Source organism: Argentina silus, assembly GCF_951799395.1.
Source record: "Argentina silus genome assembly, chromosome: X".
Classification (NCBI taxonomy): Eukaryota; Metazoa; Chordata; class Actinopteri; order Argentiniformes; family Argentinidae; genus Argentina; species Argentina silus.
This window is the reverse complement of record NC_139653.1, coordinates 29,727,604-29,799,692: the sequence shown is the minus strand read 5'-3', so window position 1 is coordinate 29,799,692 and position 72,089 is coordinate 29,727,604. Positions and strand designations below refer to the sequence as shown.

The 72,089-nt window shown below is 41.5% G+C and overlaps 4 protein-coding genes across 5 annotated transcripts; 1 reads left to right on the top strand and 3 right to left on the bottom strand.

Moving 5' to 3' along the window:
• Positions 1-15,482: 15,482 nt before the first annotated feature.
• Positions 15,483-25,776, bottom strand: treh (trehalase (brush-border membrane glycoprotein); the record flags this gene model as incomplete). Its single annotated transcript, XM_083694675.1, has 15 exons — positions 15,483-16,486; positions 16,648-16,701; positions 19,847-19,959; positions 20,181-20,292; positions 22,158-22,375; positions 22,791-22,991; positions 23,100-23,149; positions 23,237-23,359; positions 23,459-23,575; positions 23,787-23,879; positions 24,041-24,141; positions 24,376-24,463; positions 24,596-24,743; positions 24,840-24,940; positions 25,694-25,776. The coding sequence occupies 15 exons, from the start codon at positions 25,774-25,776 to the stop codon at positions 16,349-16,351; spliced, it is 1,740 nt and encodes a 579-aa protein (XP_083550801.1). The 3' UTR covers positions 15,483-16,348.
• A 330-nt stretch (positions 25,777-26,106) lies between these two features.
• On the bottom strand, positions 26,107-34,812 carry ddx6 (DEAD (Asp-Glu-Ala-Asp) box helicase 6). Its single transcript, XM_083694459.1, has 14 exons — positions 34,710-34,812; positions 33,553-34,095; positions 32,865-32,928; positions 32,648-32,752; positions 32,436-32,565; positions 32,174-32,320; positions 31,972-32,066; positions 31,711-31,833; positions 30,822-30,950; positions 30,552-30,668; positions 30,388-30,451; positions 30,137-30,238; positions 29,819-30,003; positions 26,107-29,587 (listed from the first exon to the last, which is right to left on the bottom strand). Exons 2-13 carry the CDS (start codon positions 33,753-33,755, stop codon positions 29,828-29,830), a joined length of 1,455 nt encoding a protein of 484 aa, XP_083550585.1. The 5' UTR covers positions 33,756-34,095; positions 34,710-34,812; the 3' UTR covers positions 26,107-29,587; positions 29,819-29,827.
• Positions 34,813-43,037: 8,225 nt separating this feature from the next.
• Positions 43,038-44,231, top strand: cxcr5 (chemokine (C-X-C motif) receptor 5; the record flags this gene model as incomplete). Its single annotated transcript, XM_083694674.1, is given in 4 exon segments — positions 43,038-43,049; positions 43,250-43,919; positions 43,922-44,050; positions 44,053-44,231. Coding segments are annotated over 4 exon segments (990 nt in total).
• A 327-nt stretch (positions 44,232-44,558) lies between these two features.
• Positions 44,559-70,805, bottom strand: bcl9l (bcl9 like). Of its 2 annotated transcripts, none has more exons than XM_083695397.1 (9): positions 70,487-70,805; positions 54,926-54,973; positions 54,343-54,720; positions 52,336-52,470; positions 51,037-51,214; positions 49,754-49,838; positions 46,889-49,307; positions 46,531-46,785; positions 44,559-46,261 (listed from the first exon to the last, which is right to left on the bottom strand). In XM_083695397.1, the coding sequence occupies exons 3-9, from the start codon at positions 54,653-54,655 to the stop codon at positions 45,039-45,041; spliced, it is 4,608 nt and encodes a 1,535-aa protein (XP_083551523.1). In that variant the 5' UTR covers positions 54,656-54,720; positions 54,926-54,973; positions 70,487-70,805; the 3' UTR covers positions 44,559-45,038. The 2 variants fall into 2 exon arrangements, with proteins under 2 accessions (XP_083551523.1, XP_083551522.1); XM_083695396.1 differs by having other exon boundaries at positions 52,336-52,473; positions 70,487-70,804.
• Between the last annotated feature and the right edge of the window lie 1,284 nt (positions 70,806-72,089).

Sequence of the window (72,089 nt, the reverse complement as noted above, 5' to 3'; positions counted from 1 at the left end):
GCCACTTTATTAGGTACACCTTGCTAGTACCGGGTTGGACCCCATTTTGCCTTCAGAACTGCCTTAATTCTTTGTGACATAGATTCAATAAGGTGCTGGAAACATTCCTCAGAGATTTTGGTCCATATTGACATGATAGCAGTTGCTGCAGATTTGTCGGCTGCACATCCATGATGCGAACCTCCCGTTCCACCACATCCCAAAGGTGCTCTATTGGATTGAGATCTGGTGACTGTGGAGGCCATTGAAATACAGTGAACTCATTGTCATGTTCAAGAAACCAATTTGAGATGATTTGAGCTTTGTGACATGGCGCGTTATCCTGCTGAAAGTAGCCATCAGAAGATGAGTACACTGTGGTCATAAAGGGATGGATATGGTCAGCAACAATAATCAGGTAGGCTGTGGCATATAAACGATGCTCAATTGGTACTAAGGGACCCAAAGTGTGTGAAGAAAATATCCCCCACACCATTACACCACCACCACCAGCCTGAACCGTTGATACAAGGCAAGATGGATCCATGCTTTCATGTTGCTTACGCCAAATTCTGACCCTACCATCTGAATGTCGCAGCAGAAATCGAGACTCATCAGACCAGGCAATGTTTTTCCAATCTTCTATTGTCCAATTTTGGTGTGCCCGTGTAGCCTCAGTTTCCTGTTCTTAGCTGACAGGAGTGGCACCGGTGTGGTCTTCTGCTACTGTAGCCCATCTGCTTCAAGGTTCGACGTGTTGTGCGTTCAGAGATGTTCTTCTGCATACCTTGGTTGTAACGAGTGGTTATTTGAGTTACTGTTGCATTTCTATCATTTCGAACCAGTCTGGCCATTCTCCTCTGACATCAACAAGGCATTTTCCCAACAACCATGCCACGTTCAAAGTCACTTAAATCACCTTTCTTCCCCATTCTGATGCTCGGTTTGAACTTCAGCAGGTCGTCTTGACCATACCTAAATGCATTGAGTTGCTGCCATGTGATTGCCTGATTAGATATTTGCGTTAATGAGCTGTTGAACAGGTGTACCTAATAAAGTGGCCGGTGAGTGTATGTATGTGCATACATACACTCACCGGCCACTTTATTACTTCATATTCCTACGAACGTACACTCAAAACGGCTACGGTAAGCCCTTGCTGTCGGCGAGTACTCATCCCCTCCCTCAAATGAGACCCAATCTCTTATTCGGTTGCAAGATGATACTCAAGGCCCATCCTGCCCCCGTAACCCGTACGGCTTAGCAAGAGATACATGGGTGTCTGACGCGTGTATTACACAAAACTTGAGTACTTCCTTTATACTCCTTACAGACATAGCACAATATCCCTGGTCACTCCAATAAAGCCACTGTCCTGACAATAAATCACTCTTCTCTCTGAACCAAACTTTTTCAACACTCTCATCCTGACTTTCGGAGACCTTAGCTGTACGATGAAAATTATGTTTATCTGTGAACGTACAATCTCCAATTTTTAGCTCGGCTTCTGCCAACAATTTCTGTGCAATCGATCTCAGTGCAGAGACGGGCAAGTTCCATCCGTAAAAATAATTTAGCGGTGCATTACCCAACAACATATTTTGATTGGTTTTATCTCACCGGGTAATGCCGTTGATGGGACCTCTCCCGCCTCCTCTGACTGTCAATAGCCTTCTCTGTGGCCCTCGGATTGTAGGCGGACAGAGGGACAGTCGAAGTCCGTATCAGCCTACTTAGACAATAAAACTATATGACACTGGTTAGAAGACTCTAGCCTATCTGACTCAACTTACTTTTACTTTCCTGATTCAACTTGCTTTACCTTCCCTAATTCAACCTTACTTTCCTCTTTCATCTTTAGCTGCTCCGCCTGTTTCTTGTTGTGACCGTCTAATTGTCACCTCCGATTTCCATCCCCAAACCTTCCAATCTACCTTACGCGACCCTTTCCATAACTTCTTTATCTTACCAGCAGCATAATTTCCGAGCCTATCTTCTAGTATGCTAATCTGTCTCTGGCTAAAACTCCCGTTCAATGGAAAACCCAAAATCTCTGACATAGGCAATTGTTTGCATGTCCATCGACCATATTTTTCAATCGTTATCCCTCCGTGCCTGGAGGCAGCGGGTTCGCCTTACTGGCAGCTTTCCCCATTATCAGTATATCAATTAGTATAGCAACTTTTTCAGGTATTTTAGCGACAATAGGTGAGTTTTATTCACGTGTCTCCACACTGGTCTTTATGCGTTTCATGCAAATTCTAACTATTAGGTATACCAAAAACTGTGTGTCCTCCACACATTGACTGTCCCCAACACTTCTTCTCGATGAATGTGCTCTACCCGGTTTTCGTGACTACTGCACAACCAACAATCATTAACCAGCCTGTCAGCCCTCAGCGAGAATTTTATGTAGATTCAACTGCAGACCTACGCCCAGCTAGGATTTTTCAACTGCCGACCTGGTCCAACCAGGATTTTACAAACAGCCGACCTAGCCCGGCTAGGATTTTTCAACTGCCGACCTGGTCCAACCATGATTTTACAAACAGCCGACCTAGCCCGGCTAGGATTTTTGCTACCACCCAGTCCTACCCGAGGCCTAGGATTTTTAATTCACAAATATAGTGGTCTCACCTTTTCCGAGTTCAATGTCTTTTTTGGAATGGCTGTGCCTGAGAATTCCGTCCCTCTCCTTTCAGGCGGCTTTCTCTCAACCTTTGCGTTCTGAACTTTCAAAGGGAGGATTTCTGCTCCAGAGACAAGAGCCCAACATCAGCCCAGTGTAAATCCGAGGGTCTGTTTAGCGCAAGTCTGAAGAGGCGATTCTTAGGGTTGTCTTTTATAGAGATGAAACCACAAATGGTAGGAACCACAGAGGCTATCACTGGCAAACTTGTGCTTACGTGAGAGGTGGCAGGAGAGAAAGAACAATGGGGAGACTTTCTTATTGATCAATCGGCGTTCAATATTTCACACCTATCCACCCTCCTGTCGGCAAGACGTGTCTGTACCTTTATTCTCGCTCTCCCCCACCACTCCCTCCAAAACCACCGCTATCCATATGATAATCATACGGCGTTACTCAGAACAATGGCTATAGAACTTTACAGGTGTGGCAAGAGAAAATGTAATCACAGTATTTACACAAGTTGTGTCAGTCATATGAAAGTGTATATCCTTCAAACAGTTCTATCAATGTATTTTCCATAATAGTATTCAGACCCCTTCACTTTTTCCACATTTTGTTGTCTTCTAGACTCAATGTAAAATGGATTAAATTAAAAGAATTTGTCATCAATCCACACACAATACCCCAGAATGACAAAGCGAAAACACATTTTTAGTAATATCAGTAAATGTATTAAAATTGAAATACAGAAATACCTCATGTACATAAGTATTCAGACCTTTGCTATGACACTCTTAAAATGAGCTAAAATGCTTCTGAATGGCTTCTGGAGCCTCAACTTAGGTGAAACACACGGCAATCAAATCCCATGCCTCCACACCTGCAAGTACTGTAGCACACTCAATATTTTAGTCACAGGATCCTTTCAGAGTGAGATAGGAGACAGGTCTGGCATTTCACAGTCTTCTTTGAGTCGTGCGCTTCCGAGAGTTATCATCAGCTATCATATCATTCATGTCCCAGTACATATCGTTTCCGTACAGTGCTAACCAACAGACAGAAATTAAGAATGCTCTTTTGCTATAGCTGGACTCCCAAATATCATTGGCGCTGTAGACTGCACCCACATACACATCAAAACGGCCTCTCCAGATCCATTCCCATTCCTCAACCATAAGCTGTACCACTTCATTAATGTCCAAATAATATCAGATGCAAACTGCCACCTTCTGAATATCATGGCCCGTTGGCCAGGGGGAGGACACGACTCCTTTGTGCTGCAGAACAGCTCAGTGGGGATGCGTCTAGCCCAAGGAGCTGGTGGAGATGGGTGGCTGATTGGTAAGTGATTTGTAATTATGGAAATTACTATCCAGTTTAAACTTTATAAAAACTCAACTTTATAAAAATTTAACATAGGTGACCGAACTTATGCCCTCATGGCTCATGGCTCATGACCCCACTTGCAAACCCCCAGACCAGACAGGAGCATTCTTACAACCACCAACATGCACGCACTGGCTCCGTGGTAGAGTGCCCAATTGGAGTGCTGAAGGCCAGGTGGATGTGCCTTGATTCCGCTGGTGGGAAGCTTCTATACACCCCGGAGAAAGCTTGTCTAATTACAATGGCCTGTTGTACGCTGCACAATGTGGCCATGAGATGTGGCGTGCCACTTCCAGATCAGATACCCCCTGTGGAGGAAATGCCAGACGACCCAGTGGATGCACCTTATGGTGATGGCATCATCATGCAGCAGCAGTTAATTGACCGCTGATTAGGTAGGCTAGCATATGGTTTTGTATACCTGTGGGCCTGTAAAGCCCTTTGAGACTGTAAACAGTGATATTGGGCTTTAAATAAACTTGAACTTTAAATGGTGGTGAATAACAAATAAGGAAGTCCACACAAGCCAGTTGCAGTGTCACATTTTATTTGGACTTGCTGTTGAGTGTTTCATTAATCCTTTCAAGGTTTTCGGTTATATTATTTAACACAGAAGTCAATGAAATTAAAGTTGTGGAAATATCTTGTAATGTTGAGAGAATCTGTTCTTGATTTTGCAGGACCACATCAGAGACAACTTGAGTCAGAGAGAAAATGTGGCAAGGGCGTTCAGGTTCTGCAGTTTGTTGATGATGCACTTGCTTGGCCTTGTTCTGAAAAGAAAAGAAAAAAATATTTGAATGCAGACGTTTGAGTGTTAATTTAAATAACAGCAAAGAAGCCTATAGACTACCACAGGTAGAAAAAAATGTTATATGTATAAATAAATTTTAAGGCGTTTATACTGTAGATCTCCAACATGAACATGCAAAATGTACGTTCAGCAACTGGTGTGTTTGTAAATGCATCGCTGGCGGGGGCTTGAGTCCCTGATGTGCCTGGCAATAGATCACTGTCTGTGTCGGGGGCTTCAGAAACTGATGCACCTGGAGCGGCATCGCTGTCAAGTAGAGTGTCTGACTGGACACCTGTCAGTGCCACCTCTCCAATTATTTCTTATTCTAAGTCTTCTTGCGAGACCGCCACCTCCTCCTGTCCTGCTCCAGTTGTCATCATGGAGCCGTTGGCCTGGGCAATGGGTTTTTTTGCTTCCATTTTCATGTCAAACCATTTTCTTTTAATTTCAGTTACTGTGCGTCCCTCTGCTGACACGATATTTACAGCATCACAAATGTTGTGCCATTGCTGGGGTTTTGATTTTCCTGTAACTCCAGTACTGACACTCTGGAAAATCACATGTTTACTTTGTTAAAGTTTATTTAACAGTACGTCGATTTCACTACTGCTGAAGTTCTTACAGCCTTTTTTTGGTGGCATCTCTCCAATTCTTGAGCATGTGCCAGAGTATTTACACACGGCACAGCACCTGCCCTTATATAGTGTTTAGAGGGCGTTACCTATGCTAATAACAAACAATCGGCCATGCGCCTCTAATGTATGATCAAGTGGGATTCATCATTCAGCACACCTGGGTAAGAGCAGATTTGGATGGTTAAGAACTTTTGGTGCATCTGGAGTTGACTTCTTATTTTTTTCTCTTAACAGACAATTAAGAGAAAATATAAGAGACATTGAAGAGAATGTTGCCCACTGTCTTCAAAAGGCAACTGAAGAGTTTCAAGAATGTCACTATGACATTAGTCAAGAAGCACCAACATTACATGGAAACTTTCAGCCAGGATAGACTAACTATAGGTCCAGGGAAGATGTCAAGGCTCAGTGACATGAGCGAAGGTGCACAAAGGTGCTGTCAGTCAAATGGGTGAAGCACCAAGGTACAGAGTATCGTCTTAACTTGATCGTATGTTTTGAAATAGCCATTGACATGCCAATGTTTTACAAAATCAAGGTTATTGTTGTGAAAGAGGATACAGTTTTATTGGTTGGCACAGCCCTCGATACTCTTTGTTTTGACAACCATTACCATGCATTTAAAGTTGTTTTGAAGCAAAGTCGGCCATGCAAGGCATTTCATGTTAATGACATTATGTACTAAAACCATTTGATTTGCATGTGTCATATGGAGCAAATGATTAATTTTAGTATATTGTTCCTTACTGTAACTTGAGAACATTATAAATCAAGTATGACCATTAGAACAGTTTCAAGGGCTGAAATGTTCAATCTCCCTTATTCAGTGATCATATACATTGCAGCAATGTCCAAGGAATGTTTTTTTCCCTCCTGTATTGAGATATTGTGTATATATGGCAGCATTGTCTAACTAACTGGAGATCATTTTGTTATACATTGCATATGCTTTGGTTTTTTTTGCCTCACTTAGAAAGTGGATTTTCATACTGTTCTGTAAAGATGACCCAAAAGTGACTATATGGAAACATTTATTCCATGTTGAAACTGTTTTGATCTAATTTATTTGCATTTATTAGAAATTGCAGGTAATTTGAAACCATACAAGACATTCCATTTACACAGGACAGAGTAAATAGTTTTGACACTGAATAGAGTAAACACAAATTAACACTATTAGGAGTAACTCTAGATGATAGTGTCAGATTTTGAATTTAACGTTATATCTACGTTATCTATTTTCTATTTTTCGCAGATCTATGAGCAACATTGGACTACTATTTTGTAATATTGTTTTTCCATTCAACTCTTTACAGCTGAGGACCTAACACCGGTGAATTAAACCAAACAAAATACAACTCACACATCCAGGTGAATTAAACCAAACAAATCACAACTCACACATCCAGGTGAATTAAACCAAACAAATCACAACTCACACATCCAGGTAATTCCTCGCAATCTTGACATTGCCCTCCTTGCCTTGCGAAGACTGTAGGATTGCCTCCATGGAGAGGGTCAAGTTATTGATCTATAGTATGGATCTATAGTTATTGGGTCCAGTTATTGCAGAAGGTATAGAGTCGCATTAAGATGCAGGAAACTTTGTATTGATGGATTTTTGTACAATAAAGTAGACCAGGGGACAAAGAAGCGGAGGAAAACGGGAGAATATAGATAAACCAATAATTTCAAATAAATAAATACATGTATAAATAATAGCAAAGAGAACTTGCAAACGCAAAGTGAAAACTAACTTCTCAAAAAGGGGAGAAAGCGATGACTGATTTAACAAAAGGTGGCAATTATTGCAAAATAATGTTAACACCGTAATTAAACACACTATCAAGGAGAGTCAGATTTACCGACACCGGTACACACTACCACCGTAGTAAAAGAACGCTATAGCAGAACACGGTAGGTTGCTGAATGGGCCACTGGCACCATCTGTGAGTTCCTCCCAGCCTTTTATAGTCCACTCTTGACGATCAGGTGAGAACAGGTGAGCGCACCTATGCCATCACCATGGCAATAGGAAGAGAAAGAGCGGTAACCTGGGAAGACGCACAGGGAACAACAAAAACACACACACACACTACAGCCATAACAGCTTACAAGTGCAAAAGGGTCAAGGCGCGAAGATTCAAATTTGCAGTGTCAGATTTGAGAGGTTGTGAGCACCGACTTGTGGTTGTACTGCAAAACTGAATTCAAGTTCTGTGAATGCAATTCATAACATACAACTTCAGATTTTTATTTTACAAGTTTTCACATCGAGGCTGTGGGCAGATTTCAAAATCCAAGTTCTCAAGTTGAGTCTGCGAGTGCAAATTTCAAGATACAAGTGCAAATATTTATTGTATAAGTTCTCAAATCGAATCTACAACCTCTCGAGTTTTGACTCAAATCTACCTTCATATCCAGCCAACCTTTTGGTAAAGGATGCAATGATAGTTTTAATACCCATCACCTGTGACAAAGCGAAGGACGCGATGATTAATGGCATCCATGGGTTTAAGAATAGTGGCTGCTGCATCTTGGTAGATTATATCACTATAATCTAGCACTGGCATGAAGGTTGACTGTACAATCTACTTTATGGTATTCAGGGAAAAGCAATATCTATTCCTATAAAAGAAGCCTATGTTAAATCTTAGCTTTTTAACAAGCTCCATTGTATGTTGTCTAAACATCAACTCTTTGTCTAACCAAATTCCCAGGTATTTTTAAGCGGGGACATGCGCAATGTGGGCACCACCCAATGTAGATATGCATAAATCATCAGATAAATGTTTTTGTGATTTGGAAAATCATATAAAGTGCCCTGTGTAAGTAATGGGACAGTGAAGCATTTTTTTTATATTTTGGCTTTGCACTCCAAAGGTTTGGATTTGAAATCAAATAATAACTATTCAGTTAAGGTAGAGATTCTCGGCTTTTATTTCATGGTATTCGTGTACATATTGGTTTCACCTTGCATAATCCCCCTATTTCAGGGTACCCAAAAGTGATGGGACAATTGGCTTGACAGGTGTTTCTGGTACATTAGATGTGTTCCGTCACATCATTTGTGCAGTCATAAGAGAGCTCTCAATGTCTAGTATTGATTCTAGGCTTTGCGTTTGCCTTTGGAGTCTGCTATGGGTATCTGTAAACATGGGGACCAAAGAGACATTTATAAAAGTCAGGAAAGCCAGTAGTCTAGTAGGCTAAGGAAGACTTCTACAGTGGGTGACTGAAGAATGCTCACCATGATTAAGAAAAAAAACAAAACAACTGTCCCACAGATCAGGAACCCTCTCCAGGAGTTAGGCGTGAATGTATCAGAGACTCCAATCCACAGAAGACTTCACCAGCAGAATTACAGAGAGGCTACACTGCAAGGTGTAAATCACTAGTTATCCACAAAAACAGGATGGCCAGGTTATGGTTTGCTAAAGAGTACTCAAAAGAGCCTGCAGGGTTCTGGAAAAAGGTCTTGTGGAAAGATGAGACAAAGATTAACATGCACCAGGGTGATGGAAAGAGTAAAGTGTGGAGAAAAAAAGGAAATGCAGAATATCCACAGTATACCACCTCATCTGTGAAATATGGTGGAGGGGGTGTTATGGTTTGGGCATGTATGACATCCACTGGAACAGGCTCACTTGTCTCCATTGATTTTACGGTAATTAAAAGCTCCGTCCAGGGTAGCCCAGGCCTATGTTTTATGCCTGATGGTGGCCATGTCCTGGGTCTAATTAATTAAACAATCCTTAAGGTCTGGAAGTTGTGAAAGGCAATGTCATTTATCATCTGCCTCATGTTTAATGGAGTGTGGCCTACTGCAGAGTCTCTCATTAAGAGTGAGAAACTCAGCTGTCGCTTCCAAGGCCTCACCACAGCTCATCAAGGCCACGGTGGCTTAATACAGACAGATGTCTCTACCAAGACCATCTCCTCTGCCCTGCAGATGTAGGATGGAGTGGTCATTCTATTACAATACTACAGGCAGTATTTTCAGCCGGTGCAAAACAGACTCAAGTCCAAACTCAGGCGTATTGGCAATTTGTGTGTTTTTGTAAAAAAATAAAATAATAATAGAGGTATAGAAGATATAGACAGAGCAAATAACTGAACCTCCCCTGCCTATACACATAGTGCCCTGCGTAAGTAATTGTTGTCATTTTTAAGTGGTGAAACCGATATGTACACAAATACCATGTTTGATTTCAAAACCAAACTTTTAGAGTATAAGCCAAAATAAGAAAAGATGCTTTACTGTCCCATTACTAACGCATGGCATTGTAGCTAACCCATGTATTCTATTCAATGACGTGATGTGTGAAAATCGAGAGACAAACAAATTAGTGCAGTCTGTGATCAGATTTTCCCTCTCGCCTCCATGGATGTGAGCAGCAGCGTGACATGAGGAACATGGAGCTGTTCATTGCCTTGCGTTTCCCACCCCTGCAGTGCTGCAGAGGCATGGCTCATTGGCGTCTCCTCTGCTAGGCAGAGAAAATCCATGAGGCCCTGCAGCGATGCCCCTGCTGGAATATCAGAGCATCTGTCCCCTGCAGAGCTCCACTCTCAAACAGAGCAAACCCAGATTTCCCCAGCACTAGGATTTTTTCAAAGGCAGAACCAATGCTTAGGGAATATATTACCATTTAATCCTAAACCCATCTGGAGGTGCAACACCTGGGAGGGTGTTTTTCGATGGTTCTCCCCACTCCAGGAGGAAAGCTGCAGCGCTATCTCTCTAACGAGGGATCCCTTCAGTTATAATGTGACTATTTAATCCTTATAACTCAATGTCATCACACATGCGAACCTAAGTTAAAGTCCTTGTCTATTCTCTCATATCCTGTGTTCTTAGGTTCGACACAGCTTTTGTTATTTTTCCAAAGTCCTTGCCTGTTCTTACGTATTGAATTCCAAGTGAAGTGGCCTATTGCATTTCATCTTCATTCCCTCGTCTGGTCTCCTCTCTGCTCCTGGGTCCTACACTACACATTCTTACACCTGATCCGTGGGACAGTTGTTTTGGGGCTTTTCTTAATTATGGAGAGCAATCTTCAGTCATCCACTGTGGAAATCTTTCTTGGCCTACCAGCCCGTTTGCGATTGCTGACCTCACCAGTGCTTTTGTTTCTTTTTAATGATGTTCCAAACTGTTGATTTTGGCAAGGGGGACTATGCATAGGGGGACTATGCATAAAAAGTGTTGTAATTTCTGAATGGTGAAACCAATATGTAAACAAATACCATCAAATAAAAACTGAGAATCACTACTTTAACCTCATAGTAATTGTTTGATTTAATCCAAACTTTTGGAGTGTAGAGCCAAAAGAAGAAAAAATGCTTCACAGGCCCATTACTTATGCAGGGCACTGTATATTTGCTTTGTTTTGTTTAAAAAATATTTATATATATATATAAATATATAGTCTTTTATTTTATGCAGTTTGAGATTATTCTTGTATAATGAAAAGCGATTTATAAATGTAATCAATTATTATTATTATTATTATTATTATTATTATTATTATTATTATTATTATTATTATTATTAAGGAGGAATAAAGCGATTCTTGTCAATATTTACAGAATTCAACAGACCCTCCTGGATGTTTTCAGTTGTAGAGCTTGTTGTGCTGACGGTCCCATGGTTGGGTCTCTCCTGGGTAGAGAGTAAGCTGTGTTCATCTCCAGTTGTGCAGAGCTGGTCACTCATCCCGGAAGTTTTAGAATAACAGAGTTCACAGTAACAAGCATATTATTGGCTCTCATACAAAGGCAGTCATAAGCTCCACTGAACTTTCCTCCTACCAATATTTTCACTTTCCCTCCCTCTTCCTCCCAATCCTCTTCTCCTCTTGTATCCCTTCCCACCCCTCAGCTTCTGTGGAGATGTGAACTCAGTGTTCCTTCCCTCAGGAGTCTGCACCATATGCTCCTCTCTCCTCCATACCTTCAGCACCCTGCCTCTCTCTGCAATAGGATTCATATTTCACAGCTGGCTCCACAACAATTTTTCTTACTAATGAATCAGGGGTGGAATGAAAGTTTTCGCCTCAGAACAATACATATTAAAGTGTTTCTCTTGCAAATACTCCAATACTGCCACACATCTCTCTTTCTCTCAGTCTTACTCTCCCTCCTTATCTCCTCATCTATCCCTTCCATCTCATCTGCTGCACCATCTGTGCAGCTGTGATACGCAGAGCCCTTGTCACTCCTGTGCTCTATTTCACTCCCCTGCCTTCTCTTCCCTCCAGACACTCTATCTCTCCCTTCTCCAATTATGGCCTCCCCTGTCCCTGTGTTTGACTGAATAGTTTGTGTCCCATGGGGAGCTCTCATGCAGTCAGTCTCAGTTTGTGCAGATCACTCAGACGCTTGCATCACACTGTGTACTGCCATCACCCAGCAGCCATGTGAGCCATAATACAGCACTCTATTTGTCTCTTTGACTGACATAATGACATTGAAATCATGAATGTGCCACATGCTCACTGGAAAATAAGGTATATACTAACCACACACACAGAAAGCCCACTGCTGCCTCACAGTGGTTTAAAGAGGCAACACCCAGAGATGCTGAGGTTGGCCAACTTTACCATGCAGCTCTTCAAATCAGATCCATAAAATTGAGCAATATTCTGTTTACTTCCACTGAAGGTTCTTCAGCTTAGATTAAATTGGATTTTTGAATTTCCTTTTGAGCACTAGATACTGTATATGACTGATTCCTAAGAGTTGAGATTAGAAAAAGATCCTAATATCTGGAGAGTGCCAAATCAATATTCCTAATCCATCTCATAGCTCTAAAATGCCTGCAGTTGTCCTGCCAGTTAAGAGGTCAGGGAGTAATCCTTACTTTCCAAGCAATTTAGCGGCAAAGCCAGGGACAAAACACATTTTTACTTCATGATTAGGGAAATATGTGTGGACCAAAATCTGAATGATCCTGTGGTATAAATTACTGGGCTAGAACAGATTTAAGTGAGTCATAGGATTCTGTTTGCTGAAAAAGCGTCTCCCTTTCTTGATCCATCATCACACGATAGATACCTAGCATTCCTGCTGATCCTTACAGTTGGGCAGCATGGATCTGGGCAACGAGGGAAGATTATCCCTGCAGAGCAGAGCGGGGCTCTTACCGCATGGGGACTCTGTAGGTAATGAGAAGACTTTGTGATGTGTGCTGCAGGACCCAAGGGGGCCTGAGTGAGGGAGTGCTAATGAAGCACAGCCTTCAGTCCAAAGACATATTTCCATTTATATTTCCCTTTATACCCAGCAAGCTCTCAAATAAGGATTCACAGATTTGTGCATTCCTTCTTCATTGCGCAAATTAGCTAAAGAAATTGACTGTATGCACTTACAGTATGTATTTGAAGAAGCTGTATAATAATGTAGGTTGAGGGTGGGGACTTGAGGGGTTATGGACTAACTGACCAGGGGATTATGTAATGGGTTGTGCAATGTGAATGGGAATGTGCAATAACTGAATAGTATAATGATTGATTTGATGTATTGGATATCTGCATTTTTTTTAATGATGACTGATGTATAGATGATTCACTTACTTTAGACAAGTGTACTTGTCTTTGGATAAAAGCGTCTGCTAAATGCCAAAAATGTAAATGTAATGTATTTGATGGTTGTGCATATGGATGTAATGTTCTTGTGGAATGTGCTTATGTGTTTATGTGTCTGTAACAAAGTCCGTTTATACACAGAGGCAGACGCAGTATCACGATAAGGGAATTGGTCCCGTTTATTCATAAAGTACTCCGTGGAACTGTTTGGGCTTTCCAGCCTCGTCAAAAGGTCTCTCTCTCCCGTCTCAGCTCTCGGCTCTCCTCGCCTCGCCTTTTCCAGCTTAGCTCGCCTACTGAAATGGCAGAAGCACACACATCTTAAACATTCGCCGACGAGACTTAATTCGCAGCAGGTGTGCAACAAAAGTCTCGCCGACACAACCCCGGCCACGGTCCTGTAGCTCCCTCTACAGGCCGAACGCTGCATGTCCCCCCACGGTGTCTTTGTGTATTTATGTTGATGTTGATGTGTCATTGTTCATTTACAATGTACTTTTTTACAACTGGTTGGAGCGTGTGAAGCGAAACACATTTTTGGCAAGCAGACATTAAAGTACATTCTAATCTAATCTAATCTAAATTGCAGCTGTGGTGACTATTTTGCACCAGGCTAAAGGACATAAGGAAAACTGGTGGGAGTGCATGTAAAATGTGTAGCTAAAGACATGAGCATATAAATGAAGGCTGGTGTTAAAGGGGTCTTGGAAACTGGAGAGAAATAAAAGGTTTATGATTTATTATTGTCACAGAATCAGACCTTGTGATCATGATCCATGATTAATCTTTAAAAGCAAGTTGTTCTAAACACTTAGGGGTGCCCTCTCTGGCAAGTCCAGGACTAAATCACACTTTCAAGGGAGAAGATGCTTTTTGGTCTTGGACTAGAAGTAGCCTTTGTGCAGCAACAAGCAAAATTGATACACCCTGATTTTCAATGGCCAAGAAAGATTTTTTTTTATTTTCAGTGACCAATATACACTCACCGGCCACTTTATTAGGTACACCTATTCAACTGCTCGTTAACGCAAATATCTAATGGTGTGGGGGATATTTTCTTGGCACACTTTGGGCACCTTAGTACTAATTGAGCATTGTTTAAACGCCACAGCCTACCTGAGTATTGTTGCTGAACATGTCCATCCCTTTATGACCACAGTATACCCATCTTCTGATGGCTACTTCCAGCAGGATAACGCGCTATGTCACAAAGCTCACATCATCTCAAACTGGTTTCTTGAACATGACAATGAGTTCACTGTACTCCAATGGCCTCCAGTCACCAGATCTCAATCCAATAGAGCAACTTTGGGATGTGTTGGAACGGGAGATTCGCATCATGGATGTGCAGCTGACAAATCTGCAGCAATGATGCTATCATGTCAATATGGACCAAAATCTCTGAGGAATGTTTCCAGCACCTTGTTGAATCTATGCCACAAAGAATTAAGGCAGTTCTGAAGGCAAAAGGGGGTCCAACCCGGTACAAGCAAGGTGTACCTTAAAAAGTGGCCAGTGAGTGTATTTGCCAACTTTATACTGAACTGAACAAATCACTGTCTGCTGGTTTGGGCTAACTGCAAACTCAGTCATCAAAATTGCCTATAAAAAAAGAATACATGGGCAACAGTGATTCCTAGTGTGTATGCATTGGCAGTGGCAACCTCTCACAACCAGACACAAAGCAATTCTGACCTTTGCATCCACAACGGCATAGTGTTTGGCAGTGCAGCACTTGTCACTGCTGTTTTTACAATTCATATTCCTCTTACTCCAAGGCAAGTTCTTGCTCTAATAATTTTTCTTCACCTACTGTAGGACTTCGACCCAACACTCTTCAGCTGCCAGCTTACTTTGACAGAATGAAGCCTGATCAGTTTTCTTAAAGGATAAAGCAAGTGTTATGAAAAGGAGTGAGTTCTACTTGTGAATGCAGCCAGACTGTAAAAGCTCCCTGGCAATCTGTACAATCAACACTGCCATTGTCTGTGGGTGCCTCTAGAAAGGTAAGAGAGGTGACGCTGTGGTGGACAGGGACCGAAAAGCAACAGCTTATCATAAGGACACTATCGTTGGGCCTGCATGAGCTGCTGTTCCTATTGGCTTTTGCCTTATAGAGTTCGCACAGTCAGTCAATTCTATGCATTCTTGCTAAGGAGCAGTGTTGCAGTGTAGCACTTGCTTGCATTATCCTCTGGGCCACCAGGCAAGATGGCATTTCTATTTGACGACGTTAATAGAAATGCAAAGTTATTCATAACCTCCCATCTTCTGACCTTTTGAATATTTATACCTACTTAATTTCTTGCCTGACCTCCTCTTTACATGGTGATTACAAAGAAAGAAAGATAACCACCAAGAGCAAAAGCACATCAGCATTCATTTTTATCGTTGTTTTTCTCACAAATATAAAGCCATTAAAATACATAATTTATGATCTTACTAAATTACATTTCAAACCCCCTCTACCCTATCTGTGCTTTAAGAGTAATTTATTGTAAGAGAGATGTTTTATTATTGTCCACAAAGTAATTGTCGAAAACATTGTCTTACTTTGAGGCATTTGAACATCTAACAATTGATCCTCATATCCATGTATCCATCATACAACTTAGATTAATAACAGTGTTCATAGTGACTATACACATCCGTTTGTTTATGCCTCGCAATATACAATTTCATAACAATATCATTCACAATATCATTCACAGTTTCACCCAATTTGCCCTTCAAATAGGCAGAAGTTATATAGTAGAAGTTATTAATTTAGCAAAAACAGGCACATTAGATATGACTAGATATGATTAAAGAAATCACTATATGCTCTCACATGAATAGTTTTGTATTCAACTTGCAGTTTGTATGCAAATGCAAGGACGCACTCGGAGCTGAGCTGCAGTACAGAAAACTCAATAATTGGATAAAGTGAATTACTGTTTGTAACGTCAGTTCAATATCAGCAACCATGATAATCCTCTGATCCGAGCAGTACAAATCATTTACAGGCAACGTAGTGTGGGAAACAGTTTGCTCAAAAAATCTTCATCTCTTGACTGTACAGTTCAAAAATCATCATTCTCCAAGTAGAAATATTAACACCCATCAAAACACCCATTAACACCCATCAAAAGAGTTCTTGAATGTCAGTGATCCTGTTCTATTTTATAAAAAATTTGATCTAGAAATGCTTTTGTGAGGAGAGAAAAAATATGTTGTAGTAGGTTTTTGCAGAAATCTTTGATTGAGGGCTCAAGGCAAGATTATAGCCGAGGATTAGAGGTGCAGGAAGAGGTGTGATGGAAGAAGATGTCAAGTTGTAGTCTGTTTCATTTCATTGGTAAAACATGAGGGATGAGCAGAGCAGGGACAGAATGAGACCCGCAGACACAGCATTACTTCCTGAGGTGAGTTGCTCCCCAAATTGGTCCAGGAGTTGCAGGGCAACCCCATTGGTCCAGCCGAAGCCCAACTACAATAAAGCACACAAGTCAATTCACAAAGAGAACTGAGTTATAAAGATAAAATTATTGACATCATTGATTCCAACACATTTGGAAATGTTTGGGATTGGTAGAGCATACAGTTTACAACTTGTATCCTGTTCATATGACCAATAAACTTTGACTTGACCTGTACTTCATACTCTCCTCCTCCACCAGGTTTGCCATCTCCGTTAACATCATACTGCCAAAGAGAGAAAATAAATGATTGTGAGCTTTAAACTAACAGCTGAAGTTTATACACAAGTAAAGTGGCTTATTACATATATATATTATATATGACATATATTAGCGATATAAACTGTGGTAGAGTTGTTTAACAGTGTAAGCATGGGGGGTGGAATCCTAAGTGAAGTCAACTTCTCTCCCTCCAAGTGAATTCTGACTTCAGGTGCTCAATTCAATTTTGTCAGATGCGCGGGGCGGATCTTCACTTAAAAAATAATACTTGTGTACAGTCCATTATATGTGCCCTATGCAGTCTAAATGGGGCACTGTTAGCTGTATGGCCACAGTAAAATGACATCAACCGTTTGTATGACACTGTTCATGGTTGAATCTCAATGATTAATATTCTAGAAGTGCTGGTGAATAGATTGGTACTCAAAGTCAAGCACAATATGTAAATTATAATGATCAAAATTATTTTTTGGAAATTGTATATACTTTCTGTACGTAATATTTCTTTATTTCATGAAAAATGATAACATATTGTGATACTTCTCTCAAGTGCTGACGTCATATGGTAGGGCCTACACCAGCCAGGGCACACGCAGAAAATGTGTGATAGAATTGATAGAAACAGCTGCAACTAGTAGGCTACACTACATTATATGAGATGTTCTCAACAACGGTTCTAACTTGTTACTGCAAGATGGTAATGTAGCCTAATAAAAATTCTGCGATGACGAAGGAGTGATTGTAATGTCTTGATGTTTCTAACGACATGCACATCTTTAGAATAGAAAGTGATAGGCTATTATCAGATTCATAACCAGGCTTAGAACTGAGACGTTTTTATGAGCGGACATCGACTGACCTAATAATCTTGTCAATCGATGGCTGATGGAAGCAGGTCTGGCTTGAAGCCATTGGCAAAATTGAGGATATTTGGACCATAACCTGGATTACTTCGCATGATGAAGATCGGGTAAGGCTTGTTTTTTATGCAACTTTCTACATTGTAGCCTAACCTTTACCATTCTCTCTTTGGATAGATCAAACACTTAGCGCTGTCGGCCATCTGAAGATACAGGTAAGCAAAGCTTCCATACTATTTAGCCTATGCTACTTACAATGTAACTATTACCATTCTCTACTGATTGACATTAGTTTGATCCAATGCACACTATAGGCCTATTCGGTTACAGGACTTGATTTATAACTAGGATTCTGTAGCAAAAGTAGGGTATTACTTTACATGGAAACTTACTTTACTTGTTATTTGGGCAATTAACTTTTAGACATCACAGCTTCAGAACACAAAAATAATAAATGTTATCTTATTCATAACAAGGCTTGATATAACGAGGGACAGGTCATTAGCAGACATCATGAGTTGAGATCAACAATCTTGTCAATCGTGGCTAGTGATGGAAGATAATATAGAAGGCCTATTTGGCTATTTAAAAATCTTTAAATAGCCAAGGTTGTAGGTTGCTAATTTACTTCAAATGATGATATTTAGTGGATTAGGCAAGGCATAGGCAAGGCTTTCTATAAGTATAATGCAACTTTTACCATTCTCTGGCGATCGATATGTTTTGCATCAAAGAGTGTTAATTAATTTCTCAAATCATGACAATTTGAGTCAACTTTGCATGCAGTACTCAAGTTTCTCACAGTACCTAACTCCTATGATTAGGCTACTTTGAGAATAAAATCAAATGTAGTAGACAAGTTGATGATGAAATAACATGAAATATCATGGCCATATTGAAACTAATGGCTTGGCACATTTTCAACAGCTAGGCAGATTAGGAGCTTCACATAAAGAATAATAAAAAAAAAATATTTGAACAGAATCGGAACAAATGACACTACAGGTATACAATATGGCAATGTTGGCAATGACTAAATATCAGAATAACGAAATGACGATCGAGGCTACCCATTAACCTTACTGCAGTGCATGTGTTTTAGCCTTGGTTAAAGAAAAGACAACTTCTATAGCGAGTATTGTTTTATCAGCTGAAGAATGTGCTATGTCTCTCTGTTGCTGACATTGATGGTTGCGGGCTGAGGCGCGTTCTCGTGTGCTTCTCATCTTGGTAACCCAGTGTGCCTGCTCGATCGACAGGGACCTGCCCGGGGCTGCGTTAGGCTCACACGTTCTTCTCGCGTTGTTCTAGATGAGAGCGAATACTGAGCACGTTCTGTGGGTGGACAGACCGAAAGGTAGCGGATCTACGATCCGTTGGCGGATTAGCGACACAAACTACTACTATTGAAATTAATCGGGTGACATCAGACTTTGTGTCCATTCTTTTAGAGTCGTTGCTCAAACTACACAAACAATTTTCATACTTTGACGGTGTCGTGTCAGATAGTGTTCTCTTATCAGAGTGTTCCCGATCTGACAGAAAGTATGTTTTTAAGAGTAATCTAATGAAAATGATTGTAAATTAACAACAATTGTGGTTTACACGTATGACACTTGATCCTCCAAAGCAGTTTCATGATGACTGATAACATGAAAATTAATGTTTTATTACTAAACTTTTGCAATTATGATTAATTACTACTTCAGTCATGATTGTCAATCATGTTATACACATTTTGTTATTATTATAACAGATGCACTTTAGAAAATGATGTATCCAAAATATGCATATTTTTCATTTATTCATCTGTAAGACATTGTTTATGCTTATAGATATATTATTGATTGCATCTGTAATCTTATATCATTCAAGTCAAAAACTTTAATTCATTCCTGTGTTAAATTGACAAATTGCCATTATGTCAATTCATTAAATAATGAATGTTAAAACGTTATAAAAAAAGATGCATGAAAACACTTGCAATGGTGACTTGTAAGTAAGCCATCATCAATTAAGTTTTGCCTTAGATAGCGCTTAAAACCACAATTAATAGAGGGGGAACACTATCTGACAAGGTTAACACATACAGACACGACACCAGTACCTCCCATATACTGAGATAAGTGGTTGCATAGTCAGAGTTAGGATGCAAACAACTCTAATTCAAATAAACTGTGTGTAGTGAGCTTGAGTTATGCAGGGGCAAGTAAAAGGATTTCCCCCAGGACGAATATGTTGTTATTGTATGTCAAGTCACACTCAAATACTTGGAAACTTCTCAATCACCTTCTCAAACATGGCCTCGTACTTGACATATGCCAACCAGTTAGTTCTTATCCACTTCTGAGCCAAATCAAAAGCCATTTCTTTAGCATTTTCTGAGGGCAGTTTTGACAGACCTAAAAAAAAGACAGGTTAGAGTATAAAACATAAGTCACCAATAAACAGTAAATAGGACACTTTCTATAATTCACTGCCTTTTAATATCTCAGCCTTTCTGTATAGTGCTCATAAAAACCAATGTCAATAAAAAAAATGTTTTAAATAGCTGAATAAATTATTGAATGCATTTCTCTATGAGCAGCCTTGTAATAGGGGCACTGCGGCAGTGGAGGCCTACCACTGATGAGCATGTGCTGTAGAGGTGACCAGGCGTTGGGGTAGTCCCACTGCTGCCCACTCTTCTTCAGCGAAGTTGGGACACCATTGAGATACTGAAGAGCACCACTCTCCTAGGTACAGGCAGGGAACAGAGGACAGGGTAGAGTAAAGCACATACAGTAAGTGACCATCAGCCTTTAGGGAAACAGACTTCATGGTAATGGTGCACACCACATCTTACTCTTACTGTGAAGTATGTAATCTCTTAGTGAAAACAAGTTCTTACTCAAATTGGTCACATTGTGATGTTCAAATAGCTGCACAAACAATGGAAATATATGTAGATAATACAGTGGGTGAAATAATTATTTGATCCCCTGCTGATTTTGTACTTTTATTTTTAACAAATAGACACAGAATATCAACAAAAAAAGTCCAGAAAAACATATTATATAAAGTTATAAATTAATTTGCATTTGATCGAACGAAATAAGTATTTGATCCCCAAGCAAAACATGACTTAGTTCTTGGTGGAGAAACCCTTGTTGGCAAGCACAGAAGTCAGATGTTTCTTGTAGTTGGTCACCAGGTTTGCACACATCTCAGAAGGGATTTTGGTCCACTCCTCTTTACAGATCCTCTCCAAATCCTGAAGGTTTCAAGGCTTTTGCTTGGCAACTCGAAGCTTCAGCTCCCTCCGCAAATTTTCTATAGGATTAAGGTCTGGAGACTAGCTCGGCCACTCCATGACCTTAGTGTGCTTCTTCTTGAGCCACTCCTTTGTTGCCTTGGCCGTATGTTTTGGGTCATTGTCATGCTGGAAGACCCATCCACGACCCATCCTCAGTGCTCTGGCTGAGGGAAGTAGGTTCTCGTCCAAGATCTTACGGTACATGGCCCCGTCCATTGGCCCCTCAATGCGGTGAAGTCGTCCTGTACCCTTAGCAGAGAAACAACCCCAAAGCATAATGTTTCCACCTCCGTGTTTGACAGTGGGGATGGTGTTCTTGGCATTGTAGCATTCAGCATTTCTCTCCCTCCAAACACGACGAGTCAAATTTATGCCAAAGAGTTCAATTTTGGTCTCATCTGACCACATTACCTTCTCCCAAGCCTTCTCTGAATCATTTAAGTGTTCATTGGCAAACTTCAGATGGGCCTGTACATGTGCCTTCTTGAGCAGGGGGACCTTGCGGGCACTGCAGGATTTCAATCCGTTACGGTGTAGTGTATTACCAATGGTTTTCTTGGTGACTGTGGTCCCAGCTGCCTTGAGATCATTACCAAGCTCCTCCCGTGTAGTTCTGGGCTGATCCCTCACCCTTCTCATGATCATCCTTACCCCACGAGGCGAGATCTTGCATGGAGCTCCAGGCCGAGGGCGATTGATGGTTATTTTGTATTTCTTCCATTTCTAATAATTGCACCAACAGTTGTCTCCTTCTCACCAAGCTTCTTGCTGATGGTCTTGTAGCCCATTCCAGCCTTGTGCAGGTCTACAACTCTTACCCTGATGTCCTTTGAATGTTCTTTGGTCTTGCCCATGGTGGTGGAGAGGTTGGAATGGAAGAGATTGATTCTAATGACAGGTGTCTTTTATACCCATAACAAGCAGAGATTAGGAGTACTTTCCTAAAGTGACAGGACTAATCTGTGTGCCTCATGGGCATATAACCGGTCTGTATGAGCCAGAATTCTTGCTGGTTTGTAGGGGATCAAATACTTATTTCCTTCGATCAAATGCAAATGAATTTATAACTTTATATAATGTGTTTTTTCTGGACTTCTTTGTTGATAATCTGTCTCTATTTGTTAAAATAAAAGTACCATAAAAATTATAGACTGCTCATTTCTTTGTAATCGGGCAAACTAACAAAATCAGCAGGGGATCAAATAATTATTTCCCCCACTGTATATAAGTAACATCAATGTGTGTGTATCCCTGGTGTGAAACAGGACAATGACCATACAGAGGGATGGCCGGGGTTACGCTAACCTTCAAGTATAGCAGTGCCTTTTCTCCCATAGCAAGCTGTGAGTAGCACTCTGCCCAAATGGGTGCCATGTTGGAGGGGTAAAATGCAGAGTGAGAGGAGTTAGTCATCAGGTTATAGTCAAACCAGGCACCCCTCTCAGCGTCCCATAGCACAGTCTCCACGGCCTCCATCCTCACTGCTACAGCTTGGTCATACCGTGCAGCAGCCTCGGCATTACCTGACAGAACAAAAATACATCAGAATAGAAAGACCTCCTTTTGAACTCTAACCTGTCTTTTTTTTAGGTCTGTCAAAACTGCCCTCAGAAAATGCTAAAGAAATGGCTTTTGATTTGGCTCAGAAGTGGATAAGAACTAACTGGTTGAACTAACTGGTTGGTATATGTCAAGTACGAGGCCATGTTTGAGAAGGTGATTGAGAAGTTTCCAAGTATTTGAGTCAAAGGTTGTGACCACATCTACTCCAAATAAATAGAATTTAGTTGAGTAGAATATTCCAATATCAGTTGAGTGTTAACAAAGCTAGATTTAAACCTAAACTTCCAAATGGTACACCAAAGATGGCAACCATTACCCCACTAAGGATGTTTTTGAATTCTACTTTAATTCCATGATTATCTGCTCTCTCCTCACCCACGATCCTGTGGAATGAAGCAAGTGTCCTCTCGTTGCGACACAGCAGAGCGTTGAGATCGGTGGGGAGAATTTGACTGGTCCGGGTCTCTCGAAGTGTCCCATTGTTGTGGCCCAGACTGTCCACATACCAGCGGGATGAGAAGTCCCACCCAGACTCTGCACCTGCCTTCAGATCCGTCCACAGTCTCTCTTGAGCATCTGTGTACAGTGAGGATGAAGTTAGAGTGACCAGCCTCACAGCTATTGTCAAATATACAGCACATTCACCATCAGAACTCTAAGCTAAGCTAAGGGGAAGAAAATTACCTTCTTTAAGATCAGCAGCCAGCTCAAGATCATCTGTGTAAGACTCAGGTCTGGAGGCAAGTAACCATAATCAATCACACAATCAAATCATTCAGCTTCAGTTAATTATTGGAATTGGATGAGGAGGTGCTTCATACCTGGGAAGGCCGACCTGGACATCATATCGGTTCAAAACATGCTTTGTCCCACTCACTTCAATGGAGACAGATCTATTCTTCATCCAAAAGAGGTACTCCTTCTCCAAAGCTGGCAAAGCAGTCCTACACAATTCAAGTTTTTAATTGACCAGATAATCACAACTACCATTCAGGAACTAAACTATTGTCATACACCATTGTTGATGGAGGTGAAGCCCATACCTGAGGAAATCTATATCCTTGGTGGCCTGATAGTAACTCTCAACCATGAGAGAGAGGAAGGGGGGTTGACTGCGCCGCTCATAGTAAATTCGTCCTCCATTTGGAACGAAACCATATCTGTACAGGTGATGACCGGATAAAATGTAGGTGAAGATTTTTAAAGAGGCGGAAATCTTCCAGTAACTCTACTTGATTGCCAAGCACACAAATCATAGGTTTGCTGAATGGCTTAATATTCAAAGTTAGTCTGCATAACCTGAAACAGTCTGCTTTGGCAACGTTGATTGGCAATGACAGGCTCTTGGAGAGACGAGCAGCCATGGCTCACCTGTTGACGAGGTAGACGAAGTTTTGGATCATACCGAGGGCTGTGTCTGTCATCTCAGACAGGAGGAGCCCGTTGATTACCCAGTAGGAGTCCCTGAGAAGCACAGAGAGAGCATATTACGTCACAGTCTGCATGCCCCACAGAGGTACTCCAGCACTAAGACCTCTGCCAGAGGTGGTCTGGGTGTGACCTGTCTAAGCACTGACCTGTGAGACTCCACTTAGACTGCAGAAGATTATGGCAGCATCACTCACCAGTAATACAGCTCCCTGAAGCGCCCCCCTGGCACAATGATAGGGTGTGGGGTGTAGATTTGTGAGTACAGCTCTGGGTGGTCTTTTACATCAGTGCAGATCTGTGCAGAGTCTTCCATTTGGATTTACATTTCTAAAGACTTGATTGACAAATACTTAGGTGCCAGTACTTTAATACTGAGATACACAGGAAACAAACAATTAAACATCTACAGTATAACAATATAGCTGCGAGTAGCCTCAAGCATTTCTCACAAATGTTTTATAGCAAGTTTAAAGACTTGCCAAAGTATGACTACTGACTGATCCAAGAAACGGTAGAAGTATGTTGTCACCTTTCGCCCAAGAGACTGCCACAGATGATGCAGCTTTTCTGCCCAGCTGCGCAGTTTTGTGTCTGCTACTTTGTTCAGAAACTGTGGCCTGCATATAGAACCAAGACAAAACAGCAAAGCATCATTGACAGAGCAATGTACTCTACAGTACATCATCAGTGACATTTTACAGTCTTTTCAGCAACAGCTGTCTGGATCAATAAGAATGTTTGAATCTCACTTATCATGCCAGTCTGGTGGAGACCATGGCTCAAATTCATTCCCTGGTTCTTCAAAGAACATTTTGAGGAACTCTTTCAGTTTGGAGGGCTGAACAGTCATGTTTGGGGCCTCATTTGTAAGATTGTGAAATGCTGATAGGACAATGTCTGCAAATAGGGTGTAATGGGAGATTGAATCAGACCGCAATACATGAAGCTTACACTGGAACCAAAAACAGGGACACATTCACCAACTAGACTCACCAGGTTTTGCTTTCAATTTCATATCCACAAAGTACTTGTCATCATCAAACAGTTTGGCTGTTTGTACCTGTCTTAGGATATCCCCTGCACAGTATATTTCACTGAAGGGTAACAAATGAAATAAGTTGAGAAGGTTACAGGAGAATGAAAGTTCCACCTACTTGAAATACATTTCATCACACTACATCACCTGAACATCATGGTGATTTCAGGAGAGGCTAATGGAGGTAAAATCAAAGGATGGGCTTGTTGTAATGCATGGAATGGAATAAGGAATAGTTTCAAACAAACCGACATTCCTCATTCCATTTCATGCATTACAATGTCCTCCTCATTTCTCCTCCACCAGCCTATCCTACAATCACCATGTGGAATGTTCAGGGGGTGTAGGGTGATTGGACTCTTATCTTTGTGGTAGAAGTACCAATCGGCAGAGACAATTATATTTACTAAGGTCAATTATATGCATGAGTCAATACATTGAAATCACCATAACCCCAAATAATGCAATACAATTGTGCAAATTAAGTACACTTAATATGTCTTAGGTCAATATGAAAGTTAACCATTAGCTAGCTGAGCAAATAGGCAATAAATCAACCCAATAAAATAATAAAAGTTCAATATTCAAGGTCTCTAGAAATTAGTTAAAGCTTAATTAAATATGGTATAACAAAACGTAACAAAATCCTTACTTGTGTCTAAAACATTAATGTGTGAAATTAAAAATTCAATTTGAGTCATCAATCTACTTCCCAAAAGTTTTCTAAATTAAGGAGCATGGCGAAATAATTCTGCCCAAAATATATACCAGTCAAAGTAGAAAACCATTAATGAACCAAACATAATCTTACCTGTTGCAAGGCGGTGGTAAGGCACACTTGAAAAAAGGGCAGAGTAACACAACTACGTAGGTCCATAACCTCAAAAAGCTCATTATTGCTATCAATGTACAATGTACAAAGTGAGGAGCAGTCGAGAGTTTATCTAGAATTATTTCCAGGTCCAAGTTCAAATTTTGACCACGTGATTTTCCTGTTACTTATTCTCTATGAGGATAGCTAGGTATGAAGATTTCATTCTCCAATCATGGCTGGCCAGCATCTGAATATCGTGAAATGAATTGAGATTATACAAGTTACCCTTACATGTTATGAAGAAATATGTACACAGACTAATCATAATGCCATCTAGTGACCAGTGAAACTGTCAGCTCAGTTTGTAAACTAGTCAGTGGCTAAATACAAACAAGAAACACAAGGAATTTCAGTGGCCTTTATTTTCCAACAAAAACTTTCCATTACTTCTGATAATAACCATAACATTTCTTCAACATAGAACCCATTTTTATAAAAGCCTCACTGAGAAATTGCCAATTGAATGAATGCCAAATTTCAAGACAATAAGTTAACAATTTCACTTAAATTTGATTTACATTTCTTAACTATGCCTATATTATATATATTTTTTAAATCCTAAATTTAGGGGCACAGATTTGTGAAAAAAAGACATTCCTTACTTGGATATTCAGATCATTTTAATATCCCATAGTTATAACCACTAGAGGGCGTACTAACTTAAGTGTGATTTTATGGGAGCGCCATGTGGTCAACTTTCTTTATTTTCTGTGATTCTGCCGTAAATCAAAAGTCGGTGAATCACTGCCACCTGCTTTGCTATTGTGTAGTATCAACTCACTCAGCTCCAGTGTCTCAGGTCAGTCATTTATTGGTACCTGTAGATGGTGTCATGCACCTGAAAGCCATTTACAATCTAGATAAATCTACTGAAGACCATGCGCGTTGATCCAATGGCGGACGTGCATAAAGATGGCTCACTCTTAGTTTAAAATCACTCCGCTGTACCATCGGTGCCATCACTCCCTCCCCGAGGTAAAGCTGATGTACAATCCAAAGAGAAATCACCAGTGACTCTTCACTAATCCTCTTTGACAAACAGATACAACAAATAACCCTCCCATGACAAAAATGAGACCATATACTGGTTTATCATATCCAATTTAAAAAACATCCAATCTAAGGTATGATGCTCTTCATCTCATTCTTCATGATAACCAAAACCCCATCCACTGGAAGTGACAGCGACAACCTATCAAAGCGGCATCTGACGAAATGAGACCATCTACAAAGGACATCATACGTTTCAGCACTGAAGGGATAGGCTATGGCTACTACTGCCAGTCGTTTGAAAAGGAGGAGAAAAAAAAAAAAAAAACAGGCAGCTGCCTGTGCATTCAAATTGCATTGGAGGAGAGAGACCTTGCAACTTCTTCTCCAATGTATTTTGTGGGGTGGAGCCGAAGTGAGAGTCAAGGAAAGATTTGAGATTCAGCTCCTATCGCCTCCATACAAAAGTGTGAGCTTGACAAAGAACTCCAGAATGTAGATCAACAATACTTCGCATTGTAGAACTGAGTCTGAGAGCACATCTCACCTTATTAGGATCCCAATATTTTGTGGCCAGTTGATGAAGTTTTCTTATTGGGATCCCTATTATGGTGAGATGCGCTCTCAGGTTCAGTTCTACAATGAGAAGTATTGTTGATATATCTTTGTCTGAGACTTAAAGCTACAACATCCCCACCTACCCCCCAAAACTCCCATTCACCACAGGGCAAAAAGATAACCCTACATACTCAGAAGGGTCTGAGAGCTGCAGGTTACTCAAATATTCTTAGCAAGCATCCACATGCCCTGGAGATCTTCACCAAACTCTGGTGCAAAAGGCAATAACATTTTGGTAGTCAGTCCCAAAACTGCAATTCCATAATCCCCCTTTATACCCAATCCCTCCCAGCTCCCATCCCAATGCACCTCTTACACTTTTCTGCCGGTTGGACTGATACAAGTGCAGAGATGGCAGTGCAGTCAAGTGTTATTGCCTGACCGCAAAACTCAAGTCTATACCTAAGTGCAGCCCACTCTGGTTTCGTTTCATTTTGTGCAGCATTTTATTTAAACTGGTTTTAGTAATACTTGATGGACTAAAATACTTAATTCTTGCTACCTTTTGGGTAAGATGATAAATGTTGGTTCATTATGCCCGAATGCTTGCAAGCAAGAAAGGGGACACTTGATTTTTCTATCAAACTCTTGCAAAAATAATGTACCACTGCCAGGGGCAGACCAACATAACATCACCATTAACAACAATTTTCTCATTTCCAATTCAGCTGCACTGCAGCAAGTTACACTACTACAGGACACAATATCAATTTACTTCAACAATTTCACTCACTGACTGGGTATCCTGGTGCCTTGTAAGTCAGTTTAAGCAAAGGCTGGTGACAAAAATAATAATTGTTATGCTTGTTCACATACATGTAGGCTTATTTAAGCCATCTGTCTATAGCTGACTTGTCAACACTGGGGAAAAAATAATAATGAAGTAATTTATTATTACTTACTAATTATTACTAAAATAATAATGAAGTAAAATAATTAAGAGCAAAAATGTAAACATAAAATAAACAAAAGTGCAGACTCAAATAATTGCACTCTGTCAAATTTGGAGTGGCTAAAAACCTGTGCTTCACTCTGCATCAGAAACACACTGAAATTCAACGGTTAAACATCCAAATGAATTACGCATTCTTTAAAATCATAAATACATTTGCAGGTCAATGTTGCAGATCATTTAGGGGTTGGCGGTTAAGGAAACCAGTGTTCCACATTCTCCAGTGTTGACCAGATCCAAATAAGATACTTCTCACAGTCATCAACCAGCCTATTACAATCTTTAAAAATGGAATAACGTATATACAAAGTATAATCTGTTTGCTGCACATGTTGAAGATTAAAGTCTGGCCATCAAGAGGAAGTTAAACTGCACAAAACAAAAATAATTCTTATCCACATATTCCACAGGAATAGGATTCCTCATGACTCAGGGTGTATGCAGGCTGTCCACAGTTCGGATCAGTTCTTAGTGTTCTGATACTGAAGACAGAGGAGGAAAGAGTTTGGGTCTTTAAAAGCACATGCTCCTTCACAAGTTCATGGACAGACAGTCTTTACTGCCTCGGGGACCCTCACAAGAACTTTGATAACTATATCTCCACAATGGGAAAACAAAGTTTGTCTTCTCATAGCAAACAGACTCAAGTGTATCAAAGCCAGCAAAGGATATTTCAACCCTCTCCAGGTTCTCTCAATACAAATGTATATGAAAGGCCTGACCTAAATGACCTTTTGTGATTCACAAAAGCAGTAAGGTATTGAATCTATGAAATAAAATGTCCACTTGGTGAAAATGATTTCTGGTATGCTGTAAATGGGCCCAATAAGAATCAGGAGAAATGGTTATTACTCTTAGAACAAGTTCAGCTGCTTGTTAAGGCACTTGATACAAATAGCTATAAACTTCCAAATAAAAAAGTGGAGAAAAGAGAGTATGAGATAAAGGTCTGTGGGCGCTGGCATTGTATAGGAGCAGATAAATCATCTTCAATCAATCATGTTCCCTATTGAGTTTCATTTTCTACTTGGTCCCCTGCTTTCCTCCTCGCAAGTGCTTTGAAGTCTACAGGATGTAGTGGTGCAGCAAAAGATCCCCTATAAAGGGACATGAAATCTTCCAAAAATGTGTTTGCCTTGTACACATTCCTTGTGGTGGCACACAAAAAAGGAAGCCAAACAGAAGCCAAAAAGTCAAAGACACAGTAGGGAGGGAATAAATTAAAGGGGAGGTGTGAAAGGATGGTGGGGTGTGTGGGGAGTTCATGTCATCTGTAGAGAGAAAACAACAAGGTAGTGTTCAGTATGCACTGGTTCGACAAACACCTATGCAAACAGACCAAATGCCATAACCTTTATCAAGTTATTCCTCCTTTCAAGTATCTATATGTACTCATTGACTCATAAATAGAAAGAACTTGCAGTTGGAATTGACTTTTTTTTTTTTAAAGCATTAAAAATCAACATTTAGTAATTTGCAAGCCAACCTATCTTAAACCACACCTTTCCTGCTCACAACTTGACCTCCTCCCCGCTCTCGCTGTGGTACTCTGCCACATATAGGCTCTTGTCGATGCTGCCAGGGATGGGCTTGATCTCCGTTCCCAGCTGTTCCTCAATGCCCTTCAGGTTGAAGCGGTCGTCGTAGGTGATCAGGTTGATGGCCAGACCCAGATGTCCAAAACGTCCTGGGCAGGGAGAGAACAGAATGAATGTCAACACTTAGGTCATTGTTGCACAAGAGAAGAGTCTCCACTGCTCTACTAACTGATATTAACCTAGACAAACATCTAAGGAGTCATGCTTGAGAGGGGTTCTTACCAGATCTGCCAATGCGGTGGAGGTATGTTTCCCCCAACTTGGGAAAATCAAAGTTGATCACAACATTCACAGCTTGAATATCAATTCCTCTTGTGAAGAGGTCTGTGCATAAAAGGACAAAGCAAGAGGGTAAATGTTCTCACTAGCTCACACCTGACTAAAAGTCTTTAAAGTTTTCAGCAGAATTCAGTTGAGTGGATGGAGATCTTCTGAGAGTTGGCTCAAAGTGCAGTAGCTGATAAAACACTTACCAGTGCAGACAAGATTCCGGCACAGGCCGTTTCTGAAATCATGGAACACACGGTTGCGGTGCTCCTGTAAAGACAGACAAGAACATTTTTAGACTTCACAACCAGTTTTAAACCATCATAAAGCTGGAAATCAGCTGCTCCTGAAGCAGCAGTTGAGAGCTGACCTGTCTCATCTTGGCATGAATGTAGAAACAAGAGTAGCCCAGCTGGGAGATCTTCTTGGCCAGTAGCTCCACCCTCTGGGATGAGTTGCAAAAGATTATGGACTGATTGATCTGGAGCTACACAAAAAAACATAGAACCATGTCAAATCAACTATACTTCATTGACAAAGCCAATATGGAGAGGACATTATTTATATAAAAAAAAAAAAGAGAAAAAAAAAAAAAGAAAAGACATTAAAAAATTGAAATCATGGAGGCAGGTGAACTCACCCTGGAGAAGAGAGTATTGAGACAATGGACTTTCTGTCTTTCAGTCACGTAGGCGTAATACTGGGTCACCCCCTTTAGAGTCAGCTCTTCCATTAAGTTAATCTCGTAGGGTTTATGTAAATAGGAGTTCTGCAAGGGTAGTAAAAGCCACAGCATCCTTCTCATTAGAGATGAAAATAAAACAGCCATTTATTCTGTTTAATATAACAATTAATATTATAATTCAATTTAAGCCAATATCAAATACAAGACTCAGGAAACCACCCTTTAAATTAAATCACAGAATGAAGAACAGAGTGCAGTAACCACTACTTGCATGGTAGCCGGATAGCATTCTCTTCTATAGAGTGGACAGAAAGAGTCAGGGACTTTGTCATGTATCGAAAGAAAAAGAACCCCGCTAAGACACTATTTGTAATCAAATCCTTCTTTCACTGACTCTGATGGTTCATCAGGTGGTTATCCCCTTTGACGGGCATCAAGCTTTTAATAGCAATTAAAGTAATTTAATAGCAAGGGAGTTAGTGAACTGACTTTGACCAAATTCTGAGTTGGAGCTAAAGTTAGCTTGCTTCGTAGTATGCCCCTCGAGTAGTTGGAAAAGTGCGTTCATTTATTTTTTGGCTAGCTTTATGCCTCTCAAAGAAGACAACCACCAGAGGAACAATCAGAGCATGTGAAAAAAGGATGTTATTACAAACTGTGACTTGGCAGGCATTTTTATATATGACAAAGTCTCTGACTCTGTCTGCCCATCGGACTGTATAGAGGAGGATGCTATCCGGCTACTTGCAGGGCTGCGTGAATGAATATACATTCTGTGAACAGTCCAAACCATATTTTAATATCTGGAACTAATAGAATGAAACTATCTACATTGATAACATACCATGAACTTCTGCACACTAAGTGGGAAAGTTGCAGAATACAGTAAGATCTGCCTCTGTTTAGACAGGTAGCCCAGAAGCTCCTCCATCATCACCACAAAGTCCTGAGACAGGAGCTTGTCAGCCTGTTCAGCATCAGTGGATACAAAATTAAAAACAATGGATATAGCTGCTTCCAATCGCAATTCCTTCCACCAAAACACCAAGCTGTGAACTCTGCCATTTTTTTTGACCATGTAGCAAAGTACCTGGGTTTTACTCACCTCATCCAAAACAATCATCTGAACTTGATTGACTTTGGCCACTCCTTTTTTTATGAGGTCCAAAATCCTCCCTGGGGTGGCAATAACCACATGCACTGTTGGGTAAACAAGCAGAATCTTAATGTCACCAAATTATATAATCAATGCATTTTAGACAAGCAAGGATTCAAGGGTCAAGCTAAATTCCTCTTGGCAATTGTACCTGTCTCATCGAGCCTCATGATGTCATCACGGAGGTTGGTACCACCTGTGGTTGCCATGACCTTGACCCCACCCATATGTTTGCTGACCTGGATGCATATCTGGCTCACCTGTAAGGCCAGTTCTCTGGTGGGCACTATACCCACAGCTAATATAAAATATAGAAGGCAAAATGAAAAGATTAAAAGTCTAGGACATAAAGAGGTATTGCACTAGCTACCAGACAAGCATTTCCAAAATAAAGGCAAAAGCTCCAAACTCACCTTGTATGCAGTCCTTCTTCAGGTCAATGCGTTCAAGTAAGGGGATGAGGTAGGCTCCACTCTTTCCTGTGCCATTCTTGGCTCTGGCAAGAATGTCCCTCCCTGACAATGCAATGGGAATGCTCTCCTCCTGGAGAGGAATTAAACAAGCAAGTGTGGATATAGCCTGACAATAACACTCAGGCTTGAGATGTGGTCACACTTAAACTTACCTGGATTGGGGAGGGTTTCTCCCAGCCCATCTCAAAGATTCCCATCAGTAGCTCCCTCTTGAGACAGTAATCTTCAAACTCATTGCCTTTAGTTGCAGTTACATCCTGTAGAGCAGAGCCAGAATTAATTCAAAGTAACAAAATATAGAACCTTTGAGAGCTATACTTTCCATGTAATAATTTTCATTAGATTCAACCCCAGGGTACATTAACCTACTGAAGTTCTCATCCTCATATCCTTTGGGGGGAGTTTCAGATTTTTCTTCCAGTCATCTCCGGGCCTGTGGGAAGAGCCAAAAGCACCAATTGGTTACATGTGTGTATAGAAAGTGTTAGCTAGACAGCTACAATAGGCTGGTAAAATGATTGCATCACAATCAAAGAATACCATGACAAGGAAAATATCTGGAGACAAACATAGCAAGCCTGTATAGAAAGCTCCATAAGAGACGGTAAATAAAGCTCTTTAAGCTATATCGTTGAGAATGATAAAATATTTGTGTTTGATATTCGAGACATATGTGCTCGTAGAAGTAATGTGACTAACGTGACCAGTCACTAACATAGCTAAACACCATAAATCTTCTAACCTGCAGAGTTTTACACAATGTCTCAGTTTCAGGGATGATGGGGAAAGCAGTATAATGAATATTATTCTATGACATTATGGTGGTAGTACATTTAGCAGCCAAATACGGTCATGTCTGGTTTGCAGCGCTGAACATTTGTTTGGGTGTCTCCAGTGACGTTCCACTTTGCAGGAATTCTAACCTGATTCCAAGTCTACCACAAATAAATCTTCCAATCATATAATACTATAACACGACTATTATAAAATACATTTTAAAATGGACAACTCTCAAATGATAATCTTCACGACCATTGTGATTGGGTGAAGAACTCACTTGATGACAGTGCTGGTTGTGGAGTTAGGCTGGGAGCTACCACTGTTGATTGTGCTGGAGGCTTTCATCTGACTTGGTTGCTGTTGTTGAGGACCCACTCCTCCTCGACCTGGTCCCCCTGCAGGCTTCACAGAGCCTCGATGTTGGCCGTTCTGATTTGGCAAGCCTATAATCACTGGGTTCTCTGTTCTGGCAGTGCTCATGGCTGATCAGTTTTCCTCCCTTACTAATTCTGAGCTTAGGCGGGAGGGGAAAAGTCCTTTCCTCCAGGAAATCACAACAAAGTCTTGAGGGTTGTCCTTCCAACAGCCTCCTTACTTATCGAAAGCAAATGTGGGCCTGTTATTTGTGGAAGTTAAGTTCTCAGTAAAAATGTCAAGAAACATAAGAACCTTTTAGCCAATAGTTACTCTAGAGTCTTCATCAAGCAAAAAAAAACGCTACGGTGTCTGTCACTCGAGCTTCGCATGGTAGCAGCAAACAAAAAACAGTTAGCTAGCCATCTTACTGTAGTTTTATCCACCCTTTCCTCAGATGTTTATCCTGCAAGACAGACGAAAATGTCAACGTTAGCTAGAGCACGAACATCTGTCTAATTATCTGCTTTATATAGTCAGCTAATGATAGCTTCAATCATCGCTAACCATACTGTAAACTAACCGACCAAATAATATTGCTTGAGTTAGGAACTAGGCTATACATATCCAAATGCGTTGCTTCATTGACATTGATATCGTTAGCTAACTTCACAGTAATCACGCAAACCATTGAAGCTAGCGTCGCTGTTAACTACTAGTACTAGCTATTAACTCAGCTGACTCAAACCTAACTAGCTAGCAAGCTAACTACAAATTTCATGGACGCCACACGCAAGGTGGTTTGTTGTTGAATTACGCTACGAATATTAGGACAAGTTGATTCACATCAAATTTGGCCACAAATAAAATATGTAATAACAAACTGAGAAAGTTCATAAAACATCATCCCTTAAGTTTGTTAACTAGCTTAGTTAGAGCTAGAATGTTGCTAGCTGGCTGGCTAAACGTCGCAAGCAAAGATAATATCACGCCCCGTCAAACGATACCAAAATTCCTGGCAGGCGGGTTAATTTCAGAAAACATAGCTATAAATTACCAAAATAATAATTAAACAGTTACCTCGGTTGGCTCGTCTGAGATTATCAGTATGCTTTGTAATTTTTCTAATCGACTACTTGGTATTTCGCTACTAGGCTACATAAACGGACTTGGATCTGTGTTCAGTAAACGACAATAGTGGAACTCCGCCCACCTACCTCGGGTGTATGTAAATGAGGATTTCTTCAAAATAAAAGCGCCCATTTTAAACTTGTTGAAGAATTTAGAAATAGTAAATATGGATAAAGGAACTACAAACTACATTTAACTTATCTCTGGAAATAAACATTTAATCCGGTCAATGTATTATTTGCATTTTAAGGGTTTGTAATTCTTCTAATATCCTAATTTCTCTGATGAAAGACTGCTGGACTGCTTAGGACTCCTCGTGCTTCAAAACCACCTCCATCGTGCCGGTGCCAAAACACTCCACGGCAACGAGCTTAAATGACTTCCGCCCAGTGGCACTCACGCCCATCATCATGAAGTGCTTCGAGAGGCTGGTCTTAGCTCAACTCAAGACCTGTCTACCACCCACACTGGACCCCTTCCAATTCGCCTACCGGCAGAACAGGAGTACAGAAGATGCCATCTCAACGGCACTTCACTCCGCCCTGTCCCACCTTGACAAGACCAACTCTTATGTGAGAATGCTGTTCATTGACTTCAGTTCAGCATTCAACACCGTCATCCCCTCCAAACTGATCACCAAACTCAGTGAACTGGGCATCAACTCCTCCCTCTGCAACTGGATTCTGGACTTCCTAACCAACAGTCTGTTAGGCTACACAATCACACCTCTTCAACCCTCACCCTGAACACTGGCGTTCCACAAGGCTGTGTGCTGAGCCCCCTCCTCTACTCCCTCTTCACCTACGACTGCACACCTGTACATGGCTCAAACACCATTGTCAAGTTTGCAGACGACACAACGGTGATTGGTCTCATCAGCAACAATGATGAGTCGGCCTACAGGGAGGAGGTCCAGCACCTAACAATGTGGTGCAATGACAACAACCTGGCTCTCAACACCAGGAAGACCAAAGAGCTCATTGTGGACTTCAGGAAATCAAAAGCTGGCACACACACCCCCATCCTCATCAACGGGACTGAGGTGGAGTGAGTCACCAGCTTCAAGTTCCTGGGTGTCCACATCTCTGAGGATCTCTCCTGGACCCTCAACACCTCTACCCTGATCAAGAAGGCTCACCAGCGTCTCTTCTTCCTGAGGAGACTAAAGAAGGTCCACCTGTCTCCTCAGATCCTGGTGAACTTCTACCGCTGCACCATCGAGAGCATCCTTACCAACTGTGTCACAGTATGGTATGGCAACTGCTCGGCATCTGACCGGAAAGCATTGCAGAGGGTGGTGAAAACTGCCCAACGCATCACCGGTTCCTCACTCCCCTCCATTGAGGCTGTCCAGGGCAAACGATGCTTGCGTAAGGCACGCAGCATCGTCAAGGACATTTCTCACCCCAACCATAGACTGTTCACCCCACTCCCCTCCGGGAGGCGCTACAGGTCTCTCCGCACCCGAACCAGCAGGTTCAGAGGTAGCTTCTTCCCTGCGGCTGTCACCCTACTGAACTCGAACACTGCACCTAGGTGACAACCTACCAACCCCTGCAACCCCTTTTAATACATTTGCAGACATTTCTAAAAACGTGTTTTCACTTTGCCATTATGGGGTATTGTGTGTGGATTGATGGCAAAAAAAATACATTTAATCCATTTTAAATTGAGTCTATAACACAACAAAATGTGGAAAAAGTGAAGGGGTCTGAATACTTTCCGACGCCACTGTGTATCTGTCTGTTTTATATTGTGGAACTTCAATCTTATAGACCTCATTTGTTTCATCAGGCACAAAAGCTGGAGAAAAACTCTCTGACATCAGCCTAAACAAGCACCTTGTCAAGGATGTTGTCACATTGAGTCCAACACACCAGACTTCTGCAATTGATGGCTTCCACAGCCTGATTCTGAAGTTTGCCTCCAAGAATGTTGTGTACTCACACCCTGGAATGCTTTGCAGGTAACACCTGTCATGTAAAAAATAAAACTACTAGCACTACCCATATAAACAGAATTCAACTGGGATACTATGATTGCACCACCCCACATGCAGTGTCACATATTTTCATATCTCATTGTATTGTCATGTCTCACAACATTCTTTTAGGGTTCTTGCAGCTCCCACATATGGTTAGTAATATTTAATTGTTTGTAACGCAACTAGAAAGCAGCACGTGACTGAAATTGGATTTTATTGGCACATTTGTATTTACAATTCACACAATACAATTCAATGTCTAAAATGCAAAATGCTAAATAAAGTGCTAATAATTAAATGTAATTTGTAATAATCACATGTTATCTATCTTGTAATATGCTACGTTAATACACTTCAACAACTTCTGTTTGAGGATGTTGGCAACCCACAGCCCTTCAGGAGGCGGATGGAGGAGGTGAGGGTGCCGGAGAGCCTCTGCTGTATCTACGCCAGGCCACAGAAAGCAGTGGCAAGGCACAGGTCCAGGTTCAGTCACGGAGAGGAGATCTGAAGCCATTGTAGCTGCCCATCTGGACAGGGAACTCTGCACGGATCCTGACGACAGCACATGATGGCAGCACCACCCGCACCCTCTTCCCCAGATAATGCCAACACCAGCTGACCAAGCCATGATATGCTGTATGTCTGAATTGTCTGTAAATAGAAAAAATAGTTTGCACTGTAAGTCGGCTGGTGCGTTAACTTCCGTTAAATGTCATGATACTGAAACAGTATAAAACAGTGTATAGCTCTTTTCTGCTCACCCATTTATGTCATTCTACTGTTCCATACTGCTGTCTGTCTTTGCCATAGTCCTTTTGTCATACCCACGCATTCAATAGCCACATGAACACCTACGGATAGAGATAATAACAAAAACACCAGTGTTAGGTAGATCCAGAGGAGGCATCATCTTTTGTACAGTGGTAGGCTACAAACAAGTGTTATTTCTAATCCACATCAAATGTCGCCATGACAGCGCTAATAAAACAATAATAAACAAACAAATGTCAGATGGGAGATCTTTTGTGCAACTCGTTCAAGTTGGTTATATTGTTTACTTAGATTTCGTCAACTGTACACAAGTTATGTTGTGAGCATTCATGAAGCCCTGACTATGTCATTACAATATACTTATATTTCAGTTTGGGGGGGTTCTTGGAATGTAACATCCAAGGCAAGGAAAGGCAAGGCAAGGAAAGTTTATTTATATAGCACATTTCATACACAGAGGCAATTCAAAGTGCTTTACATAAAATTGATAAAAAAGAAAGAGCATAAATAAAAAAGCATAAAAGACATAAAAAATAATAAAAGTCACAGTGCATTTTAGAGTCAGAGTGCAATTATTAGCAGCAATTTAGTTTCAATTAAAGGTAAGGTCGAACATAAAGGTTTTTAGCTCATTTTTTAAAGTAGCCAGAGTTGGGGCTGATCTAAGATCTTCTGAAAGTTTATTCCAGCTATGTGTAGCATAATAACTGAATGCTGCTTCACCATGTTTTGTTTTAATCCAAGGAACAGTTAGTAGACCGGTCCCTGGTGGCCAAAGAAGTCTAGAGGTTTCATAGTGTTACGGTTCCCCCTCCTAACCGACCCTCTGGCACCACCTCGAGGCCATGGCGGTCATCACTGGAGTGTCTTCCCAGTCGACAGCGCACCTGGACCCGATCCCCAATCAACGCACCTGCAACCCATCCCCAATCAACGCACCTGCAACCCATCCCCAATCAACGACCTACTTAAGCCCTGCCTGTCTGACTACCCGTCCGCCTGCCCGACCACCTGCCCGACCACCTGCCCGTCAGACTACCCGTTCTCCTGCCGACCCTGGACCGACCCTGGACTACTCTCTTCGGATTCTCCACTCGTCCCCATTCCCCTTTTTCCCTATTGATTATTATTATAATTAAAGACGCCTTCGGCAATATTGCTTTCCTCCGCTCCCTGTGCTGTTATTGGTTCCACACGACAGTCCTTGCGTAACACATAGTGTGGAAGCAAGTCAGAGATATATTTTGGCACTCAACCATTAAGTGATTTATAGACAAGTAATAGTATTTTTAAGTCAATTCCATAACATACTGGTAGTCCATGCAGAGACCTGAGAACTGGTGTAATATGTTCAGCTTTCTTAGTCCTTGTTAGAACTCTAGCAGCAGCATTCTGAATGAGCTGTAGCTGCCTTTTTTGGGAAGGCCTGAGAAAAGACTATTACAGTAGTCTAACCTTCTGGAAATGAAAGCGTGAATTAGTTTTTCTAGGTTTGGACATGTATCCTCTAATTCTTGCTATATTTTTAAGATGATAATAGGCCGATTTTGTTATAGACTTGATCTGGGTGTTAAAATTTAAATCTGAGTCAATAGTAACACCCAGATTTCTGACTTGGTTTTTAGACTTCAAAGAAAGGGAATCAAGTATAATTGTATAATTGAGTGTCGTCCACATAGTTATGGTACACAATGTTGTTCTTATGCATAATTAAGCCTAGAGGGAGCATATAGAAGTGAATAAAAGAGGTCCCAGAATTGAACCTTGAGGTACCCCACACGTCATGCTAGTTCCCTCAGATGTGTAGTTGCCAATGGAAACAAAATAGTCCCTGTCTTGCAGATAGGACCTGAACCAATCTAAGACCGTGCTGGAGAGTCCAACCCAGTTTTCCAGTCTGTCTAGTAGTATTGAATGGTCAACAGTGTCAAAAGCAGCACTAAGATCCAGTAACACTAGGATTCAAATTTTGCCAGAATCAGTGTTCATGCAAATGTCATTTAGAACCTTAATAAGAGCAGTTTCGGTGCTGTGATGGGGTCAAAAACCTGATTGGAATTTGTCTAAGAAACTATTTGAAGTTAAAAAGTTGTTAAGTTGTTGGTAGACAACTTTTTTGATTATTTTACTTATAAAGGGTAGATTTGATATGGGTCTGTAGTTGCTAATTACAGAAGCGTCCAGGCTACACTTTTTTAGTAGAGGCTTAATATCTGTAGTTTTCAAAGCCTTTGGAAAAATGCCTGATAGGAGGGAGCTGTTAACTATTTGCAGTAAATCAGTCACCAAGCAGCTGTAAACATTTTTATGGAAGCTCGTTGGCAGGGTGTTAAGGCAGCATGTTGATGGCTTAAGATGTTGTACAGTTTCCTCAAGAGTTTTGTAGTCAATGGCATTAAACTGGGTCATGTTTAAAAAAGAAAGTAATTGCAAAGAAACTGCGAGCTTGTTCTCACAGCGCTATGTCCAGGTTCAATCCAAGACAGATTGGCTAATTTACAATTCTCCAGACCTCCAAAGGAGGTGTGAGAACAATGTAATTTGGAGGTATGGCTACACCAAACAAATTTTAGTCATGCATTTTATTTTTTATAATTTTTTTATTGGCTGACACTTCAAGATGATATGCTTTCAATTTTTTTTGTTGTTGTTCTCAATACTTTTGGACTTATGTTTTGCTTTCAATATATAATTTTTTTTTTCAAAACTGATAATTTTGCTTTCAATTCCAAATATTTAGCTTATTATTATTGGCACAAATGTAATTCTATAGGGCCCCACAATAGCAATTTGAAATGGGCCGTCAATTCATTAAATCTGCCTATGATCACTCAGAAGAGAATAGTTTCAGAAGCTTCCTCAGGAAGTGAACTACTTGCCGCTTTGAACTCCCTAGCATAGCACTGTCATAGAACAATCAAGGTCACTTAAATTTGTACAGCATGGATATAACAATTCATTTTTATGATGCTGACTTTGAAGACTTTGAGGTGAGTCTGGATTTACATTAATGATGTGAATCTAGATGTGTGGCTTAGCTACAGTAGGCTAAATGATTTAGCAAGTGATGTAGTATTGCATTTGATGTTGTTGTTACACAGATTATGTTTATTGTAAAAGGGCAAGGGCAAGCTTACTGACTGACACTGTCAGTAATTGTATGAGTCATTTCAAACAATGAAATATAGATTATGATACTAACTAAACTGTCATACATCATCATAACAAAAGCAATATGGACCTAATATTACACCATTGTTTATGTTTTTGTGTGTAAACAAATGATAACTTTAAATTATGTTTTAGTAAGTAATGCTGATCTTGGAATGTCAGTCCTTGAGAACAGATATGTCAGAAATCAAGTCCTATTTGCAACATGCATACATTTGCTCCATTGTTTAAATTGTTTTGGTGGCAGAAATCAATGACAGTGCTTTTAAAGTAAATGCTTTCTTCTCAAATAGTTCTCCATTAAATCCCCATTAGAACTGACTGATAGACCTACCATACATGTATTTTCAATTATAGTCAATGTTAACCAGATACAGTGACAGATAGTTGCAACAAGGAGCAGTGCAGCCATCCACTTACAGTATAGGGAAGTGATATCTGCCCAATTCTGTGTTTACTGTATATTTGAATTATTACAATTGAGAAACTACAGGAAAGAAAGAAGTCTCTAGCTGTGTGCTGTGAATGTCTCTGTTCAATCCTCTCTCTGCATCACAACTTTATCACAAAAAAAAACGAATGACTCGTTCATTGTTAAATGTGATGTAGCAGAGGTGAATGGCAAACATTAACTATATACAGTACCTATAGAAAGTCATCATACCCCTGTGAAATCTTTACCTTTTGTCACATTACACCCTGGAAATTAAAATGAATCAAATCTAACTTTTTTGAGCTGTATGTACACATTATAACCCTCATCATCAAAGTGAAAATATATATTTTTTAAATTAATTAGTGAAATACCTGGTTTGGTTAAGTGATCAGCCCCTAAGAGTATACCATTATAAACTTGCTCAGGTGCAACCAATCAACTTCCAGATCAAACACCAGGCTAATTGCCCCCCACCTGACATCAATTGTAGTGGTTTTGATTACTTCAGAATAAAACTAGCTGTTTCTTGAGGATTCCGCTACTAGAAGTGCATGGTTCTGCAAAGAATTCACCCTGGTTGGAAAAGTACTTTCAAAAGGCCTCCGGGATAAAGTTGTAGGAAGGCACAAGTTAGGTGAAGGCTACAAAAAGATTTCGAAGGCTTTAGCTATCCCTCTGAGTACCGTTCAGAGCATCATTAAGAAGTGGAAGGCCTATGGCACCACCAACACCTTGCCTAGATCAGGCCGTCCATCCAAACTGGCAGACCGAGCCAGGAGGACATTGATCAGAGAAGCTACCAAGAGGCCAAAGGCAACTTTGAAGGACTTACAAGTCTTTATGGCTGGGACTGGTCTGTCTGTGCATGTGACAACAATCTCACAAGCTTTACACAAAGCTGGCCTGTATGGCAGGGTAGCAAGAAAGAAGCCTTTTCTGAAAAGGTGCCACACTCAGTCTCATTTGTGCTATGCAAAAACACACCTGGAAGATTCTGTTGCTATGTGGAAAAAGGTTTTATGGTCAGACGAGACTAAGATTGAACTTTTTGGACTGAACTCCAAACGCTATGTTTGGCGAAAACCGAACACAGCACACCACCCAAAACACACCATACCTACTGTGAAGCATGGTGGTGGCAACATTATGTTGTGGGGATGTTTCTCTTCAGCGAGGACTGGGCAATTGGTCAGGATTGAAGGGAAAATGGATGCTGCCAAGTACACCCAAATTCTTGAGGACAGCCTGCTCTTGAGGACCTACTCTGCTAGACAGCTGAAGATGGGCAGGTCATTCACCTTCCAACACGACAACGATCCTAAACATACCGCCAAAAGAACAACGCAGTGGCTTAAGGATAGAAAGGTGAATGTCCTTGAGTGGCCAAGTCAGAGACCTGACTTAAATCCGATAGAAAATCTGTGGATGGACTTGAAGAGAGCAGTCCATTGCCGCTCACCACGGAATTTGACTGAACTCGAACAATTCTGCAAGGAAGAATGGACAAATATTCTCCAATCTAGGTGTGCAAAGCTAGTAGAGACATATCCAAACAGATTGATGGCTGTAATTGCAGCAAAAGGTGGCTCTACAAAATATTAAATCAGGGGACTGATGACTTTTCCAACCCTGTTATTCTTGTTTTTCATTTTTTATAAATTTTCAGAACTGTCGCCTTTTTTTTCATTAGTTTGATGCTGTATGGCTAAATTTGTACATAAAGCTGGAAAAAAATTTTTTTAATGGGTTTTGATTTACGATGACTTTCTATAGGCACTGTATGTTATCTATATGGTTTGGAATTGAGAAAAATACAATATATGTTAAGTCATTTTACATATTTTATTATTTCTGTATTGCTCTAAAATCCCAATAATATCCTGGGTCAATTTGACCCGGCGAACAGTAACAAATGGTCCAAAAGGTGAACATAACACAAGGGTTAATATTTCTAGACAAGAAACCAAAGTGGTGCCTAAACAATAAGTGGGGGAGTAGTAGGGCAATTACAAAGTAACAATGGAGTGATGGCCTCCACATCAAAGGTGTGAATTGCCATTCCCATTCTGATAGACAAAAGGGAGCTAACAGTCTTGTCACTGTTTTTTTCTTCTCTTTATTAAGGATTCAACTGAGGGTATAGTTATTGAATTTGAGAACTTGTCAGTAGAATTGGAATTCACCTGCACTGGGGCAGGCCTGCAGCTGTTTCATACAGTGTTCCAACCTCTGGTCTACAGCCTGGTATTTCTCCTGGGCCTGACAGGGAACGGCCTCTTGCTGACTGTGCTCCTGAAGCACTGGGGTGTCCTGCAGATCACCAAGATTTACCTGCTGCAACTAGCCCTGGCTGATCTGCTGCTCCTTTTCACCTTGCCTTTTATATTGGCCCAGGTTGCCATGGGTTGGGTGTTTGGGGATTTCCTCTGCAAGCTGGTGGGCCTGTTAAATCGCCTCAACCTCCTATATGGGAGTCTCCTTCTAGCCTGCATCGGCTTTGACCGGTATTTAGCGATTGTGCACGCTGTTCCGAGCCTACAAAGTCATTGCCCCAGAAACGTGCACCTCACCTGCCTCTTACTGTGGCTGCTCTGTTTGGGTCTCTCAGCTCCCAATTGTGTATTTCTGTCTGTGGTGGAGCATCTGACACAAGACCAGCTCTTCTGGTTTTTCAACAGTCATGGCATCCATGTAAACAACTGGCGTTTGACCAATCGCTTCCTAACCTATCTATTGTGCTTCTTCTTACCGTTGGCTGTCATGAGCTACTGCTACACAGCCGTGGTGATCAACCTCACCTGGCTTTACTGGTCACTGCTGTGTTCTGTCTCTGTTGGTTGCCGTATAACCTCACCATGCTAGTAAACACCCTGATGGACCTGGGGGCCATTTCTAGCGAAAGCTGTGAGGCCTGTACCCAACTGGAGCAGCACTGGTAGTGACAGAGAGCCTGGGTTTTACACATTGCTGTCTGAACCCACTGTTATATACTTTTGTTGGGATGCGTTTCCACAATGACCTCTCACAGTTCTTTGCTAGGTGGGGCTGTGGACTGGTTTGTCTGCGTCTCCTCAGAGCAGAGGGCCATTCATCCATCTCTGATTGAGCAACCAGAACCAGTAGCACCCTCATCTGAGACACTGGTCATTTTATCATTACCCCTCATCCTATGTTTAATCTCTATGTACTATTATTAATGCTTAAAGCAAGCTGCTTGTGCATGCCTGCACATTATCCTCTCCTTTAATTGCTTTAATCATGTATGGCAGTATGATTTGTAATCAAATTAAACGTGCAAAAAATACATGAGCTTGTAATATGTTCTCTCCTGTCTATTTGTGACATTGTTTATCCAAAATGTGAGTCTGTACTTTTATAATCTGTCTAAAGTCTACAGTGTAAATAAGACCATCACCACCATCAGATTTCTGTATTATTCATTTTTAGACTTCTATTAAAACACAGTTATACAGAACAATTGCAAACAATCACAAATTGCATCTTATTTACAGCAACTATCACACACACACATATTTATTTATATTATGTATATATTCCTTTGCACAACAGTTTGGTAGCCGGAGGAGAAAATAATCAATGATATTAAAACAAATAAAAATTCAAGAGGCATTCCTCTCCCCGTCACCTCTGCCAAAACAAATACACACATCTGAGAAATATACATATTTTACAGATATCTTAGAAAATGGCTTCAAATTTGTTATTGAACCATGTGACGGTGCTCTTTAATATTATTATTTATTTTTTAACAGCTGTACTCAAAAATTTGAAGATCATTACTGATAACCATTTTTATTTTTTACAATTGCAGTAATAATGACATTAATGAAAAAATATTAAACAAAATGAAAACCTATTGGAAACAAGGTTTTTACAGTTTCAGTGAGCGGGATCAGAAGGGCATATTAGCCATATTTCCAGGACCATAGCCAATGGGACTGTCAAGGGACATCCCCCGCTGCCTAAGAGATTGGGGGCCCATCATGCCAGACTGTGGGTGTGGGGGCCCCATCATGGGGCCCTGAGGAGACATGAGAGGCCCCTGTGGGCCAAAGGGATCCCCTGGGATGGACATGCCTCGCTGTTTGGCCTGCATCATCATAAGATTTTGCTGAGCCATCAGGTTGTGCGGGTGCTGCTGGGTGGACATCATGGCTGGGTGTGGATGAGAGGGGTGGTGGAGAAGGCTGTTGGCCATCATAGTTTGCTGCTGATGGTGATGCTGTTGCTGGAGTTGTTGCTGGGGCCCCATGCCTGTCCTGCCCATCATGTGTCCTGGGTGGCACATTGGGCCCATGCCCCCACCCGAAATCATGCCCCTCGAGCCCCCCTGAGGCATGCCAACGCCAGAGCGCATCCCACAGTGTGAGGGGTGGGGGGGGAGATGCTGCTCTGCCATCATGTTCTGTAGGTTGGCAATGTGGGGATTGGAAGAGGGGACGCTGCTATGTACGGGGCCGGAAGACGAGAGCTGCTTGAGGAGCTGTGGAGGGGGAGGCTGCTGGGATGGCTGACCCTGGTGTGGGTTTTGCTGTGGCTGGGACATTCCCTCACTCTTCGGGAAGTATTGCAGTGTGCTGCTGGGCTTGTCAGAAGGAATGATACGGGAAAGGTCAAACTCTGGGATGCCTGTGTGAGAGGGCCGGATAACCTCACTCAGATCTGGGCCATCGCCCATGTTCATGGGGGGGAAAGAGTCAGAGTGGTGGGGTAGGCACTGGTGGGACAAGCCCTTGCTTAGCAGGTGCATCTGCTGAGGAGGTATAACTTCCTCATTGGATTGGGAGAATTGCTGCTGCATCCCACCAATGGGGGAATGCAAGGGTCCATGAGAGGAAAGCTGCATGCGAGGGAAACCGGTCATCTGGTTCTGAGGGTGCATTGGTGACACATTACAGGGTCCCATCCCATCGGGATGTCCTCCACCCATCATGGCTGGGTTCATGCCAGGCATACCCATGGGGTTAGGGGAAGACAGCATGGACCCAGAGGGGTCATGGGATAGCTGTGGTTGCCCCTGAAGCACCATCCCCATGGGGCTTTGAGGTCCACTGTGGGGGCCCATGGAACTCTGGGAGAGGAGCATATGGGAGGTCTGATGGTTTCCCATGTTTCCTAATGGGTCACAGAGGCCAGTTTAAGTAATCACAAGGACAATTTACTAAACTACAATAACATGGAGATTTTCTACAGTATGCTGCTTTTATATCAAAATGTTATATATGAAATGTAATTCTAAAAACAACACTGGAATAATTGAATCAGAAGAATGTATGGCAATCTAATATATCTAAGTGATCCTTAGCACAGACTAACTGAGAGTAGTTGAAAATGCTCTCCTTTGAGAGAGTTTCAACAAATGCAGTGATGAGGGGTTACTATACCTCCAATGTTGACACCGGATAGAAGAGGGCGATCTGGGAGCATCTCATCATCAGAGGTGGCGATGGTCTTGATCGCATCATGGTAGAGTGGAGTGGAGCTGGGCATTGCATACTTGGACATCTGGGACATGATCAGGGACAGAGGATTCTGGGATGGAGGGGCATCTGGAGAGGTGGTGAATGGCATGCTTGGATTCATGGAGCCAGGCTGGCTAATGGGGGTGGAGTTTGAACTTCTGGGGGGCAGTGATGGGCCTGTAATGACCAATAACAAGGTTATACATCTTTGTCAAACAAAATAATATGAGGACGCCTGCTAATACACACAAGAAGTACTTGGACTTCTTCAAATTCTTACCCGTCTCAGTGGAGCTGCTTCCACTGTTAACCACTCCCTTTCCACTGGCTGGTCCGGGACTTTGTAGAGCTTTAGGGGAAGATGTCCAGCCAGGGGAGGCCACAGGCATAGCTGGGGACTTGAGCCGACCAGGAGAGCCAGAAGGGGAGCGTAGTCCCAGAGAGGAGGGACCCATCACCTGAGGGGACTTCATGGAGGTGGTGGACGGAGTCCCAGCACCAGAGGCAGCAGGCAGTGGGGGGTGAGGTCCTGTGGAAGAGATCTGAGAAGGAGATTTGAGGCCTGGAGTTGAGGGGGAGGGCATAATGGGTGATGGTTCTTGGTTGAGAGGTGGAGATTTGAGCTGATGAGGGGGAGGTATGGCTGGAGAGACCATGGGGTTAACATTGATTGACAGATCAGAGGAATGGTGAGGGCCAAGATCAGCATCTCTGGGGCCTGTGTTCATAGGCATGTGACTGAGCCTAGACGTTCCACCCATATGCGTGGGACCCTGCTGGTCAGGCCCAAATATGTCAGGCCCAGGCTGTTGGAGGTAACCCCCCTCGGCTTGTCCCCCTGGGAAGGGACTTTGATTGGGGAAATTGAGGGGTCCATCAGGTCCTGGGATCATACCCTTATTTCCTCCCCTTCCATTTTGTGAAGCTCTGATGCGTGAAATCTCCTCATGACTCAACATCTCTGCCAGAGGACCTCCCCCACCAGGCCCTGCTCGCAGCTTCTGAGCTAGCATCATCTGCTGCTGCTGTTGGATACTCATTTGCGGATTCATGTTCATATTAACATTCATGTTCAGGTTGCCCCCCATAGGGGAGTCGACCAGGTCTCTCATTTGGGGACCTCCTCCACCAGGAGAGCCCATCATATCACGCGAGCTCGGGAAGTCCATAGGTTCTACACGCGAGGGTGGACCTCGCCCCATCCCCGCATTAGGGAAGCCTGGCCCCCCTGGGTTATCCATTAGCCTGGGACCCAGACCACCCTGCTGCTGCTTAGCTAACCGGTCCAGCTCCAGCCTGTGGAGCCCCTGCAGCTGACGCTTCTCCATGATGCGGAACATCTCCTCACGAGTCAGAAGGCGGTCTGAGTCAGCCTGCAGGTGCTGAGGTGGTACACCTGGCCCTCCAGGAGGGTAGCAGCCATGAAATTGACCCCCACCACCCATGTTGAGGGGCACATCGTCCAACCAGCCCATTCCGGGCCTAGGGGCCCTCTGAGGCCCCAAACCCTCCATTGATAACACTCCTCCTGGGCTGCCTGGAAACCCTCCTCCACCAGGTGGGCCTCTCTGAGCCTGTCCCAGGAACCTTGGGCCCCGGGGCCCTTCTTGGTGCATGTCTATCATACGAGCATTGCCTCCCATCCCACCTCCCATCATGGGTCCAGGGCCCCACTGCTGCTCTCCGGGCTTACTGTGGTAAGGGGGAGGGGGTCCCCTCATCATCATAGGAGGGCCGCCTTGCATTCCCATCTCAGACATTATTCTGAAATGCTGAGGGTGGGTGTGGGGCTGTATTTCCTGTTGACGTCTCTTCTCCTGATAGTACTCTTCCTGGAGCTTCCTCCAGGCCATTTGTTCAGGGGTCAGCCCATCAGGCCCCAGCAACGCCCCCATGTCCATCCCAGGGGAGAGGTGGTGGTGAGGCGGAAGACTGTGGTGAGGGCCCATCTGAGGGTCATCCATGCCAGATCCACCCAGACTCTGTGTTTGGGAAATGATGGACTGAAGGGGCTCCTCATACTTCTTCATGGGGGGCATAGCTGAGGGCAGAATGTTGTTGCTGTTGCAATTTCCAGCACTATTATTACCATTCTCACTGTCCTCAAGAGCACTACTGCCATCAGTGTTGTTGTTATTGTTAATGTTGTTATTGTTAGGGTTGCTGTTTGGGCCACCTGGCTCCCCAGGGGCTCCTCCAGTCCCACTGCGCAGCAGCAGCCTCTCTATGTCCCGCAGGGTCTGCAGAGAGCGCTCCCTGTGCTCCAGCTGCTCTTTGGACAGACCATCAGAGTTCCCTGGACCACCTCTCTGTCCTGGGTCACCCTGCAGGTGTGCTGATAAGACAGAGGGACTAGCAGAGGGAGAAACACCTGCGCTAGGGTGAGGCAACACAACTGGCCCATCTCCACCTCCAGGGCCTGAGCCTGCCGCTGCAGTAATGGCCATGCTACCTCCCCCTGGTTGATGGGAGGTGGCATCTGTGTTATTACTGGAGACTCCACCAGGTCTGGCCTGAGACTCACTGTCTGCATTTCCTGTTGATGACGGTGTCCCTGCAGGCTGTAAATGACCCCCAACACCCCCTCCCACGGAGGCAGGCCTGGGCGTCCCACTCTGGGATCTGGGAGTGCCCATGGGTGGAGTGCCACTGGTGCTCATCTGCTCTGACAGACTGGGGAGCTTCCCAACTAGGGTACACTGTGAGAAACAATGGGACAGATTTAGGTGACAGGGTGATAGACTTTTAGTGTCAACCTCTGATATAACAATCAGAGGTTGTCTCTAAAAAAATAAGAAGAAACATCTATATTCATGACCAAAGCAACCCATTGCATACCAAAAGCGAAACACTTACTGTATATCTCACTTGTTTCAGCACAAGTACTTCCTTTTCGTTTAAACAATTGAAAATAGAAACAGAAACAAAGAAGTAGCAGAAACAAAAATAGACAAACAAATACAGCCTCCCACGTCCTTGCACCTGCAGTGGTGCACCTCACTTTCACTCCCCAGCATTCAAATATAAACCTGTATTGCTTGCTATTGTACTTCCATTTGTGTATGACTGGCTGTGTGTGTGGGGCACTGGGCATATAAGTGTGTGCAACGTTATTCTTTTGAGGGTATGATTGTGGATAGCTGACCTGCTCCAGCTTGGTGCGTGGGACGTTCTGCTGGTGAAACAGAAGGATGGAGTCTGTATGGCCGTGGATTACTGCCTCTGCAGCACTGGGAGACAAACAAAGAGAATATAGGGTTACAGTGCTGAGCACACTGCAGTTGCTCCACTAAAACCAACAATGTAAAATAGCAGCACTTCATTTTCCTTTGGCCATTACAGCAATTGTATGTTCACATGTTACATGAATATGTGCAAGAACCATAAATATGCATGTGTCGCTGCCTGTTTGTCTATAAAAAAGATAAAAGTCAGTTCAGAGGGGTTATTACAACACAAAACTATGCTGTGTATTGAAAAAAAAAGTTGTATGTGTATTGCCTGCTCGTTTGTATTGTACCCCCATTAATTTGTAATTGTTTATCCCTTATGACTGCATATGTAGGCATGTACCGCTGGAGGGCAGACGCGAGGTGGCGGAGAGTTCACTTGTGGGCTCGAGCTGCGGTTGTTTTCTCAGTTGGCAGTTACACCCGAGACTCTGTAGCTACTGAGGACAGCCAGCTCACCCTTTTTCATTTCTATTATTCTTTAAGGTTAGTGAAATGTCAACAAACACCTCCATAATTACGCTAGGCCTATACGGCAGCTAACCAGAATATGTCGATTGTGTTAAAGGTATTCTGAATTATTGATTGAGGATGGCTTGTAGAATTCGCCAGCTAAGCTAGCTCGGCTAACCGTTAGCGAGTGAAAACAGAGTGGGTGTTATTCCAATATTTGGAGAACCACATGGTAAATGTGCCTTATGTATACCTGTATGATTATTTGTTGTTTATTAATATGAAAAGTGTTAGTATTCATGACGGTGGGTTATAGCCAAATACAAATTAGCTAAGGTTAATAGCTAGTGATCCAGTGGCTCGGTTGCCATGGTAACGGTAGTAACGGGAAGCGGCCCGTGATGTCATTGTTGTAAAAAGAGATTTATGAATGGAGAACGAAGAATCAATTGTAGCAAGGATAGGACATTTGCGGATTGTGATATGGGAATAACTTTGTATATTCCGGAATTAGATTAATATTAATTAAAATAAGACATTTTGTAATAAGAATGAATATGTTTATTGTTGATTATTGTATATATTGTTATAGCTCAATTGGCAGTTACCCACGGGACTCAACCACTGAGGACAGCCAGCTCACCCTTTTTCATTTCTATTATTCTTTCAGAATAAATTCATCCTTAAAATATGACGAACTGGAGTCCGATCTCTACTTCATGTGTGTAACACGAGCAGCACTCACCTGTTAGCTAGGCTGGTAGTAAAGACATACACCACTTGCTGGGAAGTGCGGGATAGCTCTGAACGCAGTCCTGGTCCAAGACTGCGTCCCATAGCTGGACCCCCAGATTCAGGGATGGGCCCTGCAGTGGAGGAGGGGCCTGACAGGGCCTGGATAGGCCCAGTCATCACTCGCTCCCCTGAGAACAACAAAACAATATTACTTATTACTTATTTTTTCACTTTGGACATTTGCTACTTCCTATTTCTCCACCTTTCTCCTGAAGTATGCACATGTGCACTTCCCCACCAGGATGTAAAGGCATACGATTGGTCTAAGCAGGGGCTCTTGCACCAACCCATTCCCATTTAAATCCATATGGGGTCGTGCACAAGTGCATACTTCAGGAAAAGGGTGGAGTTGTGGGACTCAGCAATAAGTTATTTATTGGTCTAAAACTGCTCATTCAGGAATTAACTGTACCAAGAAATACTCTTGCACAGTGGGATATGGGTATCGTACAGGTTGTGTTTCATAATGTGAGCACTAGATGGAGCTAAAACATGAAAAGCCTACCCATACTCAAGAGCTTGGTCAATCATTCTGATATTGCCTCATCTGCTACAATACTTCTGCTATGATGTGTGTGATACAGTTGTAGGTGGGTTGAATTTAGAGAACTCTAATTTCAAAATAAAATAATAATAAATTGTATTTGTTAGGCGCCTTTCAAGGTTGCCTTACATAAAAACAAGTAAAAATACAGTACAGATAAAAAACTGCTTTCTGTTACCAAAATGAGTCCTGCTATAATCCTGACTTTCATACATTTGTATACTGTATTCAGCACTCTGAGCTTTAAAAGACAATACTTGTATCCATACATCAAGTCTAAGATAACATAAATTGGCCCTGCTTTCACACTGCCTGGAGTGCTAACTCGCGTACTCAAGAGTTTTTCCCCTCCAGTGCAGGACATGTTTTCCCTAACACCAGTACTATCAGTATCACTGTGTCAATGAATTACTGAGGGGGACCTGCCCTGATTGACAGACATTAGGTATAGATCCTAGTGACTTCCTGAGAGCTAAAAGAGGCTGAGAAGGCCATAGAGTTCACACTTCACACACACAACATTCAAATGTAATTCACACTAGCATAAGCTAATAGCCATAGACCTAGAACCAATAGTGTGACGGAGTGGATCAGCACAATTAGTTTATGAATTAGTCTTAAATGGTCAATGATGATCCCTTGAGTCTCTTTTCCAGAACAGTGTGATGTGACTGTAGTAGTGCTCAGGTCAGGTGACCCCCTTACTGGTGCATTCATGGTGAGCTGCAGTGTGTGGTTTGTCCTCATCATCCTCTGTGTCTGGCCCAGAGCACCACTCATCTCCACTGTACGGCTGTTTCTTCTCCAGAACACAGCGCCGCTTACTACGCATAACACCCTCTACTGGATAGAAGCAAGAGAGAGACACACACACATTTTGGATGTGTTATACTTTTGTTAAATTATTATTTATTTTAGGGATAGCGATCAGTACACAAGCAACCCAATAATGCATCAACACTTACAATTGATTCTTATTGTTACCCTATTTGGCAGAGGAGAGCCTCCTATTATCAAATAACCTTGATCAACAGACAGTGTGGCAGAGGGGAGATGAGACTGCTGTGTCCTTGGCCTGTTGTGCACACAATCTGAAAGCAGAGGCGAGATGAGCTGACCTTTTCTGCATCCTCTTTTGTTCCCAGCAGACATTGGTTTACATAAATGGGTGAGTCAGCTCACTGTCCCCCCTCTCTGCTAGCTGGTTTACATTCTCTTTAATTACTGTCCCTCTCCAGGTGTGGTGGCTTGAGTGGTTTGAAGTGTTTGTGTGTGTGTGTGTGTGGGGGGGGGGGGGTGACTTGCATTTCATTTGAATGTGTTTTAATTTGTTTTCTACTGACAGAAATTAGATCACAGAGGGTGGGAGAGGGAGTGGAGCCGGAGGTTTCCCTTCAAAGGACCCGCCCTTTCATTCTCTCCCTCTTTCAGCCCCAGTTATTCTTTGTGTTGTAACCACACCCCTCCCTCTCAGTATATCAAGAAGCCCTGTGTGTGTGTGTGTGTGTGTGTGTGTGTGTGTGTGTGTCAGCAGTGTTACAGGAAGCCCATATGACTCAGTTTCTCAAAATCATATTACTGCTTGTCATTCTCCCCCACCTTGGCACAGTCACTCATGTGACCTTACACACAAAAATAAACAGAGGCCAACAAATGCAAATAAGGACAGCATACACAATGAAAAACATGCTAATAAAACACTACTTCTGATACAGTTGACAACTACTGGAGTCAAAAGCATATACAGAAATGACAAGTGTAGATCTATCACCCCAGTTCTTACACCCACTCTCATGTGTCTTGCCTGAGTAAAATCCCTTTACCTCCACGTCCACAGTAGTCTCACCATCTCACCAGAGCAGAAAACCCTGAACGCTCTTTCTCCTCACACACGTCACTGTGCAGCTGCACAGCACAACTATCAAAGCCAGGGGGAAATTCTGACGCCTCACAGAAAGGTCAGGGCACTCAAGTGTGAGTAAAAACGAGTTATTCAGTACTGTCGGTCCACACATTACCTTCCTGCTGGGGGTGGTTTATGTATGGAGATAGATTACTGCCAATATTATTGTGAGTGCAACTCACAAATGCGTACCATGATCCATAAACAAAAAATACTAAGCACAAATATAATGTACTATCCACACACAAACCTCTTGATTTGTATTTGTAAACCATTATTTTAATACAGGCATAATTTGTAAATATGGCAAAATATTTGTGAACAAATGCTCTTACATTTACAAACCAATGTCACAATGTGTGAATAAAAATGAAAGCAGTGACAAACATCTTTCCAAAGTTATGAATGAAAGCATGGTTTTGTGTTGGTATCTGTCAAATCTGCATTTGCGAATCAAATTCTGATTTGAATCAAAGTCTGAATTTGCTTTAATTTGTTTACAGAATTTTGGCACTAACATTCTGTGTGTTCATCAAGAAATGATTCACAAATGCATCTCAGTTGGCTATCTCCATTCAACTTAAAATTTTTGCTCAACCCTGTCATGGCATCTGTTGTCATGGTTACCCTCTCTTTTTCTACAATAATATTGGCAGTAATCTATCCATATGTATGTTTGTAATCTGGTATTTCCAGATATAGAGGTAAAGGAAGTGTAGGTCAACACATTTAAACTGTGCATGAGTTTGTATGTGTATGTGTGTGTGTGTGTGTGTGTGTGTGTGTGTGTGTGTGTGTGTGTGTCCTACCTTTGGCATCGGGCTCCAGGACCGGGGTAATAGCATCTCTCTGCTCAACAGAGTCGATGGAGACACTCCTCTCACGCTTAGACTTCGTTTTAAGCATCCCTCCGACGCTGCTGATTGATTGGCTGATGGTCTTCAGCCCAGGGTTGCCAGGAGAAATTTGATTTGTTTTGACTCCATGGTTCCCTGCCCCTATGCCCTTTGACCCCAGGTTTCCGGCAGGTCTGTGCTGCTGCTGATTTACATTGAGGATCTGGGACTGGCTGTCGCTGGTCACTTGCTTGCCATGATTTGTCCGTTTATTGTCAGGGTGCATTTGATTGGCTGGTGATTCAAGTGGAGGTCCGGGACAGAGGTACAGACGGTCGCGTGCCTGTCCGTCTGTAGACATACACACACACACACACACACACACACACACACACACACACACACACACACACACACACACACATATTGAATTGGGGATCATGGTGACTTTAAAATAAAAATAAAATAATATTCTAATTATTGCACCCCACTGCATAAACCATTCCTATAGTAACATTGTTGCATCAATGCATATGGCTGGGGCTAGGCAACTCACCTCTCAGATGCTCAACTGTCACACAGTGGCATTCTGCTCCTTGGGACTCTTCAATGAGGGGGGAGAGAGAGAGAGAGAGAGAGAGAGAGAGAGAGAGAGGTTCAGCTGGGGGAGGGATTCAAAAGTTGATCTCCAGTGTTACAAGCACCTCCCATACCAAGCAGTTTACAAAACTATCTCTAGATTAGCACTAACTTTCTCTCTCAAGCTCAAACACACAGTAAGTAGTAGGACAATGAATATTCCAAATAATAGATAGGTAAATAAGCTCATTACAAAGTGTGTAGGCTATGTTTAGTTACTCTATAAAAGTCCTCTCTCACAAATAACTGCATGTCTACTGCATAAGGGATCATATAAATATCCCTTAATCCTTTTGAGTGTGACCTGAAACCACAAATGAATCTACCAAGACGATGATGCCAATATCTCAGCCGTCTGGACTGGCTTCACTAGAGCTGCCAGGGACACAGTGAACCCTGCTGAGCAGTATTCAGTTTCCATGTTCTGAATGAAGGGAGGGGACCTGGGGCAAGCCATACAACTGGATTCCCATTCTGGGTTCATGTCCATGACTGCAGGCTGACGCCCTCCTGACACTGCCACCTGCCTGTGTCCATAACCCCAAGCAAGTCTCTGCTTACAACCTCTTACAACCAACAAGATTTGTGTGTAGTTTCTGTATGTGTGTGTGTGGTCATGTGTAGAGAAACATTCAGTACATTTCTCCACCGTTTACAGGTCTCAACAAGACACCTCCACACCTGTTGTATAAGGATTGCACAGACACACACCCCTTACACTCATCTACATTGATTGGAACTGGTTTACTAACAGGTCGGCCAGAACTACCAGTGAAAACACTTTTTACTTTAAAGTAAAAACTTAACCGCACACTATGGTTCCTTGTGACAAAACATTTCATGACATTCTGCTGATCCCTTCCCACACATACACTATTTCCACTTTGTTGGCAATTTTGGGTGACACAACTGCACAGCACATTACACAAACTCCTGTCCACTTTCCCAAGCAGAGCCATCTGTACCACTCACCTTAGCAGGTGATAGTGAACACACAAACAGCTATAATTAGTCATTAACTAACACTGGCTCCGCTGAACACAGAAAAGCGCTTTGTTCATTGACTGAAGACTTCATCAGTCATTAACCAAGGTGGTGAGGTCTGGTGCCGTCAGATCCCGTCTCTCTTCCGATTGACCCAGTAGATCAAATCACTTTAGACTACTTTGTGCAACACTAGGCAGAGACGCACACATGCAAGTTACCTCTCCATGATCCCCAGATCTACATGGTGACTAGTACCGGGGGAATGAGATGAAACTTAGCTACATCAGTAATTTGCATTACATACAGTGCCCTGTGTAAGTAATAGGACAGTAAATCATGTTTTCTTTTTTTGGCTCCATTCCCAAGAGTTTGGATTTGAAATCAAACAATTACTATGAGGTCAAAGAAGAGATTGTCAGCTTTTATGTGATGGTGTTTGTGTACATATTGGTTTCATATTGTCTCCGGTGATGCTCTGCCAGGCCTGTACTGCAGTTATCTTCAGTTGTGGTTTGTTTGCCTAAATTCTTATCATCAAGAAATTAAATGTATATTCAACTGGATTTACATCTGAAGATTGACTTGGCCAGTAAAGAAGTGAAAAACTCCCTACTTGCTTTGGCAGTGTGTTTTGGGTCATTGCCTTACTGTATGATGAAGCGTGAGCCAATGAATTTGGAGGCATTTGCTTGTACTAGAGCAGACAAGATGTTTCTGTACACTTCAGAATATATTCTGCTGCTGCCGTCATCAATTAAGACAAATTAGCTAGTTCTAGTGACAACTATACATGCCTGCTTGCCCAAACCATAAAACTTTCCACATGCAATCACTCTGGTACATGATAATATTCATTTTATCTGTCCACAAGACCTTTTTCCAGGCCTCTGCAGGCGTTTTAGCAAACTGTAACCTCACCATCCTGGTTCGGATAGTGACGTATTCTGCGAGTGGTAGTTGCTGACACATTCACGCCTACCTCCTGGAGAGTGTTCATCTATTTATTTTATTTGCAAAGTTACTTGTACTATGACAAATGAGAATTGCAACTGTTCAGTGCACTGCACAAAAACATACAAAAATGCACAGTGAAAAGCATTCTTAAAACTTAGAATACCCCCTGCGCTTTCTGGTTGCCAACCACAACCACTGTAATTTCCATTAATGGATTATTCCAGCCCTCCCCTCCCCAAGACAAACTTTATCAAAGTGGCAAATTCCGCTCTCTTCCCGAGAGTAAACAAACCTGCGTTGTGCAGTCCATGGTTGATTGAACTACACACCAAGCTGCTTGTGACAAAAGTTAGCTAGAATGTCTGACTCTGAAATGAAATAAATGATTGGTAAATAATATCTTACTGTGTGATTCCTTATGCCAAATAACTCTTGTTTAGTCAACATTCTTTTAGTTCACAACTGTGCTACTTGACTGCAGTCCAAAGAGCTCATGTTACTTTGCTCAATTCAGCCACTTCAGTATGCACTCCAGTAACAGCAAACACCAATAAACAAGTGTATTAATTCATAAAAATCCATATATGTATATATTTTGCTCTGGAAAAACCCAATTAGACTGATTGTCTATAATTTCAGAATGTGAAGCTGACGGACATATTTGGTGTTGTATTGGTACATTGGTATTTCTGTAAAAGGCCAATATCCGCTGATAATATCGGTGGTCCAATATATCTGTCGGGCTCCAGTTTTACTATATTTCTGTTAGATTTTGTCCTGATTTTTCAGCCTAATAATTGCTTCCTTGACTTTCATTGAAACCTCTTTGGTGTGGACAGACTCAAACACAAAGCCTAGAATCAATACTAGACATTGACAGCTCTCTTATGCCTGCATAAATGATGTGACTGACCAGACTTGACTGACCAGAAACACTGTCAAGCCAATTGACCCGTTACTTTTGGTGAAATAGAAAAAGGGTTGTAATTTCTAAATGGTGAAACCAATATGTACACAAATACCTCAAATAAAAAGCTGAGAATCTCGACTTTAACCTCATAGTAATTGTTTGACTTCAAATCCAAACGTTTGGAGTATAGAGCCAAAAGAAGAATAACAATGCTTCACTGTCCCTATTACTTACGCAGGGCACTGTATATGACCCAACCAAATGAACAGCAGGAGAAGGATAAAGCAGCCTGTTTGGGCCTTTACACTCTAAAGTGGCGATCCATTGGTTATTTTCCATTGATAGTCCTTTCCAGCACTATTTCAGCAACTATGGTGGATGCGTAACCAGGCCAGCCCAGTACAGCTCAGCTCAGTTCTGCTCTGTAGTGGATATTAGGGTTAAGTGTGTGTGTGCAGGCAGAACACAGGCTGAGCTACACACAGTCACCCGACAGAGCCAAACTGAGCTGAGCTGTACTGAGCTGGCCTGATTACGCATCCACTATAGTGTTTGAACATTTGGGTTGAACAGTTCGGGTTGGTCCTGTATTGTGTAAAATCCCAGTAAATTACTTTGAAACAAGAGATGTGATTGTTCCAGAAGAAGAGATGTTTGCCCCTGTATTACAGAGTCCAGAGACTGCTCTCTCTACACATCTGTTTTTTTTCTCTCTGAGAAACAAATTCAATTTATTGGTGCTTGGAACCTAACTTGCATGCTCCACAACAAATTAAGAAGAAATGGAAATAATTCAATGACTTTGAAATGCAGAACACATGGTATTTATTTACAAAGATGACTGCAGTTTATATAAAAGACTAAAAGTATAGTTGATCGTACAGATATCACTGGCAGTGGAAACAGATATGCACGCCTAGGCCAGCCTAACTTCTTGGAATGAATGATTCAGCTGAATTTGCCAGAGGATTACCTAAGAATGATTATATTTGATTAAGTACTGACTGTAGAAAACACTGATGTTTTTATTAAAATGGATCCATTTAGTCAACTATCAGAAAGTAGATACTAGATTCAGGAATCCTGGGTGTCTGTGACTATTTATCTAAAGTATCTCCCTGGGGCAAGGGTATAGCCACAATAGTGCAGGTCACAACATGGGGTGTGTGTGTGTGTGAAGAGGGAGCTCCTATTCAGCCCCACAGTGGGTCACACAGTACACGCCATTAATAGTATTTTTAGAGAGCAAAAGGGTATTTATAGGACATGAGTCCCCTGGGAAGGCAGAAGAAAAAAGTGAGAGGGAAAACATAGGACCAAATCCAGAGAGGAAGACACTGGGGCCACAGATCTGCCTTGTGGAGTGAGACCGGTGAACACTGAGGCCAGAGTGTTTTTAATTACGATGAATGGAACATAATGTTTATCATGCAGTAACCCCCCCCATACACACACACACACACACACACACACAGTTGAGGCTTTATGACACTGGCTAGCTTAACAAACTGTATTTGATCACGGTGCCACTTGTAATGTGGACTGGGACTAAGTGAGGGAAATGAGGTGAATGTGCAGGGCCACTGTGCGTCCTCAGGCCAAGGCTAGACAAGGCTCTGTCTGGCAGAATACGTATGTTTGTTTCCAAAACAAGTCTACTGAGAGCCTACTGCAACTTATCCTTGTGGGAGCAGGTTGTAGCCTAGCCTATTTGGTTTAATCAATTTAAAAATAGCAATAAACCTGAGATTGTTTTCTGGTTGAATTATCCCATCTTTTAGGGAATAATGTGGATAACAATAACAGTCTACATTCTACTAATTATTTGGGTCAACCAAGAATGGGTCTTCAGTACGTACTGTAGGCCCAGGTAGCTTATGTCGTAGTGAAACTGTAAAAAATGCTAAAGAAATTAAATTCTACTGTTGCACCCCTCTATTCAACACAAGAGATCAAAGGTTGATCATGGTAACACACTGGAGTCTCTTCAGAGCATCACCTGACAAAATGACCTTTGAACTGTCCTTACTGGTGTTATTGACAAGGCTCTTGAAAATGCACCCAAAGCTTTGAAGGGGTACAGAGAAATGATGCCCTTTAAAATATGGTAAGTTAGCTAGGTGCCACAGGATTTGAATGTTCTTACAGGTTGTCTAATCAAATACTTGTGAGAGAATGATCCTACTAATTTCTTTATCAAGTGTATTTACCTTACTAGACAGGTAGGTGTAGAGGTGAGTGCAGCAAGGGAGAAATGAAAGACAAGAGGAGAGGGCAGAAGAAGAAGGAGTAGAAGAGAGAGGAGGAAGAAAGGAGAAGAGAGACTGCCTTTGTCCGTCCGTCCCCCCAACCCCCAGCACGCGCAAGAGCGCAATTCAAAACCTTGACCCCCACTGCTGAAAAAAAATATCATAATTGTCTCATGAAAAGTGGCATAATTCCTACGCTAGTATGTGGAACCAATCTTCAGATTAGAAAGAATCCGTGATGAAATCGATCCTAATTTGTGAGATTCATGCACCCTTCCATTGCTTTCTATAGGAATGCTACTTATGTTGCAAAAACATGAAAACTCAATATACATAGTTAGTTACTGTTGTTTGAAGTTACTTTTAGAATAATGTATGTGCACTGTTAAGTTTGCACAGTTGCAGGTAAAGCACTGGTTTCATTTCACGTGAAATGTGAGTTGCTCAGCTGACTGGTTTACTGAACAGTCTATGCTAGTTTTCGTGTACATTTCCAAACTAACTTTGCTAGTAGTAAGGTCAAGTAACTAAGAAATTTGCCGGAGAAAAACATGTAAATAATTGACAGATTTATTGTTTCTGTTACGAGTAGTCTACACATTGTAACCAAGGTATTGTAGCCGGGCTACTATTGATCTATCCCATGAGCGTTTGCAAGATACGAGACAGATCAGTGCAGACTGAGGCATCTGACGTGATACAATGAGCGGAAACATTGCTTTCACTACTACACCATCAGAGCATACACATCACACCACAGCCGACACGCCTCAGAGCCATGTTACCAACAACCATACACGTGACTGTCTAAAACTAATGTCAATGATGAATGATGGTCAAACATTCAAAATAGTCAGTTGAACTCAAGACAGTCAAAAAACATATATTATCATTTAAATCAGAAATATTACTTTCCAAATATGTTCTCTTTAACCAAAAATGAGAGATCAAATAATGTGCAGGATTTCTTCATTTTATGTTGCCACAAAATAGTCTCCTCAGACACAGCCTCTTTCTAGACTGTCCATCCCCTGCCCACTTAAATCACATTCTGCCCCTCCTCTCAATCACACCCTTGTTCTCTCTTCCAACATGCTGTTTGTTTTTCTGCAGCCTGTTGACGTGGGACAGCCCAGAAGCAGAACAAAAGGTTACTGCAGGTCAACACCCCAATGTGCAAGACATGAGGCACTGTGTGTACCACTGGAAGTGATATAAGTCTCTTATTCTTGTTGTAAAAGCCAAGCCCTGGGTTCCTGGAGATTATTATTTGCATTTTTGTGTCTAGTATGTGGTCCATATTGCAGTTGCTTGCCCTGTATAATCTCCAGCCTGCTTGCAGACATGCTGGAGGTAAAAGGCAATGCATTATGGGACAATGCAAAGGTGACAGCCAAGAAATCAACCCATTGTGGGGTTGAAGCAAGTCGTTGTGGCAACAAAGTAAGTGTCAGATGAGAGAAAAGAGAGCTTGTAAGAGAGAGAGAGAGAGAGAGAGAGAGAGAGAGAGAGAGAGAGGGGAGAGAGAATGATAAGTAATGGTGAAAGAAAATAAGGTAGATAGCCTTTAGACCATCACTGCTCTATTAATTAAGTGTTCAATTAACATAAATGGAACACAACAACCTAAAGAGGAAAGACCAACCATGATGTCAGATGTGACTCAGTTGAGGAGGAGACACAGTTAAGACTAAGAGCACAAGTGGCAAGAGCCAAGCAGAGGGAAAAGAAAAAGAAGACTGGGCTAGTGCAAATAGAGCAAGCCAAGACAAACAGTCCAACTGTAGTCACGGGTTGGAGAAGGACACGCCATTAATAGGCCCATTATAATGTCTGTGGAGTCACTCTCAACATGCCAAAAAGGTGTGGTGCATGGTGAAAATGTGTGCGTGTGTGTGAGTGAGAGAAATATTGGGATGATACTTGATGGATTTTTCTTAGGTGACCCCACAGAGAGACCGCAAAAAGACTGAATTTTAATGAAACAACTGCAGTCACTCACTCCCAGGTTTTTCCTTCACCCTGGGACAGGGAAGTGCTGGGCTCAGTTTGCACTGAGGGTCAAGGGTTGTATCTTTTCCAACACATTCTGGGAAGTGGGCCAACTAGAGCAAGGAAAAAGACCAAATTGCAGCCACAGTACAGACAGTAGGGAGACAGTTTGACACAGAAGGAGTAGGGGAAAGAGAGAAGGAACGCTGATGGATAGAGGCCATTCTGTGAGTAAGAACTGAACAGCATTCATGCAAAAAGTAAAAGAGAAAGTGAGGAGAGCAAGTGGAGTAGAACCATGGTGTGTGTGTAGGTTTTTCAGAGAATTGAAGCCATAGTCAACCATGAATGTAATATTGTCATCATAGCACTTCTTAGGCCTTATTTCAAATGATAAGGCTAGCCTGTAGCCACAGCCTACCTAGTGTTGACTTCAATAAGCAAGGAGGGCAGCTCATTAACAGAGTAGAGTAGCACAGCCCTTATTCTTCAGTTTATGTCAGTCCTAAGTGTTGAGCGACAACAGAACCTGCCCAAAATGTAGGCTATTGCATGAATAAACGGCTAAGCCCCTCCCATGTATTCTCTTTTTGTGGTATCACAAAACCCTGTTTTCACTATGTTCTTTGGTCTCTCAGGTCTACTCGTCTCGTGGAAACCTTCTCAATATCACATTATTCTTTCATAGCTCACCTTAGCAACGCTGCTTGTAACTCATCCCAATGCTCTCAGATCACCTAACCAGATAAGACACACTGTCAGCAGCACACCAAATCTGCCTCTGCTTGCACATGAGTAGTCTCTGTGTAGGCATGCAGTACCTGCCATTGTGCTTATTCATTCAGATTAGGCCAATTATCATTCTCTAAAAAACACAAGAACTAACTACAAGTCATCATGTTACCTTGGTATAACCTCAATGTCTTTGCATGACTGAATTTGTTATCCTAGACCTAGAGGGTTGTAGTTAGTGATGGAGTGGAAAGACATTCAGCACTAGGCCTATACCATAGACCTTGTGTTGAAGCCCTGGGCAGCAGATACTAGCCTAGTCCATAAATAGGCCTGTAAGTGCAATGTGTGACAATAATCAATGTGGAAGTCACCTGTCAATCATAACCAGGTATGCAAAAGAGGAACATGTTTCTTTAGAGTGTTGCCAATCTCCCAGTCACAATTCATATCCTAGAGGATCAAAAAAAGTTTCTTGAGCCATTAAGGGAAAAGTGTAACCACTGATCATATCAGAAGTGTATTGACAAAAAATCTGAATGTTCTATTCTGGTTTGTGGAGGTGGGTGCATCAACATGTGGCCTGGTCTGTGTTATGGGGCTCCTTATAACAGAATGAGTGAAAGCAAGCTCATTCACAAGGATGACAGCAAGAACTGAAACTGAAATTAACAAAAAAGGTCTACTAGGTGTTGTATACAGAAGTGTATACAATGGGCTGCAGCCCTTGAAGACAATTCAGATCATGTTGCAAACACTGTTTAGTGCTATATATAGCTCACTCGGATATCACACACACAGCACAGACAGACTGATGTAAAGGCTGTGTTACCAGTGGGCCAAAGTGCAGTGTCATAAACCATAATGTATTCAGGCTCAACTGGATAACAATGAGTGGTCAGGACCACACACTGAATATAGTAGACGCTGATGCAAAAACAGGGTACTCGTGTAGACATTAAAATATGAACACCAGGGAATCGATGGATCAAACATGAAGACATGTTGAGCTATGAGCCCAAATCTAACTTTTTGTATACATTGAAATGTAGGCTAAATGATAGCACAAAAAAAAATGTGAACAGCGTGGCGCTGGATTGCATTATCAAAACCCGACTTGCGTTTATTCATGTCAAAATGCGCAAAAGATACAGCTAAAACACTGAATTCACTGAGGAACATCATAGCGCTATCACCTTTCCTTTAGTTTTTTTAACAATGTCGTTGGCGATCAAAGATAGTTGCTCAATCATTACTAAATATATAGTTTAATTTGCCTCGAAATGTTTACATAGTGGCGCCACCAAGTTTACATCGTGGCGCAGCGCCCACTCTTACATTCTTTGGGGAGAACCCTGAAGTTTAAATGAGTAACTGTAGCCAAAACCCATCAGGCAACTAGACTATGACCAGTTAAAAGTGAAGCCCACCATTAACATGGTCCCGAAATATAATTATTATAATAGCCTCATAGATATCCTAATAGCAATCTTAGATTTACTTCCTGGAATAGTCTCACGATGAGATTAATTTTGATACAATAACTAAATCACTATATGTGGGTCCCAATACTACTACTTTTCACTTTCACTAACCACTACCACTCGGATAGAAATAGAATGAGTAGAATGGACATGGTCCCTCCGCCGACAGCAATTAGGATGGCCACAAACCAATCACAGAGCTTACAATTGATCATGTGGGAAAACGGCAGCATTTATTAAATAAATAAAATGTGTTTAAATTCTCAATGATTATTCAGCATTCAAAAAAGTGAAATGCGGAATCTGTGTATGGTGGAATAAACATTATCTGTTACTGATGGGACATTTTTGCTGTGGTTTTAACTGACTATTCCACTGATTGTGACCCAAGACAACCGATTACCATTAGGCTACATAGACTGCATAAAGCTATTCTTTTTTTTTTACTGCCTACCAATCAGTAATTTTCACGCCTTAATTTGAATGGTCCAAGGAACTAATCTGATCTGAACAAATATTACTTTCTTTTCACAAGATGAAGTATGTTTAATTAAAAAGACATATACCGCAATATGTAAAGCCATGAATTTGACACATATTTCAATGTCCATCTACTCATGTTTCATAGAACATGTACATACATGTAAATAACTCATAAGATTCCAAATTTAAGTATTTGGTTGTTGCAATGGCTCGATCAGAACTGGATAGATTTATGCACATTACACACATTATGGAGTCAACCTGTGAACAATTCTAGGGTAGACTACAGTATTAGACCTTAAGCAATAATATTTGTGTTTAACATGTCTTAATACATATGCAATTATAAATCTATGCACATATATGCTGCATTGCACATGGTGAAAATAGAAGGGTATCCCGACTGGCCATTAGAGGGCACTGTTTCAGACCGTTTTTTTGGGGGGGGCGTATGAAACAGTCCGCTGAAGCATACATGACTGGTTCCTCAGCCGCAATCACACATTATTGACTTCAGCAGGTGGACTTCAGCTTCTCCTACATTATTGGGACACCCTTTAATATGGCAATACAAACATTTATTTCTGGGTCAAGAGGAAAAACTTGTGGTGGTAGTGGAAAGGAGATCTTTTTTTCAAGCAATGGGATGCACATATTAATGTTGTACATAACCTCAATTTGGCTCTTCTGGGTAGAAAACTTTAACATGAGTTTGGTGGAATACATATCATCATTCTATTTATTTGTGAGTGCTAGTGAAAAGGTGAAGTGAAAGGTTTTGGGACACACCGTATGACTTAAGACTATTCCAGGAAGTAAATCTGAGCTAACTAAGACATCTATGAGGTTTATATGAAAAAAGTTATTATATTTTGATGGTGATCATATCAATGGTGGGATTTTTTTTTTTTTGTAAAGCCCAATTGAAAGGAAGTAGCTAGTTAACATTGTACGTACAGGGGAGTTCTGTGTAAAATGACCCATGAGGAGCAAAATGTGAAATTTATCAGAGCATATCATATTTAGTCAAACAAAAGGTATTTTGGGGAAATTAAGTGAGAAAAACATTTCTCAAGCATCTTCCACCATAAGAATAGGGACAAGTAAAGGCTTTGACTTTTGGTCAAACATATGTAAAAGCATATAAGAAAACATCTACCAGAAAATGTAATATTAAATGCCCACTAAAGTGACTTTGATTTCCATATACATTTGTATTTGTGTACATCTGTGTAAATGGTAGGTTACATCTAGCAGGGCTTGATATTTTACATAAAGAGTACTGGAAAAGGACAGAAACCAAATGTTTCATATTTGGGTGATGCCAATTTTACCTGGTGAAGCCAAAACTCAAAACAAAACACTGGAAATTACAATTTTCTCTTTTGGGGGCCATTAAAGGTGTGTAGAAAAACATCAAACCTCATTAATGTTCAAGTATACAGTAGGTCAGAGTTTAATACGTTCATGTTTGAGCAACAGTAGCACAGTGGTACCGCAATGGCATTCATAGGTTTTATTTGAGGTATTTCACCTCTGCAAAGCAACCACCAAGGGGCATCATTGAGCAATTCTAATGGATAGGCTTAAAATGTGTTATAGACCCTGTTCAGTGTTTACAACCATTGCCGACTGTGAGCTGTAGTAAACAAAATTAACTCTGTATGTATGTCTGGGTACCTTCATAAAAATGTATCTATTGTTACACAATACGGTGAAGTATTTTTAGTTGGTGTTATTTCATTTGTAGAGCTCAGAGCTAGAGTAGGCTAAATAGAATATATTTAACTGACCTTGTCATTGCAACAGTTGTCAAGATTAGTAGTGCAAAAACAGTATATTTTACAGTATAGCCTTCCATTCTTTTATTTTACAGTATTATTTGAAAGCATTCCAAGTTTTTTAGGGTTAGTTTGTGATTAATGGGACAGTGAGACAATCTGACGTTTGATTGTTTTCAAGGTCAATCAAATGCTTTATTTGCCGTTGGAATGTGATATTTATTGCACACACATTAGATATGAGGCCAGCAGCCCTCCAGTCACCAGCTCACACCCGGCTCCCCCCTGGGGTGGGAATCGAACCACCGACTGCTGGACGGCCTCTCTAACCTCTAGGCTACCTGCCGTCCCTAGTGCATCCTATCTTGCGATAGGCTACAGTCAAACAAATGAAATAAATACAGTACCCTGCCTACGTAATGGAATAGTGAAGCATTTTTTTGTTATATTGGCTCAATACTCCAAAAGTATATTTGAAATCAACCAATTACTATAAGGTTAAAGTACAATGATTGTCAGCTTTTATTTAAGTGTATTTTTGTATATGTTGGTTTCTCCATTCAGACATTACAACACTTTCTCCATCAGAAATCTTTTTGCCATCATCAGAAAATGAAATTCATGTTCAATTGGATTTAAATGTGTTGAGAAGCTATTTTCAAAGATATTTCTATGCTACACTTGTATGCGGAGGTGGATATATACGCCTTATTTAAATAACTTGTGTGCCTCACTCGTATCGTTTTACAATGGACTGTCACTTGGAAGGGGGGAAATGTCAGAAAAGTGTTTTTGCTCCATAGACGGGAGCATGGAAAGATCTGTATAAACATTGTCACGAATAGCTTTACATTATATTGCACGTATTCCTGAATGAAAAGCATGCTGCAAAAAGAGCAGCCAGCACAAAAAAGGTCTCGTCTATCCACCAATTTCTCCCAGACCCTCCATCCAAATTATGATTATGAATTTTAGCCCCAATGATTATGCTAGAGGTTTAGCTGAAACGTCGCCACTGGGTGTATAGGGGGCATGGTCTTACAGAACAAGTCATTCACTTCTCGGATCTCTTGTTTATTACGCTTATTCAAATTACGCTAAAACATTTCCCGTTTCTCTATCCTGTCGCATGTTGGTTGCTGCCTGTGCACATAGAGCCTATGAGAGAATGCGTGATGATGCTGTGAGAGTAGATAAGGATATTTGAAAAACAGGAGTTGGTCCCATTCTTAAGATATGAAACTTGTCTGATAAGGCAACCCATCACAAAACACTCATTTTTATTTTAGTGATTATTTGGAGGGAACATCAATAATGTCAGCAATATCAGTAAATAATATCAACAGAGGGATGGATCTTTTTAAACATCCTTCACAGCTCTTGTCACCTCCTTGTGGTGGCCTTCGGCAGCAGTTCACACGTCTTCACAACTCATGCCTGCTGCAGACCACCGTTGCGATGGCAGTATGAACCTTTTAAACACTGGCCTTCTGTAGACCGCGGTCAACTAATATCAACACTTATATGTCGTTTTTTATTAAACGGTTTGGGTTCTGTAAGTTTAAGAATCATTACCCAGTGTCTGGATCATTCTGTTACCAAAAACCCACAGAAGTGTAAGACATTTTCAAATTTCTCTGCTCCATGAGGAGCGAGGATAATGAAAGTTAAAGAATGTAAGAGGTATAGGTAAATGTCTTTGCTTATATAAATGTAGTTTATGAATTCATAAGTGATTAAAACAGGTCATTCTGTTACCAAACCGGTAACAGAATAACCAAATCAAATCAAAAAGTAATGGAATTACTGAAATTGAATTGGCTCCATTCACTTATTGTACAGGTTGAACCTAAAATGGGAGAACCCATTTGGGTTTCATGCTTTTGGGTTTCTTTTTTCCTTTTCACAGAGGGCCCTACATAGAACTTAAAGGATTCTAAATGGGTTCTTCAGCAGGGACAGCTGAAATACAGTGGGAAATCATACAGTAGTAGTTACAAACCACTACATCAACATCCTGACCAAGCACCGCATGAACATCCTCATCTCATGCTCCAATAAATGGAGACTTCATAATTGAGTAGTGGGGAAAGCAAAGCCAGCAAATCACACAAATATGTAGCACAAATAACTTCCAATGATGACATACTGTACATGTGGCACATTTCTACAAAAAGGACATCAAAGGACTTATCTTCATCATAAAAGAGCACAATGACACTTACGGTGTGGTGTCCCTCAGATTCTTAGGATCCTTACTACACTGGTTGCAGACAATAAAGAACGTTTTCATTTTGCAGAGGCAAACAAGGAGAAGATTGGGTGTCTCTGTGTGTGTCTGCACATGACATACTGTAGGCAAATCAGTTTTTTATTACCAAAAGTGTAGGCTATTTTCTTCTGGTATAAATAAAATACACTGAAATCCACAAATTCCATTTATCTAAATCACATTAAATGAAGAATTTCAAAGGCTGATTTATGTTTATTGTGTTTTGTGAGTTATCAATTTCCCTTTTTAATGTTATATACAAGCTAATCAAATAATACATTATTACCTTAATGAGTTTCTATTATATATTTCTACCTTTGTGCCCCTATTTTGGCTAGATTATCATGTAAAGAATTACATTCAAATCCAGAAATTAAGCATTTCTTTAGGGGCCCATGCAGTCATTCTGTTAATCTGAGAGACAGACATTGAGATTGCGTATGACCCATCATCAATACCTCCAGACAAAATTCCATTACGTCTTGCAACTATCAGTGATTTCAACATGCAGGGTCACCAACAATATGTGAAGAAATCCATTCTAACATGCACTAGATTATTAGCTATGATATCAAAACATTTCAAGCTAGGCTATCATCATTTGTTTATAAGATCTATGTGAACGGAAACAATACAGTAAGTCCTTATTGCTTTGGTTATGATAGGTATAACACCTGTTCTTCTATCAAAAATGGTATTGATTCATATTAACCATAATTAAGGAGTATATTCCATTTATAGAAATTACAAAAATAAAATCATTGATAGCTGCTTTCACCAAATCCGTCATTCGGTTTCTTTAGCAGTCTGGAAAAGCACACTAACTTTGCTAGTAGTAGCTCAGTAGTGTTGTAAGTAAGAAGGCATGCTGTTGTCACAGCCACACAGACAGCAGGAGTTAGCTTGCCATAGCTAAAGGCTAGTACTACTAGGCTACTGCTGTTGCAATGAAATGTGTAGTCTAATTTAGCTAGCTTGTACCTATTCCCAATATCAAATAATGTGCTTAGCTAACGTTAGATAGATTGACCAATTATTCATTCTTATACAAAATCTCCAAGATAGCTACCTACTATACTAGCTAGTAGCTACTACTCAGCCGCACAACACATCTGCCAGATGATCTAGCTGGAAATTAAGCTAGCTAGCTAACTCGTTAAATAGCGAATATTTGCATTTACGAATAAGCAATATATCTAACTAGTTAGATAACCTAACTACCCAATGACATGCAAAGTCTGACTAGCGTTATATTAATATAATATGTGGAAACTGGAAGGACCACATGGAGGGGCCTGATGATCATTAACCTCACTGCTGTCTGTTATCACACTGCGTGTAGTGCAGTGGGCTAGTAGTCCAGCTAGCTAGCTCCCCTTGTAATAGTAAGATGACGTTGCCGTAATCTCGAGGAGGGTAGCTAACGTTAGCTAGCTACAGAGAGTACAGTACAACACACATCTGAGAACCCATTTGCAAACGGGACTGGAAAGTATTACTTTACCTAGCTACATGTTATTAACTAGCTAGCAACTTCAGAGAATAGACAGTCAATCACGAAACAACTGAAAACATTCACTAATATTGCCATGCGGCCATGATAATAGTTAGAAAAGATGCTGTCGTATCCATACCCCATTTCGTTGGAGGAGGCCGATGTCAAGAGTGGCGGCCACCCGACATTCTCCGAAGTGTCCGCCGCCACCGCTTGCTCGGCGTTACCACTGCGCAAGATTCTCTCGGTTAACAACCAACAACACGGGGCTGATGCATTCACCGGGCAGGCAGTGACAACTTCGCTATACATACGACGTTGTTATTTGTGACTCAAAAAGGTGGACGTCTCGTGTCCCCGAGCAGACAGCGGATCATGGCTCCAGTATTGAAGATATCTGGAGGGGCAGGACGTTGAAGAGCGAGTCCAGAGCATCCACACTACCAGCTACTGTCAATTACTGATGTGGCCACTAACATCTCTGCCCGTATTGTACTAACAGCTGATGATCTCCTTAGTCCACCACTGATTGAGTTTACCCTGTGTTGTCATTGTAATTTACTACTAATTGGTCAAAAGTGTAGCCTAGCTGTGGCGCCCGACCATAGTAGGTAATGTTCAGATAACCTGCATTATGATGTTGAGGATGATTATCCATAGCCTACAGATATGGACACAATGGAAATGTTTTATATTTTTAAAATATATCATCCCAACACTCATTCTGTTATTTGTAACCATCTTCTCACATTTGCCTTAACATAGTCAAATGGTTGTCCAATTTAACAACTACATCTGGGGGGCATGGCCAGTAGCTCAGTAGGCCAGTACCTCCTCAAAGATTTCTCAGGTGGAGACTCCCTCTGGTGGTATTAGAACAGATATATGTGGACTGCAGAACCACTTTCAGAATAGCTTGTTTGAAACCAGAGAATGTGGTACATACAGTGCTGGGGAGTAGTTCCACTACATGTAGTGCATCAGTTTAAACTGCATTTATCAGTAGTTGGTGGTAGTTAAACTACATTTAAATCCTAGTAGTAATTTCATCACATTTCCCTGCCATTTCTTCCCTTACTGCCTGGGCCACTCTGCTCCACCTCACTAGTTTTCTCTCTCTCAGTGATTTCAGAGTGTTCTCATGCTTTCTGTCACATGGACTGGTCATCTTTCACTGACTGACTGTCATGTGTTTGAAGTAGTTTCAATGCAGTGAACTACTTTTTCATAGTAGCTTTAGTTTGACAAACTATATTTCTCTCAAGGGTAGCTTTAGTATAGATCAACTTCTTTGCTTGTAAAGTAACTGGTCATGCAGTTAAATACTGCATGAGTAGCTTCCCCAACACTGGGTACTTGATTTTGTGTATGTAATGTATTGTGTATGTAATGTATATGCTAATTGTAATATATGTGTGTTTACAGTACATCTGTAATCTGTCTGTTTGTGTGTATGTGTGTACTGTAGGTCTGCAATTTGTTTGTAATGTATGTGTGTATGTTTATAATGTGTCTGCAACATTATTCCCCCCTCTGCTGGCTTGGACCTGAAACCTAGATTTTATCTCAATGAAACTAACCTGGATAAATAAAGGTCAAATGATGTTCTTGAAAGAAAAGAAAAGAAGATACAAAGATTTATCTTTTTAGACAAGACAGTTCTTCACAAAAACGTCCAGCCACTTCCACAGTTTATTGTTCTGCTGAAAAATAGTGATGTAGTGTATTAGTGCACTCATTAC

Coding starts and splice junctions, on each gene's coding strand:
- ddx6 (XM_083694459.1), bottom strand. CDS start 33,755: ATGAGCACTGCCAGAACAGAGAACCCAGTGATTATAGGCTTGCCAAAT. Junction 32,321..32,435: donor GAAGAAGGACTGCATACAAG/GTGAGTTTGGAG, acceptor ATTTTATATTAG/CTGTGGGTATAGTGCCCACC. Junction 31,834..31,971: donor AGATGATTGTTTTGGATGAG/GTGAGTAAAACC, acceptor GATGCTGAACAG/GCTGACAAGCTCCTGTCTCA.
- bcl9l (XM_083695396.1), bottom strand. CDS start 54,655: ATGCACCCTGACAATAAACGGACAAATCATGGCAAGCAAGTGACCAGC. Junction 49,308..49,753: donor CACGCACCAAGCTGGAGCAG/GTCAGCTATCCA, acceptor TGTTTCTCACAG/TGTACCCTAGTTGGGAAGCT. Junction 46,262..46,530: donor ATCCGGTGTCAACATTGGAG/GTATAGTAACCC, acceptor GTGACCCATTAG/GAAACATGGGAAACCATCAG.